The sequence below is a fragment of the Lissotriton vulgaris genome, chromosome 4_1, assembly GCF_964263255.1.
Source record: "Lissotriton vulgaris chromosome 4_1, aLisVul1.2, whole genome shotgun sequence".
NCBI classification, from domain to species: domain Eukaryota; kingdom Metazoa; phylum Chordata; class Amphibia; order Caudata; family Salamandridae; genus Lissotriton; species Lissotriton vulgaris.
The window spans coordinates 41,351,603-41,423,691 of NC_141691.1; positions in this window are offsets into that span (position 1 = coordinate 41,351,603).

Below are 72,089 nucleotides of genomic sequence, written 5' to 3' on the forward strand. Positions count from 1 at the left end.
TGTTGTTGTGGCCTTTTGACCAGGGGTAGTGAGTGGTGCATGGGCCTAGACTTTCTGTGGGGTGTCTTGAATTTAAACATCATGGAGGGCATGGATGGCATGGGATTGTGCTGATTTTTCCTTGTTTTTCGATTTTTGGGCTGTTGTTGGGGCCTCTTGACCAGGGGTACTGAGTGGTGCATGGGCCTAGTCTTTCTGTGGGGTGTCTTGAATTTAAACATCATGGAGGGCATGGATGGCATGGGATTGTGCTGATTTTTCTGTGTTTTTCGATTTTTGGGCTGTTGTTGGGGCCTTTTGACCAGGGGTACTGAGTGGTGCATAGGCCTAGTTTTTCTGTGGGGTGTCTTGAATTTAAACATCATGGAGGGCATGGATGGCATGGGATTGTTCTGATTTTTCTGTGTTTTTTGATTTTTTGGGGTGTTCATGGGGGCAGGCCATGTGGGTGGGGGCCATTTTGAGTGCTGGTACAGGCAGGCCCTGGCCATGTGCTGGAAGGCAAGGGGCCATTTTGAATGCAGGCAGTGTTCTTAGGCCTGCAACCATTTTGCCTAGCTTTCAACCATTATGCCCAGGGGGTAGTGAGTGGTGCATGGGCCTAGTCTTTCTGTGGGGTGTCTTCAATTTAAACATCATGGAGGCCATGGATGGCATGGGATTGTGCTGATTTTTCTGTGTTGTTTGATTTCTGGGCTGTTGTTCTGGCCTTTTGACCAGGGGTAGTGAGTGGTGCATGGGCCTAGTTTTTCTGTGGGGTGTCTTGAATTTAAACATCATGGAGGGCATGGATGGCATGGGATTGTGCTGATTTTTCTTTGTTTTTCGATTTTTGGGCTGTTGTTGGGGCCTCTTGACCAGGGGTACTGAGTGGTGCATGGGCCTAGTCTTTCTGTGGGGTGTCTTGAATTTAGTCATCATGGAGGGCATGGATGGCATGGGATTGTGCTGATTTTTTTGTGTTTTTCGATTTTTTGGGGTGTTCATGGGGACAGGCCATGTGGGTGGGGGGCATTTTGAGTACTGGTACAGGCAGGCCCTGGCCATGTGCTGGGAGGCAAGGGGCCATTTTGAATGCAGGCAGTGTTCTTAGGCCTGCAACCATTTTGCCTAGCTTTCAACCATTATGCCCAGGGGTAGTGAGTGGTGCATGGGCCTAGTCTTTCTGTGGGGTGTCTTGAATTTAAACATCATAGAGGGCATGGATCGCATGGGATTGTGCTGATTGTTCTGGGTTTTTCGATTTTTGGGCTGTTGTTGTGATCTTTTGACCAGGGGTAGTGAGTGGTGCATGGGCCTAGTCTTTCTGTGGGGTGTCTTGAATTTAAACATCATGGAGGGCATGTATGGCATGGGATTGTGCTAATTTTTCTGTGTTTTCCAATTTTTGGGCTGTTGTTAGGGCCTTTTGACCAGGTGTACTGAGTGGTGCATGGGCCTAGTCTTTCTGTGGGGTGTCTTGAATTTAAACATCATGGAGGGCATGGATGGCATGGGATTGTGCTGATTTTTCTGTGTTTTTTGATTTTTGGGGTGTTCATGGGGACAGGCCATGTGTGTGGGGGCCATTTTGAGTGCTGGTACAGGCAGGCCATGGCCATGTGCTGGGAGGCAAGGGGCCATTTTGAATGCAGGCAGTCTTCTCAGGCCTGCACCCATTTTGCCTAGCTTTCAGCCATTATGCCCAGGGGTAGTGAGTGGTGCATGGGCCTAGTCTTTCTGTGGGGTGTCTTGAATTTAAACATCATGGAGGGCTTGGATGGCATGGGATTGTGCTAATTTTTTTGTGGTTTTCGAGTTTTTGGGGTGTATAACTGAACTGATGTTCCTTTGTCTTCCATTGCTTTTAGGTGCACAAGACTCAAGAGAGCCACCAGTGCCAGGAAGAAGTCCTGCAGCGGTGTGTGTGTGCAGCATAACGTCACGCGACGTCACGTCTGGCCACAGACAACTCTACAACTCGTGCAACTGCGGCCTGCTGTTCTGACCTCTGAAGAAGATGGTCCCAAAAAAAGTTCCCCGTAGCTCCTCTAGCAAGAAAGTTGCCAGTAAGGAGCAGAAGAAGAAAGTTACCAAGGAGACTGGTGTGCCGCCCGCCACATTTTTTGGGAGTAAAAAAAAAAGTACGCCTGCAGCAGCAGCGGGATCTGCTGGGGACCAAGCTGGGAGCAGCACCCCCGCACCATTGGGCTCAGTGCCACCACCACCACACCAACTTAAGTCCAAGCCCTTGAGTGCTGCAGAGGCACTTAGTCTAGTTGTTCAATCACCATCGACCAGTGATGTTGGCTCATCGCAAGAAAGTAGCAGCAATGTCCCTCAATCAACACAGGTTGTTGTAACTCATCTGACGAGTGTTGAACAACCACAGCTGCAACAACAACCACATGTGCAAGTACAAGCCCAAGTACATGTGGAAGGAGAGGCAGCGCAAGGAGATGCGCAAGAAAAGGTGCATGGAGGGTCACAAGTGCCCACAATAGTTGTTCCTCCCGAAGTAGGGGCACATCAGGAAATCGACAATCAAGCCAAGGTATCATTTGTGGAAGCCACTCCTCCTGATGATTCATTGTCTTCCAGATCCCTAGCAAGGAAAATATCAAGGGTGTTGTCTACATCTTCTTCAAGCCCACCTCTTTCTGATGATACGGATCAAAATTGGGAACCAGCACCACTGCCGTCTGAGAGTGAGGCACGCCATGATCTGACAAAGGTAGTTAAGCGTAAAAGGAAGGTCGTCGAAACTCTCATAGTTATGGAGTGTGATGAGGCTCAACAAGAAGTGGCGGATAGTCCTGATGAAGACTCTCACGACGACGACGCAGTCATCATAGGCTTCACTCCAGCCTCAGCGGGCATGCAGCAAACAAACATTTTGACCCTAGCCCGAGAAGCTGCTGAGCGTGATGAAGATGTTGTCGACGAGGAGGCAATGGAAACACCACAATCATTGAAGTTAACTAGTACACCAACACCTACCGCTTCCATATTTCTTCCTCGCCAGAAGGGACCTCCATCCACCTCGACCTCAATTAGTGGTGGTGAAAGTGCACAACGTAGTAAAGTTCAGCAATCCACATCCTCCACTTCATCTGGCATTAGCAGCATGACCACCACCAGTATCGCCGCCTCCTCCGGCCCCCACAGACATTTCAAGTCCGCAGTTTGGGACTTCTTTAGTGTTTGCCCAAAAAACAAAAAGTTCGCCATTTGTAGCATTTGTAAGCATGCAGTTAGTCGTGGTAAGTTTGGTACCAACTATGGTACCAGAGGCCAGAGAGGTCATCTTAAGAGACAGCACGCTGTCCAATGGTTTGCGCACCTAAAGGAGATCAAGGAAGCCCAAATTGCAAGTCAAGAAAACGTTGATGTTTCATCTGATGATGACGAGGAGGAAGAAGCGTCAAACACTTCACTTACACCCAGTACCCCTGTCAGCAGCACACCTCCTGTGAGCCACACTAAGAGTGTGGGAGAGAGTAAGACACCAATGCGAAAAAGTTCATCAGCGAGCGTAACTGGGTCAAAGAAGTCATCATCATCATCATCCCGTAAAAGCATGGTCCAGGGCAACATTAGAACCATGTTGTTTTCAGCAGCGCCATATGATCGCAACCACCCACTGACGCGTCTGTATAACACTAAGCTGGTTAAATGCTAGCTTTGGACCTTCTTTCTTTTTCTTTTTTAGAAGGGGTTGGTTTTCTAGAATTAGTGGCAGCGCTCTGCCCTAAATGGAAGGTTCCTAGCCGGCTCTATTTTGCCAGAGTTGCGGTTCCAGAACTACATGAAGATGTGCTGGAGATGATTGGGGCAGCTTTGCAGAAGAGTGCTGTTCACACTATACATCTGACAACAGACATGTGGACCAGTGGCGCAGGCGCTGATTACATGTGCATCACTGCACACTGGGTCTCATTTTCAGGGGTTAAAGCAAAGCTAAACGCAGGTGTTGACCCGGACGAAGTTTTTAAAGCTGCTCGGAAACATGCAACACTAGCCATGTTTGGCTTGGAGAAACATCATACAGCAGAAAACATTTTGAATGAGTTTTACACAAAGGTCTTTCACTGGTTGTCCCCAAAAAAACGCCAGATTGGTTATGTTTCCACGGATAATGGCGCCAATGTAGTTAAGGCCATGGATCTGGGTCACTATTCCAGAGTTCCGTGTTTGGCGCACTGTATAAACCTGGTTATTAAAAAATTCTTGAGTTTTGAAGACAGTCCAGTGTGCGAGTTAGTGGCCACCTGCCGAAGAATGTGCAACCATTTCAGCCATTCTTTTAAGGCCCGGAAGCATCTGAGGAGCCTGCTACATGAACGTCGAATGCCAGTGAAAGCACTCATCCAGGAGGTGCCAACACGTTTGAACTCAACCTTCTACATGCTTGAGCGTCTGTATGAGCAGTATACGATACTCGATCACTATTTCTTAACACTGGCTACAGCTCAGAAGGACCTGAGGCTCGATGCGACGCAATGGAACCTAGTTAAAAGCCTGACAGACATGCTTCGTCCTTTTGAGGTCTTCACACGTGCAGTTAGCAAGGAGGACAAACTCTTATTCTTATTCCCTGACACCGACACCTGAAAATGAGCCAATGAATCAATAACTTTCTTTTTCGTCCTTTTTCACTTTTATTCCTGTGTGTCTGTCTTTCTTTGTTTTGCACAGTTAATATAATTAAAACTTTAATCACCTAATCACAAAAACAAGCCTATCAGCAGAACTGTCTTCACTTGTTTGCTTATTGATTTGAAGGTGCCGCAGTCTGCATTCCTCAGGTTCACAACTTCACAAGAACATGCTCCTCTATCCTCCTCCTCCAGACTCCTATTTCCCTCAAAGCAGAGGGATGGATTAGGCCCAATGAAGAAAGACTCTGCATTTGAGGGGGTGTTCTACTTCTTTGCGGGTGAGTTGGCGGGTCTTACGGCATTGCTGGGAAGCTCTAATATCGGATAAAAGTGGTTTGGACCAAATCGGAGGCAAAATTTTGTTTGCAATTTTGCTGACTTGCTTGCCTTTGAGGTGCTCTTTGGGGGGTTCCGGGTGTTTGTGGGTGAGTTTTGGGGTCTGGGAGCACTGCTGGGACAGTCTAATTTTGATTGCATTTGCTTTTCAGGAAATCCGTGGTGAAAAACGGGAGTTATGACCTAGCTGCACAGCGAATTTGGACCGAAGGCCGATAAATATTGTAAGTATGAGATTTTCCTTTTTGGCTGTATGGGGGTGTTGTTCTTTTTTGCAGGTGGGCTGGTGGGTCTTGGGGCATTGCTGGGAAGGTCTAATACCGGATAGAAGTGGTTTGCACAAAATCCATGAGGAAAAAGTTTTTGCTATTTCTGACATTTCGCTCAATGTAGCGTTTTTGGGGGCCTGTTTGGGGGGCTTTCTGGTGTTTGTGGGTGGGTTTTGGGGTCTGGGAGCACTGCTGACTATTGATACTTTTGATTGCAAGAGGTTTGAAGCAAATCCATGGTGGCAGAGGGGAGTTAGGGCCTAGCTGCAGAGCGCGCTCAGAGTGATTTTGGAAATTGCCAAAATGACTAAGTCCCCATTTTTGTACTTTTGCTTTTTGGCTGTTTGGGGGTCTTCTACTAGTTTTCGCCTGGGTTGACTGCTCTGGGGCCATTGCTGGGAAGCTCTAATACCGGATAAAAGTGGTTTGGACCAAATCGGAGGCGAACATTTTTTTGCAATTTTGCTGACTTGCTTGCCTTTGAGGTGCTCTTTGTGGGGGTTCTGGGTGTTTGTGGGTGAGTTTTGGGGTCTGGGAGCACAGCTGGGACAGTCTAATTTTGATTGGATTTGCTTTTCAGGAAATCCGTGGTGGAAAACGGGAGTTATGACTTAGTTGCACAGCGCTTTTGGACCGAAGGTTGATAAATATTGTAAGTATGAGATTTTCCTTTTTGGCTGTTTGGGGGTGTTGTGCTTGTTTGCGGGTGGGTTGTCGGGTCTTGGGGCATTGCTGGGAAGGTCTAATACCGGATAGAAGTGGTTTGGACAACATCTATGAGGAATAAGTTTTTGCTATTTCTGACATTTCGCTCAATGTAGCATGTTCGGGGGCCTGTTTGGGGGGCTTCCTGGTGTTTGTGGGTGGGTTTCGGCATCTGGGAGCACTGGTGGCTATTGATACTTTTGATTGCAAGAGGTCTGAAGCAAATCCATGGTGGCAGAGGGGAGTTAGGGCCTAGCTGCAGAGTGCGCGCGGAGTGATTTTTGAAATTGACATGAAAATGACTAGGTCCCCATTTTTGTACTTTCGCTTTTTGGCTGTTTGGGGCTCTACTACTAGTTTTCGCCTGGGTTGACGGCTCTGGGGCAATTGCTGGGAAGCTCTAATACCTGATGAAAGTGGTTTGGACCAAGTCGGAGGCGAAGATTTTTTTGCGTGTTTGCTGACTTGCTTGCCTTTGAGGTGCTCTTTGGGGGGGTTCCGGGTGTTTGTGGGTGAGTTTTGGGGTCTGGAACCACTGCTGGCACAGTCTAATTTTGATTGCATTTGCTTTTCAGGAAATCCGTAGTGGAAAACGGGAGTTATGACCTAACTGCACAGCACGTTTGGACCGAAGGCCGATAAATATTGTAAGTATGAGATTTTCCTTTTTGGCTGTTTGGGGGTGTTGTGCTTTTTTGCGGGTGGGTTGGCGGGTCTTGGGGCATTGCTGGGAAGGTCTAATTCCGGATAGAAGTGGTTTGGACAAAATCTATGAGGAAAAAGTTTTTGCTATTTCTGACATTTCGCTCAATGTAGCGTTTTTGGGGGCCTGTTTGGAGGGCTTCCTGGTGTTTGTGGGTGGGTTTCGGGGTCTGGGAGCACTGCTGGCTATTGATACTTTTGATTGCAAGAGATTTGAAACAAATCCATGGTGGCAGAGGGGAGTTAGGGCCTAGCTGCAGAGTGCGCGCGGAGTGATTTTTGAAATTGACATGAAAATGACTAGGTCCCCATTTTTGTACTTTTGCTTTTTGGCTGTTTGGAGCTCTACTACTAGTTTTCGCCTGGGTTGACGGCTCTGGGGCAATTGCTGGGAAGCTCTAATACCTGATGAAAGTGGTTTGGACCAAGTCGGAGGCGAAGATTTTTTTGCATTTTTGCTGACTTGCTTGCCTTTGAGGTGCTCTTTGGGTGGTTTCCGGGTGTTTGTGGGTGAGTTTTGGGGTCTGGGAGCACTGCTGGGACAGTCTAATTATGATTGCATTTGCTTTTCAGGAAATCCGTGGTGGAAAACGGGAGTTATGACCTAGCTGCACAGAGCGTTTGGACCGAAGGCCGATAAATATTGTAAGTATGAGATTTTCCTTTTTGGCTGTTTGGGGGTGTTGTGGTTTTTTGCGGGTGGGTTGGCGGGTCTTGGGGCATTGCTGGGAAGGTCTAATACCGGATAGAAATGGTTTGGACAAAATCCATGAGGAAAAAGTTTTTGCTATTTCTGACATTTCGGGGGCCTGTTTGGGGGGCTTCCTGGTGTTTGTGGGTGGGTTTTGGGTTCTGGGAGCACTGCTGTCTATTGATACTTTTGATTGCAAGAGGTCTGAAGCAAATCCATGGTGGTAGAGGGGAGTTAGGGCCCAGCTGCAGAGCGCGCTCGGAGTGATTTTGGAAATTGCCATGAAAATGACTAAGTTCCCATTTTTGTAATTTTGCTTTGTGGCTGTTTGGGGTTCTTCTACTAGTTTTCGCCTGGGTTGACGGCTCTGGGGCCATTGCTGGGAAGCTCTAATACCGGATAAAAGTGGTTTGGACCAAATCGGAGGCACATTTTTTTTGCGTTTTTGCTGACTTGCTTGCCTTTGAGGTGCTCTTTGGGGGGGTTCCGGGTATTTGTGGGTGAGTTTTGGGGTCTGGGAGCACTGCTGGGACAGTCTAATTTTGATTGCATTTGCTTTTCAGGAAATCCGTGGTGGAAAACGGGAGTTATGACTTAGCTGCACAGCGCGTTTGGACCGAAGGCCGATAAATATTGTAAGTATGAGATTTTCCTTTTTGGCTGTTTGGGGGTGTTGTGCTTTTTTGCGGGTGGGTTGGCGGGTCTTGGGCCATTGCTGGGAAGGTCTAATACCAGATAGAAGTGGTGTGGACAAAATCCATGAGGAAAAAGTTTTTGCTATTTCTGACATTTCGCTCAATGTAGCGTTTTCAGGGGCCTGTTTAGGGGGCTTCCTGGTGTATGTGGGTGGGTTTCCGGGTCTGGGAGCACTGCTGGCTATTGATACTTTTGATTGGAAGAGGTTTGAAGCAAATCCATGGTGGCAGAGGGGAGTTAGGGCCCAGCTGCAGAACGCGCGTGGAGTGATTTTGGAAATTGCCATGAAAATGACTAAGTCCCCATTTTTGTACTTTTGCTTTTTGGCTGTTTGGGGGTCTTCTACTAGTTTTCGCCTGGGTTGACGGCTCTGGGGCCATTGCTGGGAAGCTCTAATACCGGATAAAAGTGGTTTGGACCAAATCGGAGGCGAACATTTTTTTGCATTTTTGCTGACTTGCTTGCCTTTGAGGTGCTCTTTGTGGGGGGTCCAGGTGTTTGTGGGTGAGTTTTGGGGTCTGGGAGGACAGCTGGGACAGTCTAATTTTGATTGGATTTGCTTTTCAGGAAATCCGTGGTGGAAAACGGGAGTTATGACCTAGCTGCACAGAGCGTTTGGACCGAAGGCCGATAAATATTGTAAGTATGAGATTTTCCTTTTTGGCTGTTTGGGGGTGTTGTGGTTTTTTGCGGGTGGGTTGGCGGGTCTTGGGGCATTGCTGGGAAGGTCTAATACCGGATAGAAGTGGTTTAGACAAAATCTATGAGGAAAAAGTTTTTGCTATTTCTGACATTTCGCTCAATGTAGCGTTTTTGGGGGCCTGTTTGGAGGGCTTCCTGGTGTTTGTGGGTGGGTTTCGGGGTCTGGGAGCACTTCTGGCTATTGATACTTTTGATTGCAAGAGGTCTGAAGCAAATCCATGGTGGCAGAGGGGAGTTAGGGACTAGCTGCAGAGTGCGCGCGGAGTGATTTTTGAAATTGACATGAAAATGACTAGGTCCCCATTTTTGTACTTTCGCTTTTTGGCTGTTTGGGGCTCTACTACTAGTTTTCGCCTGGGTTGACGGCTCTGGGGCCATTGCTGGGAAGCTCTAATACCTGATGAAAGTGGTTTGGACCAAGTCGGAGGCGAAGATTTTTTTGCGTGTTTGCTGACTTGCTTGCCTTTGAGGTGCTCTTTGGGGGGGTTCCGGGTGTTTGTGGGTGAGTTTTGGGGTCTGGAACCACTGCTGGCACAGTCTAATTTTGATTGCATTTGCTTTTCAGGAAATCCGTAGTGGAAAACGGGAGTTATGACCTAACTGCACAGAGCGTTTGGACCGAAGGCCGATAAATATTGTAAGTATGAGATTTTCCTTTTTGGCTGTTTGGGGGTGTTGTGGTTTTTTGCGGGTGGGTTTGCGGGTCTTGGGGCATTGCTGGGAAGGTCTAATACCGGATAGAAATGGTTTGGACAAAATCCATGAGGAAAAAGTTTTTGCTATTTCTGACATTTCGGGGGCCTGTTTGGGGGGCTTCCTGGTGTTTGTGGGTGGGTTTTGGGTTCTGGGAGCACTGCTGTCTATTGATACTTTTGATTGCAAGAGGTCTGAAGCAAATCCATGGTGGTAGAGGGGAGTTAGGGCCCAGCTGCAGAGCGCGCTCGGAGTGATTTTGGAAATTGCCATGAAAATGACTAAGTTCCCATTTTTGTAATTTTGCTTTGTGGCTGTTTGGGGTTCTTCTACTAGTTTTCGCCTGGGTTGACGGCTCTGGGGCCATTGCTGGGAAGCTCTAATACCGGATAAAAGTGGTTTGGACCAAATCGGAGGCACATTTTTTTGCGTTTTTGCTGACTTGCTTGCCTTTGAGGAACTCTTTGGGGGGGGTCCGGGTATTTGTGGGTGAGTTTTGGGGTCTGGGAGCACTGCTGGGACAGTCTAATTTTGATTGCATTTGCTTTTCAGGAAATCCGTGATGGAAAACGGGAGTTATGACCTAGCTGCACAGCGCGTTTGAACCGAAGGTCGATAAATATTGTAAGTATGAGATTTTCCTTTTTGGCTGTTTGGGGGTGTTGTGCTTTTTTGCGGGTGGGTTGGCGGGTCTTGGGGCATTGCTGGGAAGGTCTAATACCGGATAGAAGTGGTTTGGACAAATTCCGTGAGGAAAAGCCTTTTGGCACTTTTTGTAACTTAGGGCTCATTAGGGTTAGCCTTACAAGCAGGATTGCATGTGTTTTGGGGTGTTCTAGATTTTTGCAACTGAGTTCTGGGGTCTTAGAGCACTCGTGGGAATGTGTAACTTTGGTTGCAAGTGATTTGAAGAAAATCCATGGTGGGAAAGGGGGGATTTCGCATAGTTAAAGAAAGCGTTTGCCACTATTCTTAACTTAGGGCTCTTTAGGGTTAGCAGTATTTGTATTGCCTGTATTTGGGTGGGGGGATATTTGTGGGGGGGTTTGCGAGTCTTGGAACGATGCTGGGTATGGATACTTTTGCTTGCTTGGAAGTGGTTTGAATACAATCCACGGTGGGTAAGGGGGAATTTGGGCCTACTTTTACTTTCAAAGTACGTTTTGTCACCAGTTTTCTACTAGGCCTCGTTTTTGAGATCTGATAGGGGGTCTTCTACATTTTTGCGACTGGCTTTAGTAAGGGTCTGGGTGGGAGCACTGCTGGGAAGGTCTAATTTTGTTCTAAAACACAGTTTACAGTACACCTAGCTTGAGGGGAAAGATCCGCTAAATTAATTTGCCCATTCTTATTTATCCTTCAAAAGGTGACTCAGACAGAGTACGCACTTTCAAAAATATTGTACTGTCTATTAGGAAACTCAAAGTGTGACTTTTTGCACTACACAGCGTACATACCTTATATTTATTTATCAATGGTGTTCTAATATCACTTCCTGTTTTTCCATCAATACTTACAGGCCGGGTTTCAGTCTGTGCAATGGGAAAAAAAGGATGAAGTCAGGCTTCACATTAGCGAGCTGCAATTCAGCATCCGCCAGGCAGGCAGGGGAAAGGGTGTCTTCTGGTCACCAACATTGATGGACGAAGCGTCAGCAGGAATGGAAGAGTGCCGCTAATAAGAGGAATGGTTTGATGCGTACAACTTAACTTCCAAATTCAATAAGACAACTACAACAACATACAGATACAGTATCCATTGTTTTCAAATTATTTTTTAAGTAATGTTATTGCTGTGAACTTCTATGAGTGTGACTCTGCATTTCTAGAATCTCTCTCTGCTTCTAAATTGATCCCTACAGCCATTCTACAGGTTTTACTTCGGCTATTTTTTAAACCTAATTTAATGTAAGAAGTGTTTCTCTGAGTGCAGAGATAGGCAAGTGAAAACGCTGCAGCACTGTACTGTCGCATTCTGTCATTCACAGTTTTGTTTGTCCATGCTGTGCTTTTTTTTTCTTCTCTCAACAAAACTTACCCAAAAAGAAACCCCCCTTCCCATCCATTTTCCAAACCCTAATCCTCTCCCCTCGGGCTGTGTGGTTTTGATTGATGTGTGACTAAATGACAGCAATAATTCCACACACTTGCTGGGGAGGATAAGCAACAGGCTGGTGAAGGCCCTCCACCAAGGTCTTATATGTTAGGACCTCTTGCTCCAGGTAGGACACGCTGAGGCATAAGCGGTGCTGGCATGCCTTGCAACTCCTGTGGGGGGGAGCTGCTGTCTTTGCTGCTCAGCGGTGGCAGTTGGCTTTGGTAGCCCAGCTCCGTACCGCTGGAGCACTGCGCTGGCTGGCAGCCCGTGGGGGCACGGAGGAGGATTCAGCTGTCCCAGTGGATGTACCAGTAGAATGCGTGTCCTCCGCCTCCAGGGCCACCAGCCGCCGATATTCGGCGACAGTGGCATCCAGCCTCCGTTGCCAGGCCATACGAGCCAGCCCCTTCCTTGTTGGTTTTTTTGATTCGGAAGGAGAAACTATATGAAGAAAGAAAGACATAGTCTGTAACCAATGGTCCTTAAAATTAACACAAATGATTGAGCAGAAAGTTGTGTCACAGTACAACTAGCAACTTGAAAGCACAGTGCATAACTATTGAGGCCAGTATCTATATAACCTCCCACTTCTTCATCCTTGCTCTAACATTAGTAGGAGTTTAAGGAACAAATTCTACGAGCGCTATGGACTTCCATTACAGTCGACTATGACAGTACACCGGTCTTATTCTTCTTCTTCTCTCTTGTTTAGGAAAATTGGTACGTTATCTTATGCAAGCCGGCATAATGCCAGCGCAGTGAACTTGCACCCGAGAAAAACAGACGCACACCATGATGAGTGAGACAGACTTGCGTTACTGTACCGGTCCAGTACATGCAGGTGGTGAAGCTCTTACTTTTATATTATGGGTGGCACTGAGAATACTCTGTTAAAAGGGCTACTGCTTAATGAATTTTACTTTCACCCTACAGTGCAAATGAGTACAAGAAAAGGAAAATGAAGAAGCTAAATATTCTGATTATCTATCACTTCACATGGGATGTATTTGATTACATATGGGATGACTTTAGGTGCTTTGCTTTTTATTGAGTGAACAGTGATACACCCACACATGAATGACGTACTACTACTAAACTAAGCTTATTGAGAGAGGTAGGGAGTGTCCACTGTAATAACCGGATATATGCTGTGCCTGCAGTTGCAATACAAACTACTGCTACTATCCATGGTAGTATTTGGACAAAATTACAACTTCTTTTCCTTGCCTTTCCTACACTGGAACGGACGTGCGGGTGCGGTGTCACATGCTCTTCAAAGTAACACTTAGTTCATCCAGTGACCGTCTATGCTCTCTTGATACACATATGCTATCTAAGAGTCAGATGGTACCATGATCCAGGCATCCATCCATTCAAAGTATATGCACACATACAGTTTCTGTTTCACCCACCCAGGCTGTTCTCCTTCCACCCATCCTTGCTTCATCATTCACCCAGCCATGCACCATACCATATTCTTTCCTTCCCAGCCACCTCGGGGACCAAGCAAACACATATCATATCATTCTTCTTTGCCAGTCATCATTAAATTTCTCGTCCTTCCACACTTACTTACACCCTTCTTTTGCTTTTCGTTCATCCCATCCATCAAGTTCATCTCAGATCAGATTGGGATTCTTCTCGCCAAAAACTTCACAGCTAAGTCGAAGTACATTTAGAGGAGGCTACTACCTGGTTGATTTATAATACACCCGTGCAGAAAGCTCACTCTGCAGTCTTCAATCTCAATAAGTAAGGAATATATAGCTTACCTCTGCCCGCCACCACCGTGTGAACCCTCACAGGCACATTGGTGTCGTCCGGCACTTGCACCACCTCCTCCCCAGAACTTTCCTCCTCCACCTCCGCGCTGGGCCCAGCACTAGATGTTCCACCTAAAAAGTACATTCAAGAATGTTAGAATACACCACTCACTACTATATAATATTTGGTCTAGGAATAAAGAAATGTGAAAAAAACAGAAAGCAATGTAATAATTTGTGACTGTCTACTCTAAAGCAAAAATGTCCCTTTTTCCAGGGAAGGCTGTTGTCTTGCTGCTCTTTTTGGCACAACTGATGAATGCTTGCTTTTTATTTTTAACATGCACCACTTTTTCTCATAACAGACAGAAGCTTGACTTCTAAGAACACAAGCAAGATCAAGTTCAAACCAGGTGAGAGCTCGGCTCGACCACAAGAAATGTGTTCAATTAATCATCAGCACTAAGCACTTTTCCATTTTCAGTTAAACGTTTAGTTTTATGACAACTTGATTTTAATAAATGTGTTTACTTTTAATAAAGCTTTTAAACTTAAATAGACTCTGTGGTTTTTGGTCCTCCAGACTAGAGTGGCTGAGCTAAAGGTTTTGCAATTTTTGCAAGCATGAGTCCGTGCCTCTGACACTTCTTGACTATGACTCCGTACTCTTGTCCTGCGTTGGATAATCATCATTGGGGATCAATCATCGGTGACTTTGGGAGCTAAATGACTCTGCCACACTTTTTAGTCAGTAAGGATATTGGGGGTTCAACTACAAAGTCTGTTATCACTGAGGTATGTGGAAAGTCTAACAGCGCCTATTATAATTGATAAGCTAAGCAATGCATTATTTAGTGTCCATAGTTCTGTTTGTGCAGATTTGTCCCTGCAACAGTTTTAGAATGGATTGTCCTCCTATCCAAACCAAAAGTAAAGCAGTATCGTATTCTTTCTTGGTGGTCATTCACCTTTTTATTGTTGGCAATTGTCAAAGCATGAACATTTAGAAGACTTGAAAAGACATTTTGGACAATCCCAGAGGACTGCACTCAGTGCATAGAGCTATTGCTGACTAGAATGGGAGTCCAATGGAATTGCCAAATGTGCAATCTTATTTAGCTACACAGACAGACTAATAAGAATAATCTAGTAATACCACAGGGAGTCATAGTCGAGGCAGGATAAGAATTTAGATACAGTCTACAAGAAGATCAAAGACGATTTAGAAAAAATCAAATGAGGAACGCTAGGAAAAAATAGGTACTCTATATTAAAAGTAAAACTTACCGGGGCCAGCAAAGGAGCCTTCGCACGACCGATCCTGTTCAGCAGCAGCAGCAGCCTCCTCCAATGCCCTCCTACCCCTGGGGGGAGCTGATGTACAACATGAAAGAAAGAAAGACCAGAAAACATGGATGATATTTGTCAACCAAATCAAACATTTCAAAAAAACAATAACAAAATATTTTGGCAAAATAGCAAACAGACAAGTATTCCACGGGATATCTTGACCTATCTCATGTGGTCTACTTTGCGGACCGTCGACTTACAAAGTTATGTAACTCACTAAACAAACTACTAAAAAGTTTCGCCTAGGACTGGCAGGCAGCAGTCCACAGCACGCGAAGTGACAGACAAAGTCCATCGTGATTGCAGATCAGCGACAACACTAAAAAGTTTGCTACTACATTAACCAGTCATTAAAATACTCAAACTATCAATCCACCACCACTATTTCTTCTTATTGCCAGGTGTACAAAGGAAGGACTGGACTTGAGTCTGTAGGGGCTGATTTAGAAGCCCCTTGCGGCTCTTTTGCTCCATTGTTGTGTGACTTTTGTGACGCAGCGGCAGAACAAAAGAGGCGCCATGGTGCGGCGTATATTAACAACGTGACGCATATGGGAGATGCATCACGTTGTAAAGCCCTGCGCCATCAGGGAGCGTTCCGGCGCAAGGGAGGGCATTCTAAAACTGGCTGAGGGAAATCTACAAGATTTCAATTAGTCACTTTGAGGACAATGATGCATGACTCAAGCCTTGCACCTGCTTGAAGAAGACGTACGGCTTGATGCAGCATTGGGGAGATAGGGCACTCCAGAGCATAGCTGGAGCTGCGCCATCGTTGCGAAGCAACTCCAGCAATGCGCCGCCTTTACGGCACAGATGCGTAACGCTTCGGTGACGTTTTGGGCCCATGGTGTGTCGTATTGTAAATACGGCGCACCATGGGTGTTGGTGGCGTGGCGCACAATTACTGGCGCATCCCTGCTACTTTGCCGGGATGCGCCAGTAATTAAAAATGTGACCCTTAGTGTCTAGCAGCATTAAGCAGTTCTTTAAACTACACTCATACATAATTTCACAGGCCAATGAAATGAACACAAAATCGAAAACAAATAAGCATAGTAACAACGCTACTGAGAAGGAGAGCAGTGCATCTGAAATGCACAGAAGATTTTGAAATATAATTTACCTACAAAGTAATCAGCAGCATTATTGCTCTTGGTTAAAAACAAAAATTTGCAATATAATAACAAACAGAGCAGGAGAAAACAGAGTAGTAAAGAAATAGCTACTACTACTCACCAAGCCCGGGGATCTCAAGGCCGAGCAGGTCGAGCAGATCGCGTTCCCGGTCAGGAGACACGTCCAACGGTGGATGGCCGGGTTGTAGGTGCGCCGGACCCGAGAGTGTTGGTACATGGCCCGGCACACCTTCTCCCACTGCTTCCGGCGCTCCCGGAGCCCGTAGCCTCATGCGATCCTGCCGCCTGCCATGATGGTCCTGGGGAGGCGGCGCTGAACATAATAAACTAGTGCGCCCACCTCCTCCACACTGAAGATCTCCCGGGCTGTGACCTGCTGCCCCCTCAAATGCCCGCACAGGAGCCGGGCACGGGGTGCGGGACCCTTCCCCTTTTCAGTGTGCTTCCCGGCTCCCTTTACCATGGTCTGGGCAGAAAGGAAGCTAAATAATAAAGAAGAAATGGAATAGGGAAGAAGAAACGAAAAGAGTTTAAAAAAGTAGTTTAAAATTAACCAAAAGTAGCAGAAAACACAAAAATATAGAGCTAGAAAAAAAGAGATTAAAAAAAACTTCAAACAAGCAAAGGATGGCAGAGATTCAGAGAGGATACAGAAAGCATGCCCAGAACCATAGCAATGAATGAGAAACAAGATGGCCGGGCCCGTTCACGACCGCGTGGGTAAGTTTGCACGAGATTTTCTTCGCGATCACACGCAAAATTGTACTAGTGAGCCGGACACTTTGCGAGATTACACATCGCGCCTGGAAACGGAAATACATCATGCAAACAAGATGGCCACGTCCGTGAACGACCGTGAGGGTAACTTTGCGCCGTTGCGCTACAAGCAGCTCGCTAAAACGCACAAAACCATGTGAACTAACATGCCGCAAAAAAACAAAATCACATATTCGCACGAATATGCGGCTTCCGAATTCGATCTCGCGCAAGTTCGCGCCCCGTGAATCCCGCGAAATTGCAGAAAAATGAGTTTTGCAAAACTAAAAGCACTCAGCAGGTGCAAAAGTTCAAACTCATCACTAGTAACCATTCCCTGTAGTGCTTCCTGACTGGGACCCCTCCAGAGTTCAGTTGCTAGTTGCAACAATTCTATGACCCTGCTCTGACCCTCACAGCAGGCTCATAGAATAGCTACAAGTAGGCCACAAAGGTCCTGGAAAAAAAATTGCACTGCAACAGAAAGCAAATTACAGATAAGGAAGCAGATGCCAGACTGGAATTTTAAAAAAGTGACACATTAATAAATCAACCCCAAATTAATTCATGTCAGTTGAAGCAGGGCAGGTGTGCTTGCTTTTCCCCCCCATAATCTACAGTGATGAACCACAGGGTGGCATTGATGTACTAGAGGGTGGCATGGGTGAAACAGGGTGGCAGTTGTGAAACAGAGGGTGCTGTGAACCTGTGATGATGAACCAGACGTAGAAACAACATAGTCGCAACCTTTGCCAGCCGACAAGTAAGTTCGCAATTGCGAACTGGTACAAAACCCTCGCGAACTGGGAGAATCCCTTGCGAACAAAAAAATAAAATCTGCAAATTCACGAGAATTCACGGATTTTGTGGAATGGAGTTCGCAAATACGCAAATTCAGATTCGCAAAATTCGGCCATGCTTACCTGACACCGCTGCCTTGCTCCACGGCCCCGGCAGGGGCTTGCTGCTACCTGTTGTTGCTGCGGGAGGGGTCTTGCGTCAGTGCTGGGGCAAAACTACACCTCCAAGCACCCAGAGCACCACACCCACTACTGACGCCAGATACCGCGCCAGTAAGCGTATAAGTAGAGGTGGGGGCCCGCATCACGCGGGATGTGCGTAGGAGAAGCCTGAGACAAGGGCCGGCCATCTTAGGCTGTCAGTGGCCGAAGGAGGCTGGGCTGGGCTGGGCCACCCCCCCTTTAACTTTTTCATTTGGGAACCCCAGTGCATTGCTGGATTGAAAGTCAGTGAAAAGAAGATTGACCAACAGCATCAACCAGCTGCCCTGTACCATATTTATAAGCAGGAGGATACTAAAAACAACAAGTCACCCCTAATCGCAAGAACTCAGAACATTACAGGGTACACAGGAGCAAGACATGTAAGAACCCTGCCAGCCCTAATGTATTGATTGTGTCTGTTTGTAATTGGTCCTTGCGTAACATCCCGATCAAACCAACCACATATTCCGACTTTCACATGATGAGTGAGCAGAAGGCCACAAGTTCGGCGGTGGGGGGGTATCAAGGGGACTCTGGATGCATTTCTATCAAGGGCTGAGTCTATCCTAATCCACGAAATCCAGCTAACGGAGAAGAGGCTCTTGCTAGAGACGATCAAAGACAATATTAGACCATCCATGGGCGCTTTAGCTAGTTGTAAATCACCTGCTGTGGGGATCCCCCAGGCAAACAAATAAAAAATTGGCAACACCATGAAGGTTTCAATTCATACCACTCCATTTTCACAGGAGGTGGGAGTGGCTCCAGAAGATCCAGAATTATTATTTGTTGATCGGAGTCAGACGCAGATTTCTACACTTGAAACGGAGTGCCACGCAGGGTGTACTTCCATGACACCCGATCTGATAGGGAGAGGCGAAGGCAAGAATGAGACATCTATAGACGTGCCAGAAACAGGGATCACCCCAGGGGATAGGGGTGAGGTGGTCACCCGCACACAAAAAGCCCTGAAAGCTAAGGCCACACCCCCCTTGGCCCCTTCTTTAACCAAATCCAAGGCACTAGGCAATCGATCGAGGGGTGGGATGGGGGGCATCATATGCCAAAATCAAAATTGAAATAGAGGGGTGCACTTAAGGCGAGTGGGGCTAGAGAAGGAGGGGGTCCCACAGTTTCCTCCCAGTGTCAAAACTGCAAGGACGCAGAGACTAAACAGGGGGTGGACAAAGTACAGTGGTCAAAGCTGGAAACAATGTTAATTACCAAGCTGGGGCCCCTGTACGAGAGACTGAATGTGATAGAGGGGAAGCTTTCTTTGCTACTCGCACAGGGTAGCCCCTTATCCACCACGACCAGGGGGTTAATGCCCAACGGGGCAGGCAATTCTGAGATCACCCGAGGTCACAAGCTAGCCCACTCGAAAGAAAGTTTAGGGTGAACTAACCGTGGGCATGACACGCCCAATGGAAGAAAGGAGGCTGCAATTAAGGGCCCAATAGAGGGAAATAACAAAGGTAATGCCCCAGGACCATCAAGTATTAGGGGAGACATTGGGCAGACAAGGGAGGATGGGGTAGAACATAGACCCAATACCAATGTAGCCCCCAGAACTACTGAGGTTAGACCAGTTCTACCCAAAAACCTAGGGACACCCAGAGTAGACCACGCACAGAACACCCGGGGTCTCCCGATACTTCACCTACCACCAGCATCTAGCCCCTCCATGGTGGTCCTGACAGGGATCCCTACATGTAGTGACGAGAGGGAAGAAACCCCACACACCCTGATAAATAAGGCGTCCCACTGGTTGTGAATAATGCAGGTTTTAATATCACACACTACAGACATATCGTAATGGCAAGAAGGGTTTCCTGGATTGGAAACAGTAGGAAGGGTTTCCCGGGAGACTGTGTCATTTGAAATTTTAGGTACCCAGAGCTGGTAAGAGAACTTCTTGATAATCAATGTAAGGGGTTGAATCAGGAAGGGGGTGGTACAAGTATTAGAATGCTCCCTCTTAGTCTTTTCTACAGGGATTCGAAACACCAAACAAACTGCGAGGTTAATGAATAGGTACACCCCACTTCTTAGTGTCTCTGCCCTAAGCGACTTGGACTGACTGACTGGAGATCATTGCCAGGTCGTGGGGTTGCAAGGGAGGGGGAGCCCCCTGCTAGAGTAAATGGAGTGATAGCTATGCCTAAGTTTAATCCACGTACCCCCTCTATTGGACAGGAAGATCTCAGTGGGTCAGGTCTAGTGCAGAACCCCATGCACCCTGAAGTACGTATAACTGTCACATGTCTGAACTCCCAGTTGCCGTAAGGCACGGAAACATTGATATAATCTCCCGGAATATAGCTGGACTGTCCAGTGAATTAGAAAAGCATGACTGGCTTTCCCACATGAAGAGATTTCATATCATATGCTTGCAGAAAACGTGAGAGGCAAGCAGCAGTCCAATAGCTCTGTAAGGCTATAAGATGTTTTTTGTCCCGGCACGCAAGTCCACATCAGTACGAGCTAAGGGCGGACTGATTACCTACGTAGACTTGAAGCTTCAAGGGAGATGGGAGGACCTAGGCTGGAACTCAGACTCTATGCAGGGGATTCGGTACCAGAACAAGTACTAACATTAATCTTTATTAATTTTTACAATGCCATCACAGTGGCACAGACCTTAAAAAGATTGGTTAAGTTGGAACAAAGGTTGGCAGGAATAGAAGTGTCTGGGGCATTGAGCACCCAGTTGATATTATTGGGAGACTTTAACTGCCACTTGTGCCCTCACCTGATCACTAGTAAGGGTGAATGGTCCCCTTGCCCACTGGAAGACGGCCTGCATATGGAACACACCAGGGAAGGAAACGAGCTAAGCAAGATCCTAGGAACATTCACTTTTGTACATACCATGGACCTGATTAGTGTGGGCAAGGGTAACCTAATTCACCCAAATTTTAAAGGGAGATGAAGGGGCACTTTCATTGATTTTATTTTTGTTCCCAACACACTAAAATGTTGGATTTCAAGTTTTACTATAGAACCCAATGTTTTCAGTGATCACAACCCCCTAGTATTGTCCTTACGGGACCTCTAATCCAGTCAAGCACCCACACTGAATGCAGACCAGCGGCACGATTACAGCCGTTGATCAGGGAAGAAGACTGAGATGGGCCAATATTAATGGTGAAACTTTTTTTAGGGAGTTAATTAAAGAAAACGAGCAGCAGGTTTGGAAGTGCCTAGATCCAGCAGTGGAGGGGCCAGACCTAATAATAGCATTTTGAGATGTTGCACAACGCATTGATGGTCTGCTCAGGTGCAGAACACCAAGAAAGGAACAGGACACCCTAAGGTGGTTTGGCGGGCAATGTTCCACTGCTTTGAGAGAACTGAAGTCAGCTTTAAAGGCAGTCCCTAAAGTTAAAACAAGGGTGTCCACGTGTAGAGCACGGTACAAGCAGGTAGTTAAACTTCGTAAAACATCCTTACAGCACCAGGCATGGGAGAATTTAGGAGAAGCAGCCGAAGCAAAGGACTCGACAGCTTTCTGAAAAGTTATTAATGATCCCTACATCCAGGATATAAATAAACTCAAACTTGCATGTCACCTTCTACCAGAGTCTTGGTTGGAGCATTTTCAAGGCCTTTATAATCATGGTAGCGCTAGTGACTCAGTCATACTAGCAGAGGAGGGAAATCAGAGCCCATCCCAGATACTTTTTTCCTTGGGAGAGATAAAAGGGGGCATTGAGGGATTGTCATGGAAAAAGGCCCCGGGCCCTGACGGGACTCCTCCAGATCTTCTAATGAGCCAGGTAGAACTTTGGATGCCCATTCTAACAAGAGTTATGAATGCAGCAGTGGAGTCAGGTATGCCTGTTTCCTGGTCCACTGCAGCAATAGTGCCTATTTTTAAAAAGGGTAACAGGGACAATCCACAATGTTACACGCCCATCTCTTTTATCGATGTAACCGTGAACGTTTTAGGGAGGGCCATTCTTAATCAGCTAATAGCCTGGGTGGAAGAACATGATATAATCTATGATACCTAGTATGGGTCCCGGCCTGGCCGCTCAACCTCAGACCAATGCCTTAATTTGTATCTCCTGGTTGCCAAGTACACCTCCCCCAGCGATGAGACGGTGTACCTGGCATTCGTGGACCTCACGGCAGCCTTTGATTGGGTTAATTGAAAGAAACTTTGGGAGCTAATGGGGTCTTGGGTGTCGATGCAGGTCTTGTTAACATTTGAAGTAAGTATGGGTGAAAATCCTTTCCCCTCGCGGAATTTGCAGATTTTCAGCAAATTCGCAATCCGCGAATTCTGGCGAATTTCCCGAAAATTCGCACGCATCGGATTTTTTTGCTTGGTGATACAATATTGCGGTGCGCGGCGTTCATTTACCTTCATTCAGTGTTTGCAGAGTTGTTTTTCTCCATGTTTTGCGTGTGCTGCTCCATTTTGGATCTTGCTGCGGGATCCGCGGGAGTTTGTCGACCGCGATTACGTCATCGCGGCTTGCCACCTTGCACAGAGAAAGTTTGTCAACGCAAGTATGTCATAAAGGCACGTGATCACGCATCGCGGGAGTAAACAATTGCGAACACGTAGATGTGGCGGGCAGCAACAATCTCGCACTCGCGAAAATGCAAAATTTGCAATTCTGCACAAGAAATCCACCAGCAGGCAGCATAAACCTTCTGAAAATGATTTTTATCAGAATAACTCCTCAGGTTGACATTTGCCTGCACTTTTTTTTGCAAGGAGTCCATTTTGGGGGGGGGGTGGGAGGAAGGCAGTGCCCCACAGTCTCCAACTTCCTCTTCCTGTCCAGCAGGCTCCTCCCAGTGCTTTGTTCATGTCCTGGTCGCTTTGATTTGGATCTTGACCTGGATGGATTACTTTTTGTGGATGCTGCTGGATATTTGGATTTCATGCCTTTTTGACTTTCTTTGGATCACTTTTGGATTAGAAATTTCACAAGTAAGTTTGATTGGGGCATTCAAGTTGCTGCAACTACAATTTTGGAACTTTTTCAGAACATTAAATAAAATATATTGTGGGTAGCCACAGTATCCAGTAGGACCCGGGTTAGTTATGGGTGCATGATACAACTGTTTTGTTGAATTTCACCTTGATTTAGGGCATGGATGGCATTGGATTGTGGTGATTTTTGTGTGTTTTTCGATTTTTGGGCTGTTGTTGGGGCATTTTGCCCAGGGGTACTCAGTGGTGCATGGACTGAGTCTTTCTGTGGGGTCTCTTTAATGTAAACATCATGGAGGGCATGGATGGCATTAGATTGTGGTGATTTTTGTGTGTTTTCCGATTTTTGGGCTGTTTTTGGGGCCTTTTGCCCAGGGGTACTCAGTGGTGCATAGACTTGGTGTTTCTGTGGGGTCTCTTTAATGTAAACATCATGGAGGGCATGGATGGCATTGGATTGTGGTGATTTTTGTGTGGTTTTAGATTTTTTGGGGTGTTGATGGGGCCTGTCCATGTGGGTGGGGGACATTTTGAGGACTGGTACAGGCAGGGCCTGGCCATGTGGTGGGGGTCTAGGGGCCATTTTGAAGCCAGGCAGTGGGCTTTGTTGTGCCATAGGCCGGCACCCAGTCTGCCATGCTTTCATCCATTATTCCCAGGGGTACACAGTGGTGCATGAGCCTAGTCTTTCTGTGGGGTGTCTTGAATTTGAACATGATTGAGGGCATGGATGGCATTGGATTGTGGTGATTTTTGTGTGTTTTTCAATTTATTGGGGTGGTGTTGGGGCCTTTTGCCCAGGGGTACTCAGTGGTGCATGAACTGAGTCTTTCTGTAGGGTCTCTTTAATGTAAACATCATGGAGGGCATAGATGGCATTGGATTGTGATGATTTTTGTGTGTTTTTCGATTTTTGGGCTGTTGTTGGGGCCTTTTTCCCAGGGGTACTCAGTGGTGCATGGACTGAGTCTTTCTGTGGAATCTCTCTAATGTAAACATCATGGAGGGCATGGATGGCATTGGATTGTGGTGATTTTTGTGTGTTTTTTGATTTTTTGGGGTGTTGATGGGGCCTGTCCATGTGGGTGGCGGCCATTTTGAGGACTGGTACCGGCAGGGAGTGGCCATGTGGTGGGGGTCTAGGGGCCATTTTGTAGCCAGGCAGTAAGCTTTGTTGTGCCATAGGCCGGCACCCAGTCTGCCATGCTTTCATTCATTATTCCCAGGGGTACTCAGTGGTGCATGGGCCTAGTCTTTCTGTGGGGTGTCTTGAATTTGAACATGATTGAGGGCATGGATGGCATTGGATTGTGGTGATTTTTGTGTGTTTTTCGATTTATTGGGGTGGTGTTGGGGCCTTTTGGCCAGGGGTACTCAGTGGTGTATGAACTGAGTCTTTCTGTAGGGTCTCTTTAATGTAAACATCATGGAGGGCATGGATGGCATTGGATTGTGATGATTTTTGTGTGTTTTTCGATTTTTAAGCTGTTGTTGGGGCCTTTTTCCAAGGGTTACTCAGTGGTGCATGGACTGAGCCTTTCTGTGGAATCTCTCTAATGTAAACATCATGGAGGGCATGGATGGCATTGGATTGTGGTGATTTTTGTGTGTTTTTTGATTTTTTGGGGTGTTGATGGGGCCTGTCCATGTGGGTGGCGGCCATTTTGGGGACTGGTACAGGCAGGGACTGGCCATATGGTGGGGGTCTAGGGGGCATTTTGAAGCCAGGCAGTTTGCTTTGTTGTGCCATAGGTTTGCACCCAGTCTGCCATGCTTTCATCCATTATGCCCAGGGGTACTCAGTGGTGCATGGGCCTAGTCTTTCTGTGGGTTGTCTTGAATTTGAACATGATTGAGGGCATTGATGGCATTGGATTGTGGTGATTTTTGTCTGTTTTTCGATTTTTGGGGGTGGTGTTGTCGCCTGACCATGTGGGTGGGGCCATTTTGAGGCCTGGTCCAGGCAGGGAGTGGCCATGTGGTGGGGTCTAGGGGCCATTTTGAAGCCAGACAGTGTGCTTTGTGCCATAGGCCTGCATCCAATGTGCCTTGCTTTCATCCATTATGCCCAGGGTTACTCAGTGGTGCATGGGCCTAGTCTTTCTGTGGGATCTCTTGAATTTGAACCTGATTGTGGGCATGGATTTCATTGGATTGTGGTGATTTTTGTGTGTTTTTCGATTTTTTGATGTGTTGGTGGGGCATGGCCATGGGGGTGGGGCCATTTTGAGGACTGGTACAGGCAGGGCCTGGCCATGTGGCTGAGGGACAAGGGGCCATTTTGAAGCCAGGCAGTGTGCTTAGGCCTGCACCCAGATTGCCTTGCTTTCAACCATTATGCCCAGGGGTACTCAGTGGTGCATGGGCCTAGTCATTCTGTGGGGTGTCTTGAATTTGAACCTGATTGTGGGCATGGATGTCATTGGATTGTGGTGATTTTATGGGTTTTTCGATTTTTGGGGGTGGTGTTGGGGCCTGTCCATGTGGGTGGGGGCCATTTTGAGGACTGGTACAGGCAGTGCCTGGCCATGTGGTGGGGGTCTAGGGGCCATTTTGAAGCCAGGCAGTGTGCTTTGTTGTGCCATAGGCCTGCACCCAGTCTGCCATGCTTTCACCCATTATGCCCAGGGCTAATCAGTGGTGCATGGGCCTAGTCTTTCTGTGGGGTGTCTTGAATTTGAACATGATTGAGGGCATGGATGGCATTGGATTGTGGTGATTTTTGTGTGTTTTTCTATTTTTGGCGGTTGTGTTGGGGCCTGTCCATGTGGGTGGGGGCCATTTTGAGGACTGGAACAGGCAGGGCCTGGCCATGTGGTGGGGGTCTAGGGCCCATTTTGAAGCCAGGGAGTGTGCTTTGTTGTGCCATAGGGCTGTACCCAGTCTGCCATGCTTTTATCCATTATGCCCAGGGTTCTCAGTGGTGCATGGGCCTAGTCTTTCTGTGGGGTGTCTTGAATTTGAACATGATTGAGGGCATGGATGGCATTGGATTGTGGTGATTTTTGAGTGTTTTTCGATTTTTTGGGGTGGTGTTGGGGCCTGTCCATGTGGGTGGGGGCCATTTTGAGGCCTGGTCCAGGCAGGGCCTGGCCATGTGGTGGGGGTCTAGGGGCCATTTTGAAGACAGGCAGTGTGCTTTGTGCCATAGGCCTGCATCCAATGTGCCTTGCTTTCATCCATTATGCCCAGGGTTACTCAGTGGTGCATGGGCCTAGTCTTTCTGTGGGGTTTCTTGAATTTGAACCTGATTGTGGGCATAGATGTCATTGGATTGTGGTGATTTGTATGTGTTTTTCCATTTTTTGAGGTGTTGATGGGGCATGGCCATTTGGGTGGGGGCCATTTTTAGGACTGGTCCAGGCAGGGCCTGGACATGTGTGTGGGGGTCTAGGGGCCATTTTGATCCAGTCAGTGTGCTTTGTTGTGCCATAGGCCTGCACCCAGTCTTCCATGCTTTCATCCATTATGCCCAGGGGTACTCTGTCAGTGGTGCATTTTATTGGTCTTTCCATTTTGAAGGGTGGGTATAATAAAAATGCTTACTTGCAAACTATTAATTGAAGCGCTACAAATGCAACATTTATTTAACTGATGTTCCTCTGGCTTTGTTTGCTTTTAGGTGTGGAAAGACGAATCATCAGCCTCATCGTTCCCCATCAGTGCCAGGAACAAGTCCTGCTGCAGTGTGTGCAGCACAATGTCACATGTGGCCACAGACAACTCTGCAACTTGTGCAACTGCGGCCTGCTGTTCTGACATCTGAAGAAGATCGCCCCCAAAAAAGTTGCCCGTAGCTCCTCTAGCAAGAAAGTTGCCAGTAAGGAGCAGAAGAAGCAAGTGGCACCACTTACCAAGGAGACTGGTGTGCCGACTGCCGCATTTTTTGGGGAAAAAAAGTATGCCTGCAGCAGCAGCCGGGTCTGCTGGGGACCAAGCTGGGAGCAGCACCTCCGCTCCATTGGGCTCAGTGCCACCACCACCACGCCAACTTAAGTCCAAGCCCTTGAGTGCTGCAGAGGCGGCCAGTATAGTTGTTCAATCACCATCGAGCAGTGATGTTGGCTCATTGCAAGAAAGTTGCAGCATCCCTCAACAACACAGGTTGTTGTAACTCATCTGACGAGTGTTCAACAACCACAGCCGCAACAACGACCACATGTGCAAGTACAAGCCCAAGTACATATGGAAGGAGAGGCGGCGCAAGGAGATGCGCAAGCAGAGGTGCATGGAGCAGCACAAGTGCCCACAATAGTTGTTCCTCCTGAAGTACAATATCAGTTGGTTACCTGCACCGAAACGCGTTGACGCTTTGTGTTCTAACTTTGAATCCAAATAGGGCCAAGTGAGCAACTGATAGACATACACCAATGCTACTGTTGTTGACATACCCGTATCTATGAATGACCTTTGGATCAGATATCTGAAGTGGTAAATTTAGCAATAGGCCACAACGATTAGAGGGGGTTGTTTTCGTGTAAAAGTCTGTATTGTAGCTTTGTATTCTTTTAAACTGTTTCATAATGAATTATATGATTGTAAAATTGCGGTGTGTATGAACCACCTTGATTTTAGGACTAGACTGATATAATGAACTATTGTTGTTTTAACCTTATTTTCAAAGATTGTCCTTTGAAATTTTAACTTGCTACTGTGTGTATAATTCTTTTTATATTTTCATTAAAATAAGATTGTGAACGTTCAATACTTTGGTGTGGAAATTGACTTTAGGTTATCATAGAGTGATTTTATTATGTTCCCTGTTTTTAAGTTTGGCATGCGTGAACTGTGCGTGTAAGGATATTATTAACTCTAGATGTATGTGCACCCAGGGATTTCCCTTTGACTGATGCGCTGGCATTATGCCGGCTTGCAGAAGTTAACGTACCAATGCTGAGGGAAATCTACAAGATTTCAATCAGTCACTTTTAGGACAATGATACGTCACTCAAACCCTGTGCCTGCTTGAAGCAGACGTACGGCTTGATGCAGCATTGGGGAGATAGGGCACCCCAGAGCTTTGCTGGAGCTGCGCCATCGTTGCGACACAACTCCGGCGATGCGTCGCCTTTACGGCACAGATGCGTAACGCTTCAGTGACGTTTTGGGCCCTTGGTGCGCCGCCTTGTAAATACGGCGCACCATGGGTGGTGGTGGCGTGGCGCACAATTACTGGCGCATCCCTGTTACTTTGCAGGGATGCCCCGGTAATTGCAAATCTGCCCCTAAGTGTCTAGCATTAAGCAGTTATGTAAACTAGACTCATAAATAATTTCTCAGGCCAATGAAATTAACTCATAATCGAAAACAAATAGGCATAATAGCAATGCTACTGAGAAGGAGAGTAGTGCACCTGAAATGCATAGAAGATTTTGAAATATAATTTACCTACAATGTAATCGGTAACATTATTGCTCTAAAAAACAAAATTTGCAATATAATAACACACAGAGCAGGAGAAAGCAGAGTGGTGATGAAATAGCTACTACTACTCACCAAGCCCGGGGATCTCGATGCCGAGCAGGTCGAGCAGGTCGCGTTCATGGTCCAGGAGATCCATCCAACAGTGGGTGGCCTGGTTGTAGGTGCCCCGGACCCGAGAGTGAGAATACATGGCCCGGCACACCTTCTCCCACCGCTTCGGGCGCTCCCAGAGACCGTAACCTCTTGCGATCCTGCCGCCTGCCATGATGGTCCTGGGGAGGCGGCGCTTTACATAGAACACTAGTGCGGCCACCTCCTCCGCGCTAAAGATCTCCCGTGGCATCACTAGCTCCCCCCTCAAACGCCCGCACGGGAGCCGGGCACGGGGTGCAGGACCCTTCCCCTTCTCGGGCTGCTTCCTGGCTCCCTTTACCATGGTCTGGGCAGAAAGGAAGGTAAATAAGAAATGAGAAATAGAATAGGGAAGAAGAAAAGAAAAGAGTTTAAAAAAAGTAGTTTCAAATTAACCAAAAGTAGCAGAAAACATAAAAATATAGAGCTAGAATAATAGAGGGATAGATAATATTTAAAATATATTAAAAAAACTTCAAACAAGCAAAGGATGGCAGAGATTGAGAGAGGATACAGAAAGCATGCCCAGAACCATAGCACTGAATGAAAAACAAGATGGGCGCGCCCGTTCATGACCGCGTGGTAAGTTCGCGCAAGATTTCCCCCGCTATCACACGCGAACTTGTACTAGCGTGCCGCACACTTTGCAAGATTACACATAGCGCCCGGAAACGGAAATACATCACGCAAACAAGATGGCCGCGCCCATGTACGACCGCTAGGGTAACTTCGCCTTGTTGCGCTACCAGCGGCTTGCGAAAACGGAAAAAAACATGCGAACTAACACGCCGCAAAAAAACAAATCGCATATTCGCACGAAATCGCGGCTTCCGAATTCGATCTCGCGCAAATTCGCACCCAGCGAATCCCGCGAAATTGCAGGAAAACGATTTTTGCCAAACTGAAAGCACTCAGCAGGTGCAAAAGTTCAAGCTCATCATTAGTAACCATTCCCTATAGTGCTTCCTGAGGGGCCCCTCCAGAGTTCAGTTGCCTATTTGCAACTATTCTATGATCCTGCTCTGACCCTCACAGCAGGCTCAGGGAATAGCTACAAGTATGCCACAAAGGTCCTGTTAAAAAAATTACACTGCAACAGAAAGCAATTACAGATAAGGAAGCAGGTGCCAGACTGGAAGTTCAAATTCAGTGACACATTAATGAAGCCCTAATTCATTCATTTCAGTTGAGGCAGGGCAGGTGTGCTAACAAATTTTGCAAAACTGAAAGCACTTAGCAGGTGCAAAAGTTCAAGCTCATCATTAATCAGGAAGTACTTACAGCTAAGGAAGCAGGTGCCAGCTCAAATTCAGTGAATCATTAATCATCCCCAAATTAATTCATGTCAGTTAAGGCAGGGCAGGTGTGCTTTTCCCCCCACAATCTACAGTGATGAACCAGAGGGTGGCAGTGATGTACCAGAGGGTGGCATGGGTGAGACAGAGAGTGGCAGTGCTGTAATAAGAGGGTGCTGTGATGAACCAGACTAAGAAACAACACGGTCGCGACCGTTGCGACCTGACAAGTAAGTTTGCGTTTGCGAACTGGTAAAAAACCCTCACAAACTGGCAGAAACCCTTGCAAACACAAAAGAAAATTCGCAAAAGTTCGCGGATTTTGCGGATTGCGAATTTGTGAATACGCAAATTCGCGAATCGTGAATTCGCAAAATTCACCCATGCTTAATTCTAAGGGCCTTGCATCAACCCACCTCAGCACAGGTTAGGTAAAATGAGGAGGGAAACACCACTGATTTCTTCCCATGCTCTAGGGGTGTGAGACAGGGCTGTATCCTGGCACCCTTTTTATTTACCTAGATCAACAAAAGAAAAACATATATAGGGACCTCGTGCTGGACGCCCGAGATACAAAAGAAAATGATAATACATACAGGGGAGTGGGACACAGACAAGTGGTTTTTGAGAACCCTCACTCACCACCTGGTGGTGACATGCTTCATCACCGGGTTCCCACTGGAAAGACAGAGTGTCTTTCCAGTGTGCTTCAACGCCTGATTACAGCGGAGCTGGGTCTTGTGGGTGTTGAGGGTGTGGTAGAAGCCAAATTCAGCTAAAGTGAGTGCAAAAGAAAAAAACTTAAAAAGTGCAGAATCGTGACTTTCAAATATTTTATTAGTAGTCCGATGTGCACTGATTAAAAACAAAATTTAGATGGACACATAGGTATGGTCTCGATTATGAAAGACCCCTAGTCCATAGTGAAGGAGTAGGTCGACACGTTTCTGCTTAATGCGAGCCCGAGTCGCTCAGCTTTTGTCAGGACCTAAAAGTGTGGTCCTCCGGTGGTGTACACGCACTAAGGTGCACCCTGCCGTGAGGAATTCGTGTAAAAAAGAGAATTTTTTTTTTCTTTTTTTGTGAGTAATATACTTACGGCAAAAAAGACGTGCAAGACACACACAGTAATTTTGCTGGGGTCATGTACCTGTGGGGGAAGAATATATCACTAATTAGAACAATTCAGTCCCAGCATTGTATTACAATATCATTGAGTATTAGTATGTCCCATCACCCAGAGAAAGTTAGGTATCCATATAGTGACTTAGTTACAGTAGATATGCTTTAACGGGTAATCTCCTTAATTAGAGACATGCACCTGATTATCAAATCAGTCTGCTAGGGAGTTTCATTGATTCATGCAACTCTCCATGTCCTCGAGATTCTCAAGGATCCAGTGATCTGCCTGGCTTGGGAATTGCAGTGGCAGATAGGGAGTGATTAAGAAAGCTGAAATGTGCACTCAATTTAGCTCATTCACCCAAGTGGTTCTCAGAAGAAGGTTTTCTGGAGTCAGACACGGAAAATTATAGAGAACAGGGATGCCCCTCCTTACACTTACAGGAGGATCATCAGTATGAGACCCCGTGGTCAAGGCGCGATGTGGGGCAATTCTTCACGCCGCAAATCTAAAACGGGGAGAACACATAATGACGCAAAAATCCAATTAAAGTGGATCGCCATGTTTTGCTGATGTTAAAGTAGCTTAAAAACAAACACAGAGCGCATACATGTAGTATAAACGGTGTCTGTTCATAAAAGGTTGCCGTATTCGCACTTAATGGTCTAGGCTCCAAACAATCACAGGGTGCCTGCACGTTATTTAATATTTTGTTAATTCATGAAAGATCGTCATATTCACGAGTGCTAAGCTCCGAACGGACCCAGAGCGCTTGCACGTTGTTTACAAGGGGACTTACTTGTATGCAGGCGACTCGCCGCCAAACACCTATATTTGCACGATCGCCGCCCGGACTGAACGCCGAGCCAGCGAAGGAGGACTGTAAAAACTTCCTGGTTTACCCACGTGATCGCTGAAGAGGTCACGTGTTGTGACGTGCGATCATAGATGTTAAAGGGAAACACGGAATTGTTATTACCCAGTGTTAAGATGTCAATCATTCAATATTATTTAACAATTCACATAGTTTCCACATAACGATATTAAATCGTCTAAGACCAAATGGCTAACGTAAGTAATTAGAAACGGCTTGTGTATAAGCGTTTTGGTCAGCATCCCTCCCGACAGTAGGAGTAGAAAGATTTTTGATATAAACAGTACTGTAAAGTAGCACAAAACCAAACTCAGACAGATGACCAATTCAACATTAATCATATTTGCAGAAAATACTGTCTATATGAGAGTTGTATGCCTTGAAGGAGATCTATAACCTCGTGGGGGTCAGGAATAATGAGACTTATGCAAAGAGCTTAATGCATGATAAATTAGAGTCGTGCTGGCCTTTACATCCTTAATAGCTTTAGATTCATAGAGATATAAGGGTGGACGCCTCTTGATGTTTTATCCCCATGTCAATAAAGGACTTGTGTATTGTTAGGTCAGATGGAGGTCAGCGTCGTAGTACTAGCCCCCAGGGAATATCGTCATTGAGACCTAAGTGATGACTAGGCAAGCGATGGATCCACCGTTGTTCTTTCTCGAACAAAATCTTCTCATTCCCATACACCTGTTCTATGACAGTCCAACGCATATCATTTGGTGTATGGTTATGTTCAATGAAGTGGCTGGTCAGCTTTGTGGTATTTCTTTTGCATCGGATGTTGCTGCGATGCTCGCAAATCCTGAGCTTAACGCGCCTTGTAGTCATACCAACGTACTTGAGACCACAAGTACAGATGATCAAGTATACTACATTGCTAGTATTGCAATTGATATGACTGCGTTGTTCCCATTGTTTTCCAGGTTCCAAGTTTAGATGTTTTGTGTGGGTAGTTAGGTGGCAGATGCTACAATCGCCGCATGGAAAATGTCCCATCACTGGGGGCAGGCCCCAGGTTGATGGTACCGTGGGTTCTCAGTTTTTCTGCTTTTTTATGGGACGAGTGTGGACTAGGGAATCCCTCAAGCTAGTCGCTCTCTTATAAGAAAAGAGGGGTTTACTCCAGTCCAGTTGGTTGCTTTTCACGATTTTCCAATTTTTTTGGATGCTGCGTCTCACTGCGTTGGATAGACTGTTGTAAGTAGTGATGCAGGTCAAAGGGGCTTCGTCTTTGGTATTCTTCGGATATGTCTCCAAAAGGGCATCTCTATTCTGGTTGAGCGCCCTCTTCCGACTTTTCTGAAGTATTTTCTTGGGGTACCCATGTGTCAGATGTTTCTCTGTCAGATCATCTGCTTGTTTTTTGAAGGTAGTGAGTTCGCTGCAGTTGCGTCTTAAGCGAAGATATTGCCCATAGGGCAAATTCTCCCTCAGCGGGCGGGGATGGAAACTACTAAACAACAGCAGATTGTTTTTAGTTGTAGGTTTGTAGTAGGTACGGGTCTGTAGAAAATGTTCCTTTTTATTGATGGTGATGTCCAGGAAGGTGATACTCTCACTGGCAACTTCCTTCGTAAACCTTAGATGTAAATCACAAGTGTTCAACCAGTTGAAAAAAGGTTTTAAGGACGCTTCATCTCCTTTCCATAACATCAGAATATCATCGATGTAGCATTGCCACAAGACGATGTTGGTGGAGAATGGGTTACTCGGATTCAGAATATGTTGTCTTTCAAAATTGTAGACATACAGTCCTGCCACCGAAGGGGCAAACGTGCTGCCCATGGAAGTCCCGGTTACTTGTCTGTGTCCCACTCCCCTGTATGTATTATCATTTTATTTTGTATCTCGGACGTCCAGCACGAGGTCCCTATATATGTTTTTCGCTTCACTCTTTTGTTGATCTAGGTTACTAGAACTAGGGGTATAAGAGTGAACCTCCATGCCCTTTCTCTCTTGTTGATTTTGGTTGATTGAGGCAGCGCACAGCTGCGAGAGATAATTAGTCTTGTTAACAAGCTGATGCACTTCATTCTCCCAATTCTTCTTGTCACACGACTGGAACAATGGAGGACATAGGCCTATCCTTCTCTAAGGAGGAAGTCGATGCCCTACTAGGGGATAACTCCCTTTTTTCATACACTTTGTTGGGGCAGACCATTTCTCAGACAGAAGACTGGGATAAGTTAGGAGAACTCAAAAGGAGTTGTATAAGGGCCATATTACATGGAACTATGATAAAGGAATACCTCAATAATAATGCAGCGCCTAAAGGGCTACTGGTTACAAATGCCCCCAGGATTTTTCTGGATGATGCTGTATTCCGAAAGAAATGGGCGCAGATAGCCTGGCACTGCACCAGAGATTGGGGTATTCTGATCATTAAGACAGCATTACGCCTTTCAGAAACTCTCCTGTTGGAAATTCAAATGACAGAATCTCTGTTTAAGGCAACACTTACGGGTTTCAAAAAGAAAGTAGAGGAATTGAACAAAGAACAAAATGAATACAAGGAAAACCTAGCACAATCCAAAGCTCTGAAACTCCAAAAAGATCTGAAACGCTGGTTATATACACAAGTCTATCCCTATTCAAGTCCGGACTATGTCCAACCCACAACTATGGACTATAGTTCAGACTCATCAATAGATTCAAACACCAGTGGTTCCAGCGGGGGAAACACACAAAGAGGCAATAGAGGAAGGGGACGAGGTCGAGGTCGAGGCAATCAGGCAACTCTCATTTATCAAAGATGGCCACAATACTTTCAACATCCAGGTCTGGTACCCTACCATAACACCCCTTTTACTCCACCTGCACCTCCAATGATGGGGTGGAATCCTCATTTTGCCCCGCCACCTTTTCAACAAAATCCATACCATCAGCCTTTTTTAGATCAAGGCCGACGAGGCAGGAGGAAACGCAAGGGACAGAACCAGGTACATTGGGACTAATCGGAAGCTGTAGGGGACAACACCCGAAGCAAAACGGGGGAACCGAGAGCGGGCCCAAGCAACAAGTGAGTTTAGTTACCAACCTTTCCTCATACACCCTGAAGGAGGCGGAAAAAGCAGTCCTTGAGAAAGGCCTAGGGTTCATACCTACCCCCACCTTGGATAGATTTAAACTACTCTGCGAGCTCAATGAATTTTTTAGAAAACTGAGACTCAAGAGTTTTTTGAAAAGAATAAAGACAACGAAATCACAGAAGTGACCAAAAATGATACTCCATTGTCATATGGTTATTACGTTTCTATATATTGTGTTAAGTTAGCATGTGCTTATTAAATGTTTAAACGCCATATTTTCTTTCTGCTTCGGTTTGCACACGACACCTAATTGTTATTACAGCTTTTAACCTAGACGAAAGATGTGATTTATTTGAGAATAATATATTATTGTACTGGTATCAGTCGTGCCTGGAACACTTGGTACAACTGTCTGCACACTGAGAACTGCACACTCTAACACAAGGTTGCTGCAGGCCTGATCCTCGCACTACGTTAGTCATAACACAAATAATGTTTGTGCCAACTTTTGGCTTTACGTGAGTCCAAGATACAGTTACAGGGAATGAGAAAACACACTTGATGCTGGACATGCTGATAGCTGGTAGCTGTTGATGTGATCTCCTCCTACTGAGAATTCGAGGTATGGGTCCGCCCAGCTAAGAGCCCAGATGAGACCTTCTTAGATATAATATAATATGCTAATTAGGGTGCGCGAAATATAGGTGATACAGAATTCTATAGATTTTTGCATCATAATATGTTATCACAATTTGCTTACTATGGATTAGTGACTATGCTGTTGACTCTGATTACTATAATATGTATGTTGATATTATACAAGATACTGCGTTTGAGAATGTTGCATTGAAAAATAAACATTTCAAACTTGCACGTGTTTTCATTGCCTCCCAGTTTCGGTTTGGAATGATAATATAACGAAAGAGTGTTCATGTGTTCCACGATACCTGAGGTATTCTAAGTTCATGTTCTGGATTGTCTAAGACATTGGGAAGTATATACTACCGATGCGATACTGTAGCTAGCTAGGTAAGGGGATTTCTGAAACATAGGTGAGTTGTGGGTCATCCTGGCTCACCCAGGTTCTAGGTCTCTGTGCACAGTTCTGTGAGAGAACGGAAACCCTGCGACATGGCGCCCATACGTTGGTTGGCCTTATAACATGACACTCGAGTAGTATATCATTCAAACCTTAACGCCTACATTCCCGTTTCCGGAAAGCGGCAGTGTCGGAAAAACCTACCTATTTTTGAAATAGGTCCTTTTCAAGCTTGAATCTATCTAAAACGGTTTCTTTGAATTACTACCCAGTTGTGCTACAAAGTATAATTTGTATTTTCTCATTCCTGTGCTAACATGGCTCAAGCCGTGGACATCCCGCAGCATAGTCGCATTGCGGTGCGTGACCATTTGCGGATGTTGATGTTCCTGTGGAAGGCTTGGCTGTGATTCTGGTGGTGAGTGCGGAACATGCTTACCCGTACGAATTGTTTTATTCGTGGGTGACATTTCCGCCAGTGGACGCTAATTCTGGTGTGTTCCACACATACACTGCTTCAGATGTACCGGCTGCGTACGCTCCGTACAGAGCACTGGAGGTTCCTATTGACGCTTGGCAGCATGGAGTTTGGTTTGGTGGCGCCCTACCGCACGCTTTAACCGCTCCGAGGTTAGGTCCTTTGTCCATTCCGGGCACTCCTTGGCCCGCTTTGGCGCGTCCGCCTCAGACACAGTTGTACATCTCGAATAAACCACTTGGATGTGTTTATTTGGAACACTGCGGTCCATTTTCTTCTGATACTGCGTATAAGTACATCTTAGTAGCAGTTGATTCATGCACACGCTTTGTGTGGGTATGGCCGCATCGGAGCGCTGATTCACGTACTGTCATTAAGGATTTGCGAGTCTTTGTGGGAATTTTTGCCTGTGGTACCTTCCATTCGGATCAGGGTCCGGCGTTTGCCTCTGAGGCGTATAAGGATGCTATGGTTTCGATGGGGGTCCAAGTCAAATTTTCGAGTCCCTACAGACCTGAGGGTAATAGTGTAGTAGAACGAATGAACCGCGACTTAAAGCAATCTTTGACAGCTCGAGTTATAGGCACTGGCAGTAACTGGTTGGCCCACCTCATAGGCGTGCAGCGTGCGCTTAATAATCTCCCTAGAAGGTCTCTGGGTGGGCGGACCCCATACGAAATGCTCTTTGGTATCAAGATGTATGTACCTGACCTTGATGGGCCGGACTACAAGGCCCAGGCCGGGGCCTTTGACGTAGATGAACATTGCAATGTCTTACAGAATCTACAAAAGACCAGAGACAGTCTTGCCAAGGGACATTTGCCCTCCACATCGGATGATGCGTTGCAGATCCCGGTAGTTGGCTGGCTACCCCAAGTTGGAGGACTGGTTCGAGAGAAGATCGATAACAAGAAAGAGTTTGGTCCCTCGTATCGAGCACCAGTTCGAGTCCTTGGAGTGAAGGGCACAAGAACAGTCATTTTACCACCACTTCCAGGTCGTACGGAAAACAGATTTATTTCTATTGACAATGTCAAGACACACAGGGTGGCCGATTCTTCATAGCATGACACCGGCTGTATCCTGTCCTTCCGTGGTGAGGCACTCTGTGCTGGCTATTACATCTGGTGCAGAACAGGAGGTGTCCCTCGAGATGCCTGCCATATCCAGTCCTTTATTAAATACTATTCCTGATACTAACATTGATGAGCTAAACTACACTTATCCTGCTGATTTATCGATGCCTGATTTACAGACCCGTTTGGCAGGCCAGTCCAGATTCTCTTTTGACTCTGTTTAGGAAACTTCAAAGAAACCCACAAACATTGCAAGATATGCCACGTTGTTTAAAAAACATTTTTTAATTCTGCCTTGGACATACATTTGGTTAATCCTATTTTCATTTTATCTTTTTATGTCAATTGGTTTTGTGTTTTATTTTTTCCGCCTGATTGATGGTCACTACGTTAAAGAAAGAACAGGAATTCGGTACCTTAATGGAACATTGGCCCCTCTTTCCTCTTCGCATTCTGCGCACAGACTGAAACGAAACTTAAATACAGTTAACATTACTGCTTGGCCTGTCCTTGATGGGATTGTGTGGGATGCGGTTAGATTTCAGATACACGGGCCTACTGAAGTGATTAATGTTCCAAATGTGCTTAGAGTAAACATGGGAGATGTGATTAAACAAAATATACGTTCTGATGATTGGGATATTCAGGCCGTAGAAGCATTATTCTCGGATTTAAAGTATTATGCTGCCTTCGAAGCTGAGGATCTGTATACAGATTCTATTGATTATGGTGATTTGTTTTGTTTTCAACACTATGGTAATCATTTTTTACATAAGACAAATTCCAGGAGGGTTGCTGTAAATTATACACAATGGGAACATTGTCCTGCTCCATTCAGTGGCAGTTCCAATACATTTCTGAAAAAATATACCTATTTTACAGACTTTGATCAGTCGGATCCCGAGTCATTTTATTTTAAAATGACACAGAAGCCCATTTCCAAAGTTAGACTTACCGATACAAAATTGCTGTATTCGAAGTCCTTTTTAGACAGGTTGGCTGTAGATGGCTACGAGTTCTGGGAAGGAACAATTGACCTTAAATCGGTTTGGGGTACCAAAGGTTGGCAGGTACAAGGCACTGAGGCTTTGCACCGTGCATGTCTCATCCCGAATCACATGTTGTTTTTAACTTCGACCATTTTCCAGACAACATGCTTTGGATTGGCTACTTCTAAAAAATTTAATACACCGACCATACCAGATTTAAATGAATATACAGGTTGGGGTAATTTCACTGGTTCCTCCATTCAAGAGTTGCAATCTCTTTTACACAATTCGTCCTTTAACATTTCCAGTTTGGATTCCAAGGGTTGGCTGGTATGGCAAAAGAGTGCTGATTCTTGCCAGCGCCGTTTTATGGGTTTGGCTGAAGGATTCACAAAACTCAGGCTCGATCCACGTTTTGTAGAAGACTATACTGTCACGACTTATTCTGTGGGGAAGCTGTGTCAAAATTGGTTACCACATTCCACTTTAGCTGCAGTTAAACTACATCTGTCACAATTACATGATAATGTGGATTTAAACGATTTTATAAAAGGACCGGCTAAAGGTAGATCTCAAAGATGGCTGTATGCGATTTACAATGAAATTTGGAAAGTTACCCAGGTTGAGGCTGCTAAACGCCTGAGAGCTATTGATCAAGCTAATTTAGAGAAAGTACTTGCAGTTGTTGATAACAGCATTAACACACTTTCTTCCCGAATTTACACGTTAAATAATATTGTGTCTTCTGTTGTCGACATTATACATGATGAAGTGTCCGTGTTATTTCATGGTCAAAATCGATTGCGTTCTGTGATGCAGTTTGCGTGGACACTACAGACTCTTAAGTCTGGTCGAGTGCCATGGACTTTTTTGAACGTCTCATCATTATTTGCCCCATTTAATCTGACTGAAAAACAGCGCATGTTGTCAATGAGAGATGCAACATTTTCTATGTTACATATTGAAAAATTAGAATCCCTGCCATTTTCGGTGGCTGAAGTGACTGCAGCAACATGGCTTATTCATGGTGTTATAACATTACCTTTTGCTTTGTATAAATTTACAAATTGTATGAGATATATTGCCATTGGGCGATATGAACCATTAGGCAGCGCTTTCCTCCATGAGACATGGTCTTTACCATACACTTACAGATGCCTTAAAGAGGGGAATGAAGTAAATCTGAATGGTGAAGAATGTACACAGTCGCCTGACCGCTCACTTATTTGCAGACACATCCAGTTGCATGGTTCTTGTAATCAGGACAAACCTAATTTGGCCTGTGTTTTGAAAGTGACACCAGTTCCTGCAATAGTTCCCACGTTCACGTTGTTGTCCAACGGTAGTTATTTACTTTTGAATAACGAGTTTTGTTGTGGGTCAGAGGCCGGTGTCGCATATGTGGTTACCGTGTCTGAAAGGGTCGTTTGCTGCAAGAATGTGTTGTATCCACCCACGCATGGGAATTCAGAAGTTTTAATTTGGCCAAGAATACCAACCTTGAGAGCTGAGTTCAATGGTTTAGGCCGTATAAGAGCCCTTTTGTCTCAAAAACAGGTGGCCCTGAGCTCTGCCCGCGAAACTTATGTCCTTCACATAGCAAACACACGCACAGAAGTACAAGCACTTTTAAGTACTGATTTGCCGTTTCATTTTTGCGAGCTGGTTCATCAGATCTTCAATGCCTCCTCCACAACCAGCCTGGCTCATTTTTTTAAAATGGTTAGCAGTGGTCTCGTGACTACATTTGAAAAAGTATTTGGTATTATCCCTGCGTTCTTTCATTCTATATTCGCTAGCCTGTTTGGCGGATTTCCTGTTTTGCTGGCTTTGGCTGCAGGCGTTCTGGTGATATTTTATTTCATAAAACATGGATGCCCATCCTGCGCAAGGAAACGCACAGCCCCTACTGATGCAGTTTCGCAACCGGATGCTTGATTATTATGGATCCCTGCCGCTTGCGACCTTAAGCACGGCTTTTGGATTATCTTTCAGATTTTCCTATTTCACCTGTGTCCAGCCTGTGTTTCATTGCCTGAGCTGTGATTTCGACTGGGCCATTGATTTGTGTCTCTGTTTACCGACTTCTCCTGACGTCAACTTTGATCAGCTGATGTCCCCCGTAGTGGCTCATGAGTTGGTCTGTTCTGGCGAAAGGGTTATGGCAGTGGCAGCGATGCATGGACTAATGGGTCAGTGGGACATATTCGCGGCGGCGCATGACTTTCTGGCACAGAGCGTTCTCGAGAACCCACTGAGTTGTCCTCTGATGTTGCTAGAGGATTCGGTGCTGGAGGAGCACGTATGTTCTTTTCCATTGCTTAATTGGATGGCTGAACTGTTTTCGGATGATGACAGTGATTTCATGTTGGAAGCTGTAGCTACCTATTTTGCATATTCATTCAACGAGGAATGACTCTAAATACTTCCATCAATATGGCACGTGACTTTTTAGTAATTCTGAATGGTGCCACTTCGATACGAACATTCTATTTTTTCATATGTTCTAGGCCTATTAGTTGAAATTAGGCCTCATGATCGTCTTTTATATTTTGTGTGGCCATTATAGGCATTCATATATACAATTTTGTGTTTTTGAATTTTACATACATTTACATACATTTAGCTTGGCTCGATATCATTGAACTCTGCTTTCATGTCTTGCCTCTCATAAAGTATTGGCTTATATTTTTTCTTTTAACCGTCCTCGGATCATTGGGGGGGTGTCATATGGTTATTACGTTTCTATATATTGTGTTAAGTTAGCATGTGCTTATTAAATGTTTAAACGCCATATTTTCTTTCTGCTTCGGTTTGCACACAACACCTAATTGTTATTACAGCTTTTAACCTAGACGAAAGATGTGATTTATTTGAGAATAATATATTATTGTACTGGTATCAGTCGTGCCTGGAACACTTGGTACAACTGTCTGCACACTGAGAACTGCACACTCTAACACAAGGTTGCTGCAGGCCTGATCCTCGCACTACGTTAGTCATAACACAAATAATGTTTGTGCCAACTTTTGGCTTTACGTGAGTTCAAGATACAGTTACAGGGAATGAGAAAACACACTTGATGCTGGACATGCTGAGAGCTGGTAGCTGTTGATGTGATCTCCTCCTACTGAGAATTCGAGGTATGGGTCCGCCCAGCTAAGAGCCCAGATGAGACCTTCTTAGATATAATATAATATGCTAATTAGGGTGCGCGAAATATAGGTGATACAGAATTCTATAGATTTTTGCATCATAATATGTTATCACAATTTGCTTACTATGGATTAGTGACTATGCTGTTGACTCTGATTACTATAATATGTATGTTGATATTATACAAGATACTGCGTTTGAGAATGTTGCATTGAAAAATAAACATTTCAAACTTGCACGTGTTTTCATTGCCTCCCAGTTTCGGTTTGGAATGATAATATAACGAAAGAGTGTTCATGTGTTCCACGATACCTGAGGTATTCTAAGTTCATGTTCTGGATTGTCTAAGACATTGGGAAGTATATACTACCGATGCGATACTGTAGCTAGCTAGGTAAGGGGATTTCTGAAACATAGGTGAGTTGTGGGTCATCCTGGCTCACCCAGGTTCCAGGTCTCTGTGCACAGTTCTGTGAGAGAACGGAAACCCTGCGACACCATTCAGACTCAAATCAAATTTTGTACCACCGGCTCATCTTGTACCACCTGAGGTTCTAGCTTTCGAACAAGCGTTTCTACATGAAGTAGAATCACTCTCTACTCCAACGGTTTTCAAAAACTTGAGTGCTAGAGAATATCAAGCAATACAATCACTTCAAGACAATCAAACCATAGTGATTAAAAGTGCCGACAAAGGCGGGGGTATAGTTCTGCAGGACAAACAAGCCTACGACACGGAATGCAAACGGCTCCTGAATAATACTACTAATTACACCATTCTAAGAACAGACCCCACCGAAAGTCTCCGTGATGAAATCCTAGAATTGGTCTCCACGGCAGAATCTGATGGTTGGATATCCAAGCGGGAGGCAGACTTCCTCACTTCATCGCCTGGCAGAATACCATACTTCTACACCCTGCCGAAAACGCATAAGAATATTCTTTGTTGGAACCCTTGTCGCAATATTGCGACTTTTTTCTGAAACCACTAATCCAATCAACTGAGACCTACATTAAGGACACGAAAAGTCTTTTAGCCATGCTTAAGACTATTGAAATTCCCAATGATCCCATTCTTTTAGTCACCCTGGACATCGGGAGCCTCTATACTTGCATACCGCAGGATGATACCATCAAGGTAGTAGTGGAAGCTCTCGATCGTACTCCCTGGGACTTCACAGTACCAAGAGGGTTCGTGGTGGATTGTGCTACACTAGCCTTAAAAAGGAATTATTTTGAGTACGAGAACCAGATTTTCCTCCAAATAACCGGGACTTCCATGGGCAGCACGTTTGCCCCTTCGGTGGCAGGACTTTATGTCTACAATTTTGAAAGACAACATATTCTGTATCTGAGTAACCCATTCTCCACCAGCATCGTCTTGTGGCAACGCTATATCGACGATATTCTGATGTTATGGAAAGGAGATGAAGCGTCCTTACAACCTTTTTTCAACTGGTTGAACACTTGTGATTTACATCTAAGGTTTACGAAGGAAGTTGCCAGTGAGAGTATCACCTTCCTGGACATCACCATCAATAAAAAGGAACATTTTCTACAGACCCGTACCTACTACAAACCTACAACTAAAAACAATCTGCTGTTGTTTAGTAGTTTCCATCCCCGCCTGCTGAGGAGAATTTGCCCTATGGGCAATATCTTCGCTTAAGACGCAACTGCAGCAAACTCACTACCTTCAAAAAACAAGCAGATGATCTGACAGAGAAACTACTGACACGTGGGTACCCCAAGAAAATACTTCAGAAAAGTCGGAAGAGGGCGCTCAACCAGAATAGAGATGCCCTTTTGGAGACATATCCAAAGAATACCGAAGATGAAGCCCCTTTGACCTGCGTCACTACCTACAACAGTCTATCTAATGCAGTGAGCCGCAGCATCCAAAAAAACTGGAAAATCGTGACAAGCAACCAACTGGACTGGAGTAAACCCCTCTTTTCTTATAAGAGAGCGACTAGCTTGAGGGATTCCCTAGTCCACACTCGTCCCATAAAAAAGCAGAAAAACGGAGAACCCACGGTACTATCAACCTGGGGCCTGCCCCCAGTGACGGGACATTTTCCATGCCGCGATTGTAGCATCTGCCACCTAACTACCCACACAAAACATCTAAACTTGGAACCTGGAAAACAATGGGAACAACGCAGTCATACCAATTGCAATACTAGCAATATAGTATACTTGATCATCTGTACTTGTGGTCTCAAGTACGTTGGTATGACTACAAGGCACGTTAAGCTCAGGATTTGCGAGCATCGCAGCAACATCCGATGCAAAAGAAATACCACAAAGCTGACCAGCCACTTCATTGAACATAACCATACACCAAATGATATGCGTTGGACTGTCATAGAACAGGTGTATGGGAATGAGAAGATTTTGTTTGAGAAAGAACAACGGTGGATCCATTGCTTGTCTAGTCATCGCTTAGGTCTCAATGACGATATTCCCTGGGGGCTAGTACTACGACGCTGACCTCCATCTGACCTAACAATACACAAGTCCTTTATTGACATGGGGATAAAACATCAAGAGGCGTCCACCCTTATATCTCTATGAATCTAAAGCTATTAAGGATGTAAAGGCCAGCACGACTCTAATTTATCATGCATTAAGCTCTTTGCATAAGTCTCATTATTCCTGACCCCCACGAGGTTATAGATCTCCTTCAAGGCATACAACTCTCATATAGACAGTATTTTCTGCAAATATGATTAATGTTGAATTGGTCATCTGTCTGAGTTTGGTTTTGTAGAATCTTTCTACTCCTACTGTCGGGAGGGATGCTGACCAAAACGCTTATACACAAGCCGTTTCTAATTACTTACGTTAGCCATTTGGTCTTAGACGATTTAATATCGTTATGTGGAAACTATGTGAATTGTTAAATAATATTGACTTATTGACATCTTAACACTGGGTAATAACAATACCGTGTTTCCCTTTAACATCTATGATCGCACGTCACAACACGCAACCTCTTCAGCGATCACGTGGGTAAACCAGGAAGTTTTTACAGTCCTCCTTCGCTGGCTCTGCGTTCAGTCCGGGCGGCGATCGTGCAAATATAGGTGTTTGGCGGCGAGTCGCCTGCATCCAAGTAAGTCCCCTTGTAAACAACGTGCAAGCGCTCTGGGTCCGTTCGGAGCTTAGCACTCGTGAATATGACGATCTTTAATGAATTAACAAAATATTAAATAACGTGCAGTCACCCTGTGATTGTTTGGAGCCTAGACCATTAAGCGCGAATACGGCGACCTTTTATGAACAGACACCGTTTATACTACATGTATGCGCTCTGTGTTTGTTTTTAAGCTACTTTAACATCAGCAAAACATGGCGATCCACTTTAATTGGATTTTTCCGTCATTATGTGTTTTCCCCGTTTTAGATTTGCGGCGTGAAGAATTGCCCCACATCGCGCCTTGCCCACGGGGTCACATACTGATGATCCTCCTGTAAGTGTAAGGAGGGGCCTCCTTGTTCACTATAATTTTCCGTGTCTGACTCCAGAAAACCTTCTTCTGAGAACCACTTTGGTGAATGAGCTAAATTGAGTGCACATTTCAGCTTTCTTAATCACTCCCTATCTGCCACTACAATTCCCAAGCCAGGCAGATTACTGGATCCTTGAGAATCTCGAGGACATGGAGAGTTGCATGAATCAATGAAACTCCCTAGCAGACTGATTTGATAATCAGGTGCATGTCTCTAATTAAGGACATTACCCGTTAAAGCATATCTACTGTAACTAAGTCACTATATGGATACCTAACTTTCTTTGGGTGATGGGACATACTAATACTCAATGATATTGTAATACAATGCTGGGACTGAATTGTTCTAATTAGTGATATATTCTTCCCCCACAGGTACATGACCCCAGCAAAATTGCTGTGTGTGTCTTGCACGGCTTTTTTGCTGTAAGTATATTACTCACAAAAAAAGAAAAAAAAAATTCTCTTTTTTACACGAATTCCTCACGGCAGGGTGCACCTTAGTGCGTGTACACCACCGGAGGACCACACTTTAAGGTCCTGACAAAAGCTGAGCGACTCGGGCTCGCATTAAGCAGAAACATGTCGACCTACACCTTCACTATGGACTAGGGGTCTTTCATAATCGAGACCATACCTTTGTGTCCATCTAAATTTTGTTTTTAATCTACTAATAAAATATTTGAAAGTCACGATTCTGCACTTTTAAAGTTTTTTTCTTTTGCACTCACTTTAGCTGAATTTGGCTTCTACCACACCCTCAACACCCACAAGACCCAGCTCCGCTGTAATCAGGCGTTGAAGCACACTGGAAAGACACTCTGTCTTTCCAGTGGGAACCCGGTGATGAAGCATGTCACCACCAGGTGGTGAGTGAGGGTTCTCAAAAACCACTTGTCTGTGTCCCACTCCCCTGTATGTATTATCGTTTTCTTTTGTATCTCGGACGTCCAGCACGAGGTCCCTATATATGTTTTTCGCTTCACTCTTTTGTTGATCTAGGTTACTAGAACTAGGGGTATAAGAGTGAACCTCCTTGCCCTTTCTCTCTTGTTGATTTTGGTTGACCCTTTTTATTTACCCTATATATCAATGGTCTAGATGGGTGCTTGGTCTTTTAGGGGTGGACTGTCCAAGGACAGGAAGCATAGGGATCCCTGTCCTGCTTTACGCGGACTATGTGATGCTCCTGGCGCGCACCGCGCGGGGTCCACAGCACCTTTTAGATGGTTTTGTTAACTTTATGGAGAGCCTGGATTTGTCCGCCAACCTCTCCAAATCAAATATAATGGAGATGAGTAAAAGACCAAGCAGGAATTTTATTTTTAGGATTGGTACCCATCGTATGGAAAAAGTGCAGACATTTTCCTATTTGGGTATCTTATGTGATAGTCGCCTATGTTTTAAAACCCTGATAGACAACAAATGCACAACACTAACCAGCTCTGCCGGGGCAATCATGAATTTTGCACATAGGCTGGGTCGCTGGTCCCCGGAACACATACTGAAATTATATAGTTCCATATGTAATGCCAAAACTCTATATGGTAGCGAGGTCTGGGGCTTCATCGATCCTCAGAAGATCCAAATTGAAGAAAATAAATACCTGCAGTGGCTGCTTAGAGTCCCCCAGAGTACACCCTCTTATATCATCCATGGGGAAGTGGGTCTTACTTACATCAGAGACATGATCCAACTAAAACCCCTCACCTGTTGGATTAAAATATGGACCAACCCTGAAGCTGTATTAAACCAACACCTAATAATGGACTGTACTACCCGGAAGCAAGGGTGGTACATCCCCTGGCTTAAATATGTGAGGGATTCCCTCTCAGGCCTGAGCTACATTGATTACTTTAACCATCCCACAAAACTGTTAGCCCGGGACAAGGCCCTCATCAAGTTGGAATTTTTAAAGAAAATGGCATCCACTAGGGAAGATAGCGAGCTGATTAAACCATCGGTGAGAGCCCACCTTTTAACCAAATCCTGTATGGACATGGAACCTTATCTGTCCTATTTTTGTAATGAACAGGACAGATTTTTAATGACATGGTTCAGGGTGAACCTATTGCATCACACATTGGGGGATTCTGCGGGGTATTTAACATCTACAGAGTTGAGGGGTCCGTGCGGCTCCGACCAATGTTCTCCGCAGGACACGCTTCACTTCGCTCTGTTGTGCCCCTATTACGCACATCCCAGGAAGTGCCCTTATTCTGATAGATTTTAAATGTTACTGTTCATAAATTTTTGATGGCCCACTGTTATTGAGGATCATTTATGTAAGTATTATGATGAATTTTATCGATATTTGTTAAATATTTCAGAAGTGTGTGTACATGTATTTTGAACAAGGCCAAAATTATTGTTGTTTTTTAACCTCATTGTACTTTTATGGTATTTTTGTATACAGAATAAAGTAACTTTGATGATGATGATATCACTGATAACATCATCCATGTGATAATTTCATGCATCTTCTCACACCCTAATATAACTTTAGATACACCCACTCTAAATTACAGACTGTCATTCTCAAAACCATAGACACTCCAACACCAATAACTACATATCCACTCACTGATTCTTAGGTCTACACACACACTCACTCACCCATGCAGTCACTCATACTTATGGTCATGCAGTACAGGATTAGCATATGCTCTCATACACCTATTTAGACACTCACACACTGCCACTCATTCATAGAGGTAATCACTCACCTAGTCAGTCGTGCAAATAATTATTCACACTACTATTTACTCACCTATACAGTTATACACCCATCAGCTCACTTACTCATACAAATACTAGCACATTCGTATGTTCTTATACAATTACTGATACAAGCAAACACTCATCCATGCAGCCACTCCCACAACCACACACTCTCACTTATAGCCATTTATAAACCCTAACACACACAATATTGACTTTCATATATGTAGTTACTTACACATGTACCACTGAGTTATACATTCACTCACTAACACACCCATAAAAACACTCACCCACCCATACAGTTCATCACAGATGCAAAATTCAAACTATGCACCCAGTTAATCCCCCACTCAAACATCTATGCACAGAGTGACACACACCACACCCACACAAACATGCAGGCACCCATACAGATACTCAGACAACCAATCAATAAATAATATAGACACTTATGTAGTTATTCACAAACCCACGCTGCCGCTTACATACCAACAGACAGACGGATAGAGTTTCACACAGTTTAGTTACTAACCCATGCATCCAGTAAGATATGTTTAATCACTCACTTATAGAGTCAGTAAATCACCTAGTAAATAATCCAGACACTTATACACCCACTCATTCTTCAACACGCCTTTCCCTATATATATTAAAACGTATTTAAACTTTAGAGAACCACACAGTCACTGGATGATGTAATCAGTGATGTCATCAGTAATGTTATTTGAGATGTCATTAGTGATGTCATCAGAGATGTCACTGACCATGTTGTGAGTGATGTAATATGTGACGTCATCAGCAATGCATTGCAGGGGCGCAAGTTATAGTTAGCTGAACTAAATATAACAGGGAACTTCACGGGTTCTGTACGAGTGCAATGTTCAACTAACTATAACTTTCCCTGAAACCTATGTTTTTTTCAGTAAATATATATATATATATATATATTACCTACTGGCGGTCGCCAGTAGGTAGTTATAGTTAGGACCTAGTTTCCATAGAAAATCCTCAACATTCTATTTGGAATAACTTTGGCCCTGGTTGAAGAATCTTAGCGAATTTCTCAAAGAAGATGGCTCGGTCCGCTGCGCTCCTTCCCTGAAAGTTTGGGGGGGATTGGTCAAGTGGGGGCTGAGATAAAAGGGGGGTCCCAAAACGTGTTTTCTCCATGTTATTTTCCATAGGACCTTTAGACTCGGCTACAGGTCGAACGGGTGAATGGATTTATAAGAAATTTGGCAAAACTGTACAGTCCGGCTCGCAGATTACGCTTTTTTTGGAATGGTATAAATCCGTTCAGTAGTTGCTGAGGAAATTAAAGTTAAAGTCAATTATATATCTATACGCGCGCACACGTGCGCGCACCCAAACGGCTGCGCGCGCGAGCGGAATTTTGTTGCGTGACGTCTGTTAACGTTCGATTTGAAGGAAATCAGGAAGTGTTGACCGCCATTTTGTGATTGCGAGTAAATATATTGTTGATTTCAAAGCGTTGGAATATGGAAAGGGGAGAAGGTAGAGATTGTTTTGCTGCGTAGGTTTTCTCAGGGTGTGCAGTAAGGCCCTTAAAGGCGAAAATATATATATATATATTTTTTTTAAGTTGCGTGGTGCGCGCACTCGGTCGCGCACACCTTTTTACAAGAGTGTGAAAATGGAGATAAATCAGAAGTTTGAGTGCTTAGATATAAGGTGGCTCTGAAAAGAGCCATTGTGTTAATTGAGTGTTTTCTGCATTTATAAGTAAGTACCGATGCAGAGCCTGATGTTGCAGAGGAAGATTCTGTTTCCCTCATTCGTGAAATGAACACCGTCTCTCCTATAGACGTCTTGCATGTGGTATCGCAAGTTGTTGTGGTAAATAGAACCCATGCTATAATCTCTGAGGAACGCAGAAACAGATTTATTTACATGTCTCCTTGCTTTCTCAAATTGTGCACTATGGTGATTGGACCAATTCCATTTCTGTCTTTGGCATATATTGGAATATACCAAGGCAGATCGAGGAAAAAGTGTCATGAATTGTCGAAAGGTGTCTTTTAGAAGCATTTCCAGACCTACCCCAGTGATTGTGCCTAGATCGTTTCCACCACAGTGCACAATTATAAGGTCTGGTTCTGGGAGATGCATAAAAGTTTTCACCAATGGAATCAATTGGTGACATTTCAATCCTCTTTTGGAAATCCATGTTATGTGTACATTTGGTAAGCTGAGGTTGCAAATTCGTCTGCTTACTGCATATTTTTCACTCCAGTGAATATAACTGTGTCCTATTAGCCAGACCTTCATTTTCAAGGGATTTGTAGTCGTCCTCCGATCGGTTCTGGAAGTGGAATGGTAGTTAGAAGTTGAAATTCTAAATAAAGAAAAAGGAAGAGGCTGGGTGTGGTTTAAAAAATAAAAATGATTGGTTGATTGTAAGAAGTGGAGATTGAACAGTACGTTGCATGTTAATGTTTATGTTAAACGAAAAGTACTATTGGGTGTGAAAAAAAAAGACATGGAACAGAGCTGTGGATTGGCAGGTGTTTCTGGAGGGAAAACAGTGTTGTTACTTTGCTGTAGAACGTTGAGATATGAACTTTTGACCTGTGCCTTCAGCCAGGTGCAGAATGAGGTGGCAGTGGGTGATGGGTGAGTTTTATGTGACATTGAAAATATTGTGAGGGAGAACCAACTGAAATGTAATTGCTTACGTTACGCGCTCCGCATTGCTTCCGGGAAGCTGCGCTTCGCGCCTCGCGCACCGGAGCACTTCCGGGTGCGCTAACGCGGCGCGTCATATGACGGATTACGAAGAACGCGATACGTCGTTGGGGCTCCACCGGAACTGATCGAATTGGTAGTCTACAGTGTTTCTGGATGTTTCAGACTGAAGTTGGCGTCAGCATGAGAGCACCTCGTGGCCATTCCGCGAGCAATCATGGCAGTCGCTCCCCACCGGAAGTCTGCAGGAGTCGGGGGCCTCGGTGACTCTTGTAGAATCTTCAAGGCTGACGGGACGCTTTTGGGAATGGGGCTCATGCCCTAGCAGTCAAGCATCCGAGTTCCAGGGTTGCCCAGAGCCATCCTTGCAGGCCAGACCCAAGTCTGTGGAGCCGACCGCTATTTCCTGAGCTCCGTGGCAGCCGCCTGTCGCTGTATCGGAAGAGTGGGTGCAATTCAGCCGGATGGCGGGTGAGACGGTGTAAATGTGATGGTTGGACCAGGGCACCGCAGGACATGTCTTCAGGTCAAACGGATTGTGGGACAAGGTCCAGAATGGAAGAGGCATCAAAAGGCAAGAAGTTCCGCCTGACCCCAGGAGCCGGCCGCCTATGTCGTGGGCGATCTCAGGCCATACCAGGGGAACAAGACTTGGGGAGGGGGCAGGAGCCAAGCGCCCCCTCCGAGTCCGCGTTTCTTGGACCCTGAAGTATGGCTCTCAACATCCAGAACTTATGACATTTGTGCAAGGCAGGGACATCGAAGCCTCTCAGGGACCAAGTATATCCAGAGTCCTTCCTACAGAAGGTGGTGGGGGTGGCGGCATTAGCAAGGCATCCCCCCACACAACTTGTCAGACATCACCTCTGGATGTACTGGGTGTTCAATTTCAGAATTGAAACTACTAAGACGCAATTAGAAGTGTTGTTTTCATGTTGAAGTAGGTTCCATGTAAATAGGTATTTAATACAACGTTTTATCCTGTTACTTTGCTGGTGTGTTGTATATATTTATAATATTTGCATAGTGTTTGTCGTTATTTTGGGCGGGGTGGGTGGCGGAGCCGAGCTGTCTTGCAGCCATCATGGCGTCGAGCTCGGTTCCTCTCTCTAGATTCATGTTTTTCCTAACGATTTATATGTTATAGTTTGCTAGCACGATACAGCGGATAGTCCGCATTTTATATGTATGTCCTTTTTATTAGGGGGGTCCTCCGGTGGAGTCGGACGATCTACCTCTAATAAACGGTCCGGGTTGAACCAACTAGCAACAAACAGGGCAGAGATAGGCATGACGGGTTACAAAGGGGACAAAAGTGTGCACTACCTATCCTTCACTATCTGCAAAAACTAAATAGAGTATTGCGACTTTATGCTTATTTGTGAACAGAGAATGACCCAAAGAGAATCAATTTTGAACAATCATAGGCTATTGGCAGTGGGCAGAGAGGCCATGACACAGAAAATGGCTGTTACTTACGTGCATGGTGGGGCCTAAAAGGGACTAGATGGCGTGGCCACTGTTTCGCGACTTTCACTTTACTTTTAACAATGGCTGTGGTGAACATAAATGAACGCCGCTTATGTATACCTAATTGTAGTCATTTTCCACAAAGAAAAACACCAAAAAAACCATAGGTTATAGACCATATATAGTTAAATATCTGAAGTCCATCTCTGCACTGCATGGAGATACAGGTCATCGATCAGAAGATGTGCTGGCCACCTCTAATGGTAATAGCATAGCCAGGGCTCTTGTCGTTGCCTCTGCAAATTGCAGAGGGTGCACTTGTTTGACATGCCGCACCATGGTATGTATGGAAAAGAAATATTTTTTTGCTGGATTTCTTCTTGAGAGAACCAAGTCACATATCGTGCAGGTTACTTTTGGTGCATTCACTTTCTTTTGATCTTCAGGACAAGTGAAAAATTGCCAGATGAAAGATTTATTTTTTCTTATTAAAGGTAGTCGATCATTTTGGTCAGATTCGGAAGATGAATGAGATACGGTAGCCATTTCACCAAAGTCTTCCAAAAGATGTAGGATGTTGTTGTCTCTTGAGAGTAGAAAAGATAGTGAGGGAAGTGGGTGGAGTGCTGCGTGTAAATTCCAGAATTGAAACTATTAAGAACCAATTGAAAGTGTTGTTTTCATGTTGCAGTAGGCTGCCATGTAAATAGTTATTTAATAAAACGTTTTACCCTGTTACTTTGCTGGTGTGTTGTGTATCTTTATAATATTTGTCGTTATTTTGGGTGGGGTGGACGGCGGAGCTGAGCTGTCTTGCAGCCATCATGGCGTCGAGCTCGGTTTCTCTCACTAGTTTCATATTTCTCATGAGGGGTTGTTCCTAATTTTTCTATTTTAGCGAGGTCAAAAAAAGATCTCATCAGTGGCCTACTGATTTTGCTCGATTCCTTTTGTTTTTTCTAACGATTTATATGTTATAGTTTGCTAGGACGATACAGCGGCTAGTCCGCATTTTATATATATATGTCTTTTTTATTAGGGGTGTCCTCCGGTGGAGTCGGACGATCTACCTCTTATAAACGGTCCGGGTTGAACCAACTACCATCATGCTTTTGTATATCTTCTGAGCTGGATTTAAGCGCACAATTGTTAAAGTATGAAACGTTTTATATTTCTAAAAAAAAATACCAAGGTGTGTACATCCGATAACGCACGAAAGTTTAAAAAGACATTCGGCTCCATTTACTGAAAAGTTTCATATGAATAAAAAAAGTCTAGGTACAGTCTCTTTGACGTACTATAAGTTCTTTGAGGGGTGTATGAAGAATTTCAATAAGTTCAAATCGCAATGTTTTTACGAAATATATAGGCCTGTGCGCGCACTCGGTCGCGCACGAAAGCCTGGAAATGCGATATCCATTTTATTGACAACTGTTGCCGAGAGTGCGCACACCGGGTCGCGTACGAAAGTTTAGTAAGGCTATTTTTATTTACAGACAAATTTTAATGTGTTTAAAAAAAGGCAAGGTACAGACTTTCGAATTCTGTATTGCTTTACAAGGAGTGTCTATGCAACTTGAACAGTGAAGAAAACGGCTTGTTTTCGAAAAAAATATTGCCAGAACTTTATTGCCAAAAGTATAGGTTGCATACATGACATTTTTCTGAATTAGCATTTTAAAAACCAATGAAATTCACAGAAAAAACCATAGGTTTTACACACGTTATAGTTAGGAAGTAGCATTTAAAAAACCTATGAAATTCACTGAAAAAAACATAGGTTTGACACATGTTATAGTTAGCTGGAAATTTTACTGACATAAAACCAATGAAATTCCACGTTATAATTAGTTGGACTCACTATAACTTGCGCGTGCAATGCACTGCTGATGACGTCACATATTACATCACTCATGACATGGTCAGTGACATCACTCATGACATCACTGATGACACCATCCAGTGAATATGTGTCTTTCTGAAAAATAAATATTAGTGAGTAATGTTTAAATATTTAAATATATATATTAGTGTTTCACTTTGTGTATAAGTGGCTACATGTGTTGGTAAGTAGCTACATGCGTATGTATATGGGTTATTAGATGTTTCTCTTAGTATCAGTATGAGTGTCTATATGGTTTGGTGGGGGTATTACTTAGCACATAGATGCATGAGTGTCTGACTCTTTGTATGTGTTTTGCAGACAGCATATGTGCAGGAGTGTATGGGTGGATGAGTGTGTATATGTGTTTGTTAGTGAGTGAATGACTGTCTCACTAGTGTCTTTATCAGTAACGACATATGTTTTAATCTAGTATATGTGAATATTGATGTATGTAAGTGAGTATATGTGAGAGTAAGAGATTGAAAGAGTTCCTGTTTAAATAAGTATGTGTTTCTATATTTGATTGTTTAAGAGAATAAATATGTGTAATTTTCAATAGAAGAAAGGTGGAAGTGTGTGTATAACTCTATATTCAAATAAATGGATGTTCAATAGTTTATTTGCACGTGTGAGTATGTGTGTGAGTAACTTTTCGATGATTGTCGGTGTGTAACAGGATGTATAGGTGTATCACTTCATATGATGATTGAGTATATGTATGAGTGGATGTGTATATAGATGGTGGAATTACTGAATTACTTGTTGTAACTGATATGGGTATCTGCATTTTTTTTTAAATTTCAGTTTCTATTTTTGAATATTTGTTTCAAGGGTTACATTACAGTAAAAGGAGGTCTGTCACTATGTCACAAGGATGGTGTCATCAGTGATGTCATGAGTGATGTCACTGACCATGTCATGAGTGATGTAATATGTGACGTCATCAGCAGTGCATTGCACGCGCAAGTTATAGTGAGTCCAACTAACTATAACGTGGAATTTCATTGGTTTTATGTCAGTAAAATGTCCAGCTAACTATAACATGTGTCAAACCTATGGTTTTTTCAGTGAATTTCATAGGTTTTTTAAATGCTACTTCCTAACTATAACGTGTGTAAAACCTATGGTTTTTTCTGTGAATATATATATATATATATTACCTACTGGCGGTCGCCAGTAGGTATATATAGTTAGGATTTGTTCCCTATGAGATTTCTGAAAATTCTATGTCTAATAACTTTGGTGTTTGTGGACGGAATTGGCTGAAATTTTCAGGAAAATGGAACATTTTGTTTCTGAGCAGCCCCTGAAAATTTGGGGGGGGGGGTCGTCAAGGGGGGGCCGAGAAAAAAGGGGGGTCCCAAAACGCGTTTTTCCCATGTTAATTTCCATAGGGCGGTTGGACTCACTTTTAGCCCGAACGGCTGAATGGATTTGCACGAAACTTGGCAAAATTGTAGGGACTGTTAGCCCGATGTGCCTTTGCTAGGTCTCAATATATGTGCTTCAGTGGATTTTGAGAAATTAACGTTTAAATCAAGTTATATATCTGTAACAGCGCTCCGGGCAGCGATCCGGTTCGCGTACTTTTCGCGTTACGGAACTTTGCGCACGGAAAGCTGATTGGCTCTGGGGTGTCTGTCAACATTCTAAACAGTCCGGTGCAGCCGCCATCTTGTCTCTCGGTAGGATCGAGAGACAAGAGGAGGCCAAAACAAAGGGGGAAATTACCATAAGGGGGCATAGTAGATCCTCATTGACCCCCTAGGTTTTATGTGGAGGTTTTAAAAGGGTCCAGGAGGGTTCAAAAAAAAATTTTTTTTTTTTTTGCGTGGTTAGCGCCTAGTACGCGAACCGGAAAGCGTTCTGGGCAGCGTACTATAAGGATAATAGAATGATACACTTTTCAAATACTGTATGTTAATTGTTTGTTGTTTTTGTTGTTTTTTTTTGTGTTTTCTTTATTTTTAATTTTTTTTTTTATTTTGATTGTTTTTCATAATTTATTAAACTTTCTAACATTTCAGTGTCTGAAATGTCATTATTTTCTTGAAATATTGTTTGCAATCTGTGAGGTTGTAAAATGTCCTCATTTGCAAGGAGGGCATCTACTGCTTGGACACATTGCAGCAGTTCATTATCCAAGCTTACATCCATAAATTCCATGTCAATTTGTTCAATCAATTCCTGGCTGCTCTCTTGCAGGTCCATCTCAAAAGAAACTTGGTTTTCGCCTTCCATTTTGCCTGAAATTTGGATTTTAAAAATATATATTAGTAGAGGTAGGGCACTGTTGGGATTAATTTTAGATAGGCAGTTTTTATCAGTGAATTTATCTTTTGGCAGTGTATAGTATCAGAGTGGAAATAGGACTATAAAAAAGTGTATGTGATGTAACCAAGACAAGCCTAACTCCATTCATAACTATAACAGAGAAGTCTATCTAAATACATTACTACTACAGAGGGATAGTGTATATCTAGCAGAAAAAGTCTACTATATTAAGCTATAGTGCACAATATATTTCATTTTTAAAAATTATAACTTACCTTCACAAAGATGTTGAAGTTTTTGGAAGCTATTGAAATGTGAGGTACAACAAGAAGTAGTAGTCAAAATGGCTGTGTTTCCTTCTCTTCCTTTATATATATACAGGTATATAACCAATCAAATGTCAGGTAATAAAAGTAGAAAATGAAAGTAACATTTTCATTGGTTGTCAATTCCAACAGTTCAGATGTGTTTTGTGAAGTAATTTACCTCACGGTACTTGGAGAGGTCTACAGGCTAAATGGCTAAATGAAATTTCAATCAAATTTGTGAGAATGAAAGGGATTGTTATGTAGTATGAGCTAATTTATATTTGGTGAGAGTGTCTCTAGTCGTTTTTCTGTAAATTACTTTCCCACCTTTTTTTTGGACCGCTTCCCGGGAAGCGGTCCGGTCCGCGAACTAGGAGCGTAACGGGAGTCCACCATTTTGTGTTTCGGTCGAATCAAGGTATAAAATGGAGGATTTAATAATGTTCTGAATGGGTAGAAGGGGGCATGGTACAAGTATTTTGCCCCCTACGTTTTCTGAGGGTGGCTGAGGAGGACTATATGTGCGAAGAAAAAACTTTTTTTTTTAAATTTTGCGCGGTTAGCTTCCAGTTCGCGTACCGGGTAGCGCTCTTTGAGCGTAGTTTGTTGAAAATTACAGGAAAAAAGTTAGAAAAAAAATAATAAAAGTGTGTGATCAGATGAAGGGTAGCTCTGAGAAGAGCTTTTGGGTTTATGGTACATTTAGGTACTTATAAGTAGGTACCAATGCACAGTCTTAAATTCAGAATGAAAATTCTGTTGCCCTCATCTGAGAAGTGAACTCCATCTCCTCTGTAGATATCTTGCATGTAGTAACGCAGGTCTCTCATGAAAGCTGAAACAGATTTGTTTACATGCTTCCTCGCTTTCTCAATTTGTGGAGAAAATTGGTTGGACCACCTCCATTTCTGTCTTTGGCATATATTGGAAAATACCAAGGCAGTTTGAGGAAAAAGTGTCATTAATTGCTCAAGGGTGTCCTTTAAAAGCATTTCCAGACCTACCCCTGTCAAAGTGCCCAAATCATTACCTCCACAGTGCACTATTAACAGGTCAGGTTTTGGCAAATGCATAAAGGTTTTCACCAATGGTATCAATTGGTGACATTTTAATCCTCTTTGGCCCAACCACTTAATTTCCACATCTTGTAAATTGAGGTTAGGTAAATTTCTGTTCTCAGCATACCTTTGAGCCCAGTGGATGTAACTATGTCCAACAATCCAGACCTTAAACATGGTGGGAGAAGGTTGTTCTGCAGTCAGATGAAGTGTGGTAATGAAAGGGCAGTTGAAACAGTAGGAGTTTCTAAAGAAAAAAAAGTGTGGATTTCCAATGCAAATGAATCATTAGCAGTGATTGGTGCATTTCCATTTCTGAAAACAGAAAGTTAGGGTGCATGGATGTGTTCTTTGAAAGATGTAATTTGAATGGTCAAGGAAGAAACATTTAATGAAAGATTGCACTGGATACGCAGGTGCACTGAGAGTTCAGAGTTTAATTGAAACATTGTTGTGTGCATTTGCAAACATGAGAGGTCTTCCAGGAGGTGGTTGCTATGGAAAAAAGGCAGAGAGGGCAGAGGGGGGAAGGGTTTTGATTTGAAAAAAGTGAGGGTAGAGACTGTTTTCAAAACTCAAAAAATATTTGCTAAGGTGAGAAAAGATTTATTTAATTTAGATAGAGAATAGTATGATTTAAGGAGAAAATGATGAAGAAAGCTGTGTTTTTAAAATGTGGTTTTGTCTCTAGTGATATACTAATAGAATTAGTTTCTTTGAGAAATTGTAATTGCATATTCGGTGTAGCATTCTGGCATGCAGTAACACAAGTTATTGTGGTACATGGAGCCCATTCCATGGTCTGTTATGTAAGCTGAAACAGATATGTTGTTTTTAAAAACCATTTTTGAAATCAATTACATTTCTGGATATGTACTGCTAGAGCTTCATAGGTTGTTTTGGGTCATATTTATAAGGCATTTGAGTGTCTTTGATGTTATTTTTTCCTTTTTAAATGGAAAGCATTCCTCATGGGGCAAGTGTCTTGTAAATACGCTCCCACTTGCGCTTCGCAAATTTAGATTTTGATTATGGGAGTTACCTAGCCATGTTAATAGTGTCCCAAAAATGGTGCTAGGGCATTCCAGAAAACACTTTCATGTGTCTCAAGGACATTTTTAGTCATTTCTTCATGAATGCAGGTATACAATTGATTTATATGCTGTGTTTAAAAACGAATTTTGAAATCAATAAAATTTTTGGATATGTACTGTTAGAGCTTCATAGGTTGTTTGGGGTCATATTTAGAAGGCATTTTAGTGTCTTTGATGTTATGTTTACCTTTTTAAATGGAAAGCGTTCCTCATGGGGCCCTGAGCAGTTCTTAGCCATGTTATTTAATGGGAAGTGGATAACATGGCTAAGAGCATTTGCTGGAAAATGCATGAATATCGCTGACTTTTCAGCGATATTCATGCATTGCGGCCGTTTTTTTTCGCATTTGCGAGCAGTTCTTAGCCATGTTATCCAATGGGAGGTGGATAACATGGCTAAGAGCATTTGCTGGATAATGCATGAATATCGTTGACTTTTCAGCGATATTCATGAATTGCGGCCGTTTTTATTCGCATTTGCGATAAACAATTACATTTCTTGATATGTACTGTTAGAGCTTCATAGGTTGTTTGGGGTCATATTTAGAAGGCATTTTAGTGTCTTTGATGTTATGTTTACCTTTTTAAATGGAAAGCGTTCCTCATGGGGCAAGTGTCTTGTAAATACGCTCCCACTTGCGCTTGGCAAATTTAGATTTTGATTATGGGAGTTACCTAGCCATGTTAATAGTGTCCCAAAAATGGTGCTAGGGCATTCCAGAAAACACTTTCATGTGTCTCAAGGACATTTTTAGTCATTTCTTCATGAATGCAGGTATACAATTGATTTATATGCTGTGTTTAAAAACGAATTTTGAAATCAATTAAATTTTTGGATATGTACTGTTAGAGCTTAATAGGTTGTTTGGGGTCATATTTAGAAGGCATTTTAGTGTCTTTGATGTTATGTTTACCTTTTTAAATGGAAAGCGTTCCTCATGGGGCCCTGAGCAGTTCTTAGCCATGTTATTTAATGGGAAGTGGATAACATGGCTAAGAGCATTTGCTGGAAAATGCATGAATATCGCTGACTTTTCAGCGATATTCATGCATTGCGGCCGTTTTTTTTCGCATTTGCGAGCAGTTCTTAGCCATGTTATCCAATGGGAGGTGGATAACATGGCTAAGAGCATTTGCTGGATAATGCATGAATATCGTTGACTTTTCAGCGATATTCATGAATTGCGGCCGTTTTTATTCGCATTTGCGATAAACAATTACATTTCTTGATATGTACTGTTAGAGCTTCATAGGTTGTTTGGGGTCATATTTAGAAGGCATTTTAGTGTCTTTGATGTTATGTTTACCTTTTTAAATGGAAAGCGTTCCTCATGGGGCAAGTGTCTTGTAAATACGCTCCCACTTGCGCTTGGCAAATTTAGATTTTGATTATGGGAGTTACCTAGCCATGTTAATAGTGTCCCAAAAATGGTGCTAGGGCATTCCAGAAAACACTTTCATGTGTCTCAAGGACATTTTTAGTCATTTCTTCATGAATGCAGGTATACAATTGATTTATATGCTGTGTTTAAAAACGAATTTTGAAATCAATTAAATTTCTTGATATGTACTGTTAGAGCTTTATAGGTTGTTTGGGGTCATATTTAGAAGGCATTTTAGTGTCTTTGATGTTATGTTTACCTTTTTAAATGGAAAGCGTTCCTCATGGGGCCCTGAGCAGTTCTTAGCCATGTTATTTAATGGGAAGTGGATAACATGGCTAAGAGCATTTGCTGGAAAATGCATGAATATCGCTGACTTTTCAGCGATATTCATGCATTGCAGCCGTTTTTTTTCGCATTTGTAAGCAGTTCTTAGCCATGTTATCCAATGGGAGGTGGATAACATGGCTAAGAGCATTTGCTGGATAATGCATGAATATCGTTGACTTTTCAGCGATATTCATGCATTGCGGCCGTTTTTAATCGCATTTGCGATAAATCTTGCTAAGGAGAAAATGATGAAGAAAGCTGTGTTTTTAAACTGTGGCTTTGTCTGTAGTGATATAGAAATAGATTTTGTTTCTTTGAGAAATTGTAATTGCATATTCGGTGTACCATTCTGGCATGCAGTAACACAAGTTATTGTTGTATATGAAGCCCATTCCATGGTCTCTTATGTAAGCTGAAACAGATATGTTGTTTTTAAAAACCATTTTTGAAATCAATTACATTTCTGGATATGTACTGCTAGAGCTTCATAGGTTGTTTAGGGTCATATTTATAAGGCATTTGAGTGTCTTTGATGTTATTTTTCCCTTTTTAAATGGAAAGCGTTCCTCATGGGGCAAGTGTCTTGTAAATACGCTCCCACCTGTGCTTGGCAAATTTAGATTTTGATTATGGGAGTTACATAGCCATGTTAAAAATGTCCCAAAAATGGTGCAAGGGCATTCAAAAAAACGCTTTCATGTGTCTCAAGGACATTTTCAGTCATTTCCTCTTGAATGCAGGTATACAATTGATTTATATGCTGTGTTTAAAAACGAATTTTAAAATCAATTAAATTTCTGAATATGTACTACTAGAGCTTCATAGGTTGTTTGGGGTCATACACCATTTTTGGGAAATTATTAACATGCCTATGTAACTCCCATAATCAAAATCTAAATTTGCCAACCGCAGGTGGGAGCGTATTTACAAGAAATTTGCACCATGAAGAACGTAAAATAGCATAATAGACACTCAAATGCCTTATAAATATGACCCAAAACAACTTATGAAGCACTAGCAGTGCATATTTCCAGAAATGTATTGGTTTTCATTTAATGATTTACTTCATTGGTAGGCCTTCACATGTTTTTTTACATTGTTTTTTTTCAGTGAAAATCTTATCTGCAACCATGTGTTGGCCTCACCTCAAATAAACAAAACAGGTGATGGACCGAATGTGGATCAATGACACACATTCACCCCAGTCTAAAGATCTGGGCCTAAACAAACCTTTAGATAGGCTACATCTTATCGTCATCCTGAATTAATCATTTAAAATATTAGGGAGTGATTTATGATTGTTCTATGCCTGTTTTGTACCATTGAGTGTCATTTTTGTGATGCAGTGCTGGTGGAAAACATTTGCTATGTTAAATAATTAGTAGGGCATTATGTTTTAGATGACTGTTATTCATTTACTGTTTGGTAATAGTGGTTAATAACATTGTTTATTATATTTTTCCACCGATTCAACTGCAGATTCTTTCATAGTTTGGAAAATGCCTACAAAAAAAAGAATTATAAAGGCTAGAAAACGTCAAAGACAGCAGGATGATGTTTTATTGCAGCAGTCCTCTTCCCCAAATACTTGTCAAAACACCAAGAAAGGTCCGGGTAAGAGCACGAAATCATTCTTAAGAAATATTTGTAGTAAAAAAAGTTTTTCTCAAAAAAATGTTTCAGTCCACAAAAAGAAAAGCAATTTAAATGGAAAGGAGAGACCCATCAAAAATGTTACTGGTAGAGGAAGAGATAACTCTGTGCATGATAGTAGAAGGAAACAACAGTTTAGGGACATTCGAAATCGAATGTTCCGTAACAGGATAATAGTTAATTTATTGAAAAATATTTAAAAAAAAGGCCAACAGAAAGCGGCATTTTATAAGAAGAAGAAAAATGTAGAGAAAATTATTGATCATGCTTTTGAAATTAAGCGAAAGTTGTTTATTTTGGTAATCAATAGAATTAGGAAACTAAGCAAGGTAATTTCTGATTTCAAAACAAAAAGTAGATGGAAGAGAGTAGTAAATCGTACTAACTTTTGTGACGTTTTTTCCGGAGAATGGATGCATAGTTCAAGTTGTGAGGCATTTTTTAATGAGGAGAGTTATTTTCAGGATAATGATTTGGTGTTTGCAGTTGACACCAGTGGTCGAGCTTATGAAGTGAAGGATGGTTGTTCAGTTGAAAAAGAACAACTTGTGACAACAGAGACAGAAGAGGCGCTAAGTGATGAGGTTTTAGGAAGACGTCCTAAGGGTCCTGTGTACATTTGGAAGTGTAGTTCTATTTGCAGTGTGCGACAGGTTTCCATCAATTTGCTTTGTGATTTTATACGGACATTTAATAAGAAAAGTTTGAAGCAGAAAATGAAGTTGTTGCAAGATTTAGATCCTTGCAGAGTGAGACAAATGACAGGTTTGTGTGGTCATTCACTGGCTTGTCTTTCCAGGAGAGTATGCCAGAGTGTTTTTCATCATTTCAGGATGCTAGCAGTGCATCATAATAAAGTGAGAAAATTAGTGAGAATGTTGTATTATGCTAAGAGTCCAGCAATTATGCTTAAACAATTATGTGCTGCTCTTTTGCATGGTTCTGAAATAGATGTGAAGAATATTTGTGAAGAAATTGAGTTTTGTTACTTTAGTAGTAAAGATGAGAATGTTCAAATTGACCCTGAAGTAGAGGGTAATGTTGAAGATAATGTACAGGTTTCCAGTACAGATTATTTTCAGAAGGAAATTGACACGTTTCAGATGAAATCAAGTGAGAGGCCTAATTTCACTTGTGTATGTTGTCGACGCACTTATTATAAGAATCAGACTAAGTTAGTGGATTTATATGCAAAAAGTGAAAGGGAAAATAATAGTGAATGGAAGGATTTTGCCACATACTTGATGGTAGAAAATTGTTTTGATTTGGGAGTGGACCAACGTGTGTGTACTTATTGTTGTAATAAATTAAATCAAAACCAGATGCCTGCTAGGGCGGTTCATAATAATCTGGAATTGGTTGAGATTCCTTCAGAATTGAAGGATTTAAATACTTATGAATCTATTTTGATTCAAAGTATCCATCCCTTTCAGGCTATTGTAAGAATGGAGCCAAAGACAGGGAAGTTGCCTCCAGCAGATTTACAGAGAGGATTAAAGGGAAGAGTTGTTTATTTGCCTCTAGATTTGAACAAAAACATTAACACAATTGGAGTTGAGAAAGTGGAAGAGGAACCTCTGGTTATCTTGGTCAATGGGGTTCCGACAAAGAATAAGAAAATATGGCAAGATTTAGTGGATGTTAGGAAAGTGAAAAATGCAACTTTGTATTTGAAGAAAAATAATCAGTACTATAAGAATGTATATGTTGCAGAAGAGGAAGTAAGTGATGAAGAGGATAGCGTTTTGTGTGCTGGCCAAATTGAGAAAGTAGAGTTGTCTAATAGTGAAGAAATATATGAACATTATAGTGTTCATCCTTTGCATTCCAAGGAAGTCATGGGGAATGCAATTGAGTTGTTTCAAATGAAACAAGCCAAAGGGAGTCCCATTAGTGTTTGGGAGGAAAGTTTGGAAGCTCGGTGTTTCCCACAGCTATTTCCCACAGGTCAAGGAGGAAGATATGATGAGCGACCTCATCAAATTCCTGCGTCTGAATACCGTACTTTACGATTGTATGCAGAAGATCCTAGGTTTCGTCAATGCATTCCCTATTTGTTTCATCTCTTGTTTGAAAGCGATCTGTCAGGACTGTCATATGCAGTGAACCACATTTTAAAAAGTGGTATACAGATGCGAAACATCTCGGCAAGTGACTTTATGCATAAAGTCAATGTCCAAGACAGTATTTTGGATTCTCACTTAATTAATCTCATGGCGTGTCAGCGTGGTACTAATGAGTACTGGTACCGTCGTCATGGTGATTTAAAATGTATGCTAAGGAACTTAGGAACTCCAACATGGTTCCTCACTCTGAGCTGTGCCGAGTATGGCTGGGAAGAATTACTTGAATTTCTACGAGAGGCAAATGGAAATATTGAAAACATTGAATTCAAGACACCTGGAGAACTGTGTTCTTTGGATCCAGTGAATGTATGCAGGTACTTCAATCATAGATTTGAAGCTATGATGTCTTTCATCACAAATAAAAAGAATCCACCTCTTGGAGAGGTGTTGGATTTCTTCTGGAGAAAGGAGTACCAAGCAAGAGGTGCCCCTCATATACATATGTTGTTGTGGATCAAGGATGCACCTAAATTTGGAACAGATCCGGATGACTTAGTGATGAATTTCATAGAACAGTATTCTACGTGTGCTGTTCCAAACGCAACAGAGAAGAAAAGCCTAAGAGAACAAGTTCTACGTTTCCAAAGCCATCGTTGTGGAAAGTACTGTCGTCGTAAATTCAGAAACAAGGACAAGTTCTACACCAAATGTCGTTTCAACTTTCCACGACCGGTGATTTCTAAAGGAAGAGTGAACAGTTTGATGTCTTCGCTGCGACATAATGTGACGAGGAAATCACCCAAGAATACATACAATTTGAAAAGGAACGAAGAGTCCAAGTACATCAATGACTACAACCCAGTGATTTTGTCCATGTGGAATGCTAACATGGATATACAGTTTGTGGCTGACAACTGTATGGCTGTGGCTCGGTATGTGACATCTTACATCACCAAAAAAGAAAAGACCGAACTGAAGGATATGTGGGAGGACATTTCCCATGAAAAGAGCCTCAGCAAGAAGTTGTACAGTTTCAGTCTGAAGATGTTGTCGCATCGAGAAATTGGAGCTTACGAATGTTCTGATCGATTGTCTTCAGCAAGTCTCTATGCCAAATCCAGGAGTCTCGTTTGGGCGAGTCTTGGTCTTGCTGCAACGTGAAATCGAGTCCTAAAACCTGTCCGGGAAATTGAGTATTTGGCAGAAAAGGAACCAAACAGTACTGACATTTTGAAGACCAACATGTTGGATACATATTATCCAAATCGAAGCAGTCACCTTGAAAATGTTTGTCTATATGAGGTTCTCCAAAATTATATATTCAAGAGGAACATCAAAGAAGATATTGAGAAAGGAGTGTATGCTGTAATTGGAAGTGAGGGATGCCTGGTCAAGCAAAGAAAATGCCAATTAGTAAACCATCGAAAATTGAGTGGTGAATCTCCAGAAAAAAAGGAGTTTTTCTATTTAGCACTTTTGCAACTTTTCAAGCCTTGGCGTGCAGAAGAGGAACTGCTTGGAGATTTTCTCTGTTACGAAGACTCTTTCAATGCAGCCAAGGAGTCCATAGAATGTCCTGCTTTTTCTAAATATCAAGAAATGCTAACTTTGGAAATTGAGCAGGAAGCAACGATTGCAGCCGAGATTGCCAGAGACAGTTCTCAGGACAGTCAGAGCTCTGTTTCATTGAGTCAAGATCCACTTGGAGGACCTATTATCGAAAATGAAGCTGCCACTGCTATGAATGAAGTAGAAAGAGCCATGGCACATGCTCAGGAGGATTCAGTTAACTTAGAAGACTTGGAAAAACAACTCAATGTTGAGCAGAGGAAAATATATGATGAAGTTACCAAGGAAATTGAGCACGGATTAAGTCATGAGAAGAACGAGTGCTCATGTACATCGTTGAAGCCTGTCCGACTGTACGTGAGTGGAGAAGCGGGAACTGGAAAAAGTTTCCTCATTAAAGCAATCTCTTGTTATTTGCAGGAAAGGACTGAGTCATCGCTGTCTTGTGTTGTCACCGCTCCTACTGGACTGGCAGCACATAACATTAAAGGTATTACTTTGCATTGTCTACTGATGCTGCCGGTGGAGCATGACAACAAATTACAATACAACAAGTTATCTGGGGATGCTTGCTGTGAAGTTTCAAGAGTCTTGAGGAAAATGAAACTACTTATCATTGATGAAGTAAGCATGGTTTCCAATGTCATGCTTGCCTTTGTGCATTTGAGAATGCAAGAAGTACTTAAAACTGAATATGATGTGTTATTTGGTGGCAAACACATCATTGTTTTCGGAGATCTTCTGCAGCTGACACCAGTAAAAGGTCAACCTGTGTTCAAAATACTCACGCATGAAGATACCAGGAAGTGCCTAGGGAGCATTGACAACGTCAATATATGGTTAAACTTCAATTATGCTGAACTGCATGAAAATATGCATCAAGCAAAGGATGAAGATTACAAGAATATTCTACAAGATATTAGAATTGGAAAAGTGACTGAGCATGGGAAGGAAGCTTTAAATGCATGATTACTGTCAAATTTATATCCCAAACAAGAGATTGTGCCTGAGAATATTTTTAAGAAAATTACTGAGAAGAAATCCGGGATATGTTTGATGCCAACTCTTGCAGAATGTGCCATCTTCAACAACAAAATGTTGAATTTAGAAAAGCAAGAGATTGTGAAACTTGAAGCTATCGACAAATTAGAGCATATGGGATCAACAATTATTTTGTCAGACAATTTGAAATCAAAATTGGATTCATTAGAGAAGACTATATCTAAAACAGCGGGTTTTGAAAAGACTTTGAATGTGTGTTTAAATTGCCGAATCATTTTGAGAAGGAATTTACATGTAGAAAGAGGTCTGGTAAATGGATCAATGGGTAATGTTGTTGATTTTGAGAAATACAGAAATAGAGATGGAATAGAATTTTTAAGAATTAAATTTGATGGCATTGAGGAAGTACAGCAAATTGGTCGTTGTTCTGCTAGGTTTTTGCTTGTTAAAGACTTATATGTTCGCCGTAAACAGTTTCCTGTTTGCTTGGCATATGCGGTGACAATCCATAAATCGCAAGGTTTAAGTGTAGACAGTGCATTGGTGAATATTGGCAGTTCTGTGTTCAAGGAGGGTATGGCATATGTGGCATTGTCACGAGTTAGAACTTTATCGGGATTGTACTTGATTGACTGTGATGTCACAAACATTTGTGCGGATCTAGATTGTGTTAAGGAATACAATAGGTTAAGAAGAGAGTATGCGCCACATTTGCCTCAATATCCTTCGTTTGAGAAACGTGTGGTAGGCCGGAAACGTAGAAATATCAGTAATAGTAGGGAGGTTGTAGCAAAAAGACTAAAAGTCAATGAACCGAAAATTGTTAGCAGAAAGAAAGTGGATTCTGTTGAAGATGTTGTCGGTTTTCAATTTGAAAACAGTTCTGGTGTCAACTGCTATGCAAATGTAGTGGTTAATGTTCTCTTTTCATTAGAGAGTTTAAAAGAACAGATTCTGTTGAATTCAGAACAAATTTTATGCTGTTTGTTGAATTCTGTTTTCGAGAAATGTAGCACTGATCGAACAAAAGTAGAAAGTGTGTCTGAAGTTCGTTATCTGTTAGATGAATGTTCAGGTCAAACAGACTTCTCTGAAAATAATCAGCAAGATTGTCAGGAGTTTTTAATGTATATGCTTGATATATTGCAAGATGAGGGTGTAGATGTAGATTACCTGTTTGGGCTTTCTTATCAATGGCAGCATGACTGCGAGAACTGTATGGTATCAAGTACTACTAGTGTAGACTCAGAAAGATTTATATATTTAACTTTGCCAGACAGTAAATCAGTGTCCTTTAATAAGCTAGTAAATGCAGCGGATCACAACATGGAGTGTAGCCAATGTAAATGTGATATGATGTCAACATTATTTATACGTAGATATGGCCAGTATGTCATTTTAATGATCCAACGATGTAAGCCTGATGGATCAAAATTGTCAACTTTAATAAAAAATTTTGTGGCTTCTCAGCTGTCAATATCAGGGAGGACTTTTGTAACTGTAGCAATTATCTATCATGATGGTCCTTCAACAACATCAGGACATTATACAGCTTACTTAAAGTCTCGAAACGGCTGGTCATTCTGCAATGATTCTGTTGTAACTTTCAAAAAAAATTGCCGTTTGACCTTAAAAATTCTTACCTGGTGTTTTTAAAACCAAAATTTTAAAGAAAGTTTTTTGGGATTTCCTGTGAGGAATTGGAAATTGTTCATCAAGTAGAGGGAATGTAAGTCTGCAATGCTGCCTAGATTATTGGTCCAAAACTTTTAATTATAATGTCAATTTTAAAATCCAACTATATAAACCTGATGCAAGTAAGTCTGCTTCATAGTAAGCAGTATCAGTGTCATAGGAAAAGGAGAACATGAGTGACAAAGAAGAGTAAGATATTAGTAGTCCAGGATTGTGAAAATATTCTCAAATGTTTTCTTTTTGAAAGATGCGAAAATAGAAAATGACGGGATTTGATTTGAAGAATTACAAGATTTGCGAATCGCTGCAACATGATTTGGCCTAGTGGAAACATGTGATAGAATGTGAGAAGTCTTTTTTTGTATGTAACATATTTTTCGAAATGATGGAGGTTTTCTTTCAGAAAGTGCCGGGCTGAAAATATTTATAGCACAACAGAGTGGATGCTGTTCATAGGAGATCCTTTGACGTTATTGAAAGTAAGTTAATTTTAAGGAGTTTTGAATTCAGAATTCTTATGTTGTATGGGTTTTTTAAACACAATCATTTTGATTGTGGTTTTTTTTCCCCGCTGTTACATGATGAATACCTTCAAATCACTGATTTAAGTGAAATTTGATACATTCTGAGAACAGCAAAAATAAACCATTTAACATGTATAATTAATGTTCTGCTTTTTGTACTTATGATATACATTTAGAAATGTGAGGTAGATATGGAAAAAGTGAGTCTTCTGTAAGTGTCAATTCTAATGCTTACAGTGCTGTACTTCTGGGTACTGTTTTTTTTTAAAAAAAGAAATAGGCCTCACCTCTAAGAAAGCTCTTGAAAGCACACATCTTATTTGCATCCTGAAACAATCATTTAAAATGTTAGACACAATTTTATGATGGTTTTACATCTCTTTTGCGCTGTTATTGCATCACTATTGTGAGATATAAGCAATGCAAAAGAAGCATCATGTTTCAAAATAGGCCTCATTTCATCAGCATGAAGATACTGTTTGTTTAAAATAAATATCTTTAGGATTGTGTACGGGTCGTAGAGAAGTAGAGGTTTCTGTAAGTGTCAAAGTTGTTTAAAAACTGTTTCTTCTTGAACCTTTTCCCTTCTTTTTTCTAATTTTTAAATACATGTTTTAATATTTTTGGAAATGTTTGTTCTCTCATTTACAGATTGAATATATGAAAAATGTTCTTTAAAAGTTATCAAGAATTATAAGGTAAATGTTTTCTACTTTTATAAACCGCATTCTACTGCTGATGATGTCACTGACTATGTTATGAATGATGTAATAAGTGGGCATGTTTTACTACAATGGTAGGTCTTCACCTCTATTATCTCCTCTGTATTCTTCAACAAGCATAAATTTGATATGCAACCCAGAGTACGGTTCACCTTAAACAAACTTTTAGAGAGGACACAACTTATCGTCACCCTCAATCAATCATTTAATCTATCACATTTAACATCTATTAGTTCTACTGCTTCATTTCTTTAATCTTTACTTTCCTGTGTTTGCTACTTCTCTCATTCCTTTCTCTATTACTTAATTTTTCTACTCCTTCCAGTATTTTTCTCACTCCCTCTCTTCTCATACTTCGTCATTATTATTCACTAATTCTGTCTCTATTAATGTTACTGTTTCTGAATGATCTCCAAAAATTTTTAAAACAAGAACAGTAAGTATAAGGATAGGAAAAGACATTTATGTTACAAGAAAGACAGCTATAGGAAGTGAACAAAAAAAACTGTTACTCGCAATCCACTGCTGATGATGTCACTGACCATGTCAAAAATTATGTAATATATGACATGATCAGAAGTGAATTGCGGGTAACAGTATCTTTTCTTTACTCCCTATAGCGGTCTTTTTTGTAACATAACTGTCTGTTTCCTTTCCTTATACTTACTGTTCTTTTTTTAAAAATTTTTTTTTTGGTTCGCGTACCGGAGTGCGAACTGGGAGCGAACTAATAGAAATAGAGCTTGGCAGAGTTCAAAGAATTCTACCAATTTTTTTTAATAATGGGGAGGTAGTTCTGAAAAGAACTTTTTTTTTGTATTTGTTTTTTTTTTTTTTTTTGAACATTTTTTATATTTTTTTGTTTTTTTCTGAACATTTTGTATTTTTTTTTTTTTGGGGGGTAGGGGGGAAACAAAAATGATTCAGTGAAAAGGGCTCAACAGGAGCAACGAAAAAAAGAAGAATTTATTTCTTGGGTCGTTTTGGGCACACATGATTGTTGATGGCTCTCATTATAAGGGTAATGCTACTTTCGCGGTAGCAATAATAATAATAAGGGAGTCTTATAAAGCGCGCGGTTACGCTGGCTAGCGTGTCCCTGCGCTGAGACAGATAGAAACTCATATAAACGGGCCGCCGAGTCAGCTAAGTTTGTCGTGCATAAAGGTGTGTTTTTAGCTTCTTCCTGAAGACGGCTTCAGACACTTCAAGACGGAGGTCCAAGGGTAGAGCATTCCATCCCTTCGCCACCAAATAGCGAAAGGATCTGCCTCCCATGCGAGCCTTTCTCGTCCTGGGTACGTATAATAGGCCCCCATGGGAGGAGCGCAGCGCTCGCGTAGGTTCGTATCTGGAGATCAGACTCTGGAGTGGTACTGGTGCCCTCCCATTAAGGATACGGTGGCAGGTACAGAGGGCTTTAAACTCCACCCTGCTCTTCACTGGAAGCCAATGAAGAGTCTGAAGGGCTGCTTTGGAGGCCGATCTTTTGGGAAGCTTTAGAATGAGGCGAGCTGCTGCATTTTGCAGTACCTGGAGACGATTTAACACCTTGCTGGTAGCTCCAAGGTACAGTAGGTTGCCATAGTCCAGGCGCGATGTGACGAGGGCATGCACCAGCGTCCTGCGGGCCGACATGGGAAGAAGATCTAATATCTTCCGCAGACCTCTTAGGACGCTGAAACAGACCCCCGTCACACGGCCTATCTGAGGTCCAAAGGACAAATCAGCATCAAGCCAAACTCCAAGATTCTTGGCTTCCCGACAGGGAGTTGGAGCCTCGCCTAAACAAGAGGGCCACCATGCCGACGACCACACAGATGGACCACCCCCCACCACGAGCACCTCGGTTTTATTGCCATTTAATTTAAGGCAATTGGCGGACATCCAGGTTGCCAACTCCTGCATACAGGTTCTAAATTGGTCCGCCGCAAGACCGGGTGCGCGCAAGAGGGAGATCGCCAGCTGTGTATCGTCGGCGTAAGATACTATTTTCAAACCATGACCCTCCACAATAGTGGCTACCGGGGAGACATATAAATTAAACAGGGTCGGACTCAGGGACGAGTCCTGGGGCACGCCCTGTCCCAAACCGATCTCCCCAGAATAGCATTCGCCCTGGCGGACCTGAAAGCCTCTCCCCGTCAGAAAGGATTGGAACCATCCGAGTGCAGTGCCCGATATACCTCCATTATTCAGACACTGTAGCAAGGTGGTATGTGCTACAGTGTCGAATGCCGCACTTAGATCCAGTAGGATGAGGGCCATGGTCTGTCCCTCATCCACGCCTTGGCGAAGGGTCTCTACTGCCATCAGCAGCGCTGATTCCGTGGAGTGGCAAGGACGAAAACCAAACTGGGTGTCATGCAGGAGGGCAGCCTTCTCCACGAAATCCATCAGTTGTACATTAATCACTTTCTCTGCAATTTTGGCCAGGTAGGGTAGAAGGGAGATAGGTCGGAGGTTCTCTAATTTGTCAAAACTGATGTTGGTTTTCTTTCTCAGGGGTAGAACCACCACCTGCTTCCAGTCTCTAGGCACTATCCCAGTCTTAAATGACAGGTCTAGCAGGTGCCTGATGTAAGGCTCCAGCACTGGCAAGCTATCAACTAGCCTTTTAGGCGTAGTGGGATCCCGAGGGGAACCGGACTTAATAGATTTACATATCTTTAGGAGATCCTCTGGGGGCGGGGTAACAAAGTTGTTCAATCTATGTCTATTCCCCCAGTCCCTCGGGATTTCCACAAACTCAGTCCCTGCTGGAGGATGATTGGGAAAAGACGAGTAGATTTTGGTTACCTTCTCGGCGAAGAAATTCGCGATCTTATCACAGGACTCCGCCGAGCACTCATCAGGGGCAGTAGCTGGTGTCCCACCCGAGAGAGATTTATAAAGCAAGAAAAGCTCCCTCGTGGAGTTACTAGCCTCACTGATTCTGGTAGCAAAGTGTCTGGTTGCACCACACACAGACTTGCTTCACTTCCCCCATGTGGATGT